Source organism: Plecotus auritus (genome assembly GCF_963455305.1).
Source record: "Plecotus auritus genome assembly, chromosome: X".
Lineage (NCBI taxonomy): Eukaryota > Metazoa > Chordata > Mammalia > Chiroptera > Vespertilionidae > Plecotus > Plecotus auritus.
This window is the reverse complement of record NC_137784.1, coordinates 105,541,329-105,613,417: the sequence shown is the minus strand read 5'-3', so window position 1 is coordinate 105,613,417 and position 72,089 is coordinate 105,541,329. Positions and strand designations below refer to the sequence as shown.

General features: G+C 38.6%; 1 protein-coding gene across 1 annotated transcript; it reads left to right on the top strand.

Moving 5' to 3' along the window:
- Window positions 1–36,574: 36,574 nt before the first annotated feature.
- Window positions 36,575–37,963, top strand: LOC308240234 (DDB1- and CUL4-associated factor 12-like protein 2; the record flags this gene model as incomplete). Its single annotated transcript, XM_080653134.1, has 1 exon — window positions 36,575–37,963. One exon carries the CDS (start codon window positions 36,575–36,577, stop codon window positions 37,961–37,963), a length of 1,389 nt encoding a protein of 462 aa, XP_080509260.1.
- Window positions 37,964–72,089: the final 34,126 nt, after the last annotated feature.

Genomic DNA, 72,089 nt, shown 5'->3' with positions numbered 1-72,089 from the left:
TCCTGATTTCCCCTTCAATTTTGAATGATAGCCTTGCTGGATAGAGTATTCTTGGATTCAGTCCCTCCTTTTGCATCACTTTGTATACTTCCTTCCATTCCTTTCTGGCCTGATGTGTTTCTGTTGAGAAATCATTTGATAATCTAATGGGAGTTCCCTTGTAGGTAACTTTCTGTCTCTTTCTTGCAGCCTTTAAGATTCTCTCTTGTTAACATTTGCTATTTCAATTACAAGGTGTCTTGGTGTGGGTCTTTTTGGGTTTATCTTCTTTGGGATTCTCTGTGCTTGTGTGACTTTTTTCTTCCCTAATTCAAGGGAGTTTTCTGACATTATTTCTTCAAATAGGTTTTCTAACCCTTGTTCTTCTTCTTGTCATTCTGGCACCCCTATTATACATATGTTGCTTTGTTTCACCTTGTGCCAAAGCTCCCTCAGGCTCTCCTCATATCTTTTGATTTTTTTCTCCACTTGCAGTTCAGATTGGGTATGTTTTCCTTCCCAGTATTCTAATTCGCTAATTTGGTTTTCCAGTTCTAGTCTACTGTTGAAAGCTTTCATATTGTTTTTATTGTAGTTATATCACTCTTTATTTCCTCCTTATTCTTACATAAGTTGTTTATTTTTTCATCCATCTGGTTTATGAATTGTATGACTCTTATTCTTAATTCTTTCTCTGACATATAGCTTATCTCCATTTCATTTAGTTCCTTTCTGGCAATTCCTCCTTTTCTTTCCTTTGGGAGTTGTTTTCTGTTTCCCCATTTTTGCTCTCAGCAAAGGATCTAGGTGTCAAGTCACATGGGGCCTGTGGTTACAGAGGTGAGCTTGGTGGTGAGTCGTATGGTCACTGGCAGTGGCTGCTCCTCAGGTGGTCCTGGGTGGCAACTGCTCTGGGGGTGGGGGGTGTCTCTCCTTGTGCAGTCACAGGAGGTGGCTGCTCCTCCAGTGGTTGCGGGCAGCTGCTGCTCACGTGGCTGTTGGAGCGGTCGCAGTGCCTGGGGCTGCTGCATAAGCCCCAACTGTTTATACATGGTTGCGGAAATTGGGGCTGTTGCATAAGGTCTTTGTCTACTTTTTAATTGTTTGTCATTTTGTTGTTGAGTTGTAGGAGTTCTTTGTGTACTATGGATATTGAACTCATATCAGATATGTGATTTGCAAATATCTACAGTTTTTAGGTTGTCTTTACACTTTCTTGATAATATCCTTTGAGCCACAAAGTTTTAAATTTTGCTAGACCTCAATTTATCTATTTTTCTTTGTGTTTTCTTTTTTCATATTTTTGGTGACATATCTAATAATTCATCACTAAACCCAAAGTTGTCAATATTTACCTCTATGTTTTCTTAAACATTTTATTGTTTTAGATTTTATATTTAGGTCACTGATGCATTTTGAGTTAATTTTTGTATTTGATATGAGGTGTTGATTCAATTTCATTATTTTATATGTGGATATCCAGTTGTTTCAGCACCATCTGATGAAAAGAGTATGGGCTTGGCAGACTTATCAAAAATCAATTGGCCATCAATTCATGGGTTTGTTTCTATTCTACTGGTCTATATGAATATACTTATGCAAGTACTCCACTGACTTGATTACCATAGCTTTGTAGTAAGTGAGTCCTCCAAATTTACCCTTCTTTTTAAAAATTGTTTTTGGTATTCAGGGCCCCTTTAAATTTCATATGAATTTGAGGACAAGCTTTCATTTCTGAAGGAATAGGCTGCTGGAATTCTGATTAGGATTGCACTGAATCCGTAGACACTTTGAGTAATATTGACATCTTAACAATATCAAGTCTTCCTATGATGAACACTGGCTGCCTTTCCACTTATTTAGGTCTTCTTCAATTTCTTTCAGCAATGTTTCATACTTTTCAGGGTAAAACTCATTATCCTGGTTATATTTATCCCTACATATTTGATTCTTCGATACATCCAATTCTAAAACCTATCTATAGAGTTCATTTGTAGTCACCCTTTCTTTTATTTTGTTTATTTGTAACTTTCTTTTCTGACAATGAGAAATATGGATACCTGTATCCTCTATATATCTACATATATATAGTCTACTTGTATGGAACCAATCTCTTGACTCTGCTCAGCCATAACTTTGTTCCCTGTGTGAGTTGTGATAGCCTTTGAGACAGTCCCATCTTCAGTGGGTGTGTCTTCTTTATGCAAACTCCATGAGGCTTTTGGCCTGAATTTTTTAGGAATGAATGAAGGAATAAAGTCAGTGTATAGATGTTGTGAGTAAAGAATAATTAATTAACTCATAGACCTAGATTATTTCTCTAAGGTTTTAGGGAATGTAAAGCAAGCAATCACAAAGCATGTCAAATGGACATTTTCCCAAGAATCCCACAATACCTGACCCCAAATTATAAAAATAAAGCAGTTAAATCCTACAACATTATTGAACCTATGCTGTATTCTAAACACTTTTGTTTGGAGCTGTTTATAAACAGAGGATTTCAAATTAAGGCATATGCTCCAGTTTTGAAAAACATATAGTTTAATAGAAAACAAAGACAAAAAAATTATTTATTTATTTATTTATTTATTCACAGAATATTTATCAAGCCCTAGCTGGTTTTGCTCAGTGGATAGAGTGTCAACCTATGGATTGAAGGTTCCTGGGTTTGATCACAGTCAAGGCCACATGCCCGGGTTATGGGCTCAATTCCCCAGTGAGGGGCATGCAGGAGGCAGCCAATCAATGATTCTCTTTCACTGATGTTTCTAGCTCTCTATCCCTCTCCCTTCCTCTCTGAAATCAATAAAAATACATAAAAATATATATTTATCAATAGACTACTATGTGTCAGGTAATTTTCTAGATGCTAAGGAAACGGTGGTAGTAGATAAGCCAAACACAGATCTGTCATCTGGGAGTTAATTTCAAATAGTGGCAGGAGACAGTACCCAAAATAGTTATACCCTGTGAAAATGCTATGAATAAAATGAAAGAGGTTGTGCTAATGACTGGGTAACTAAACTGGAGTGCTCAAGAGAGCTCTCCCAAAAGAGAATATTTCACTGGAGAACTCAATAACAAGAAGGAGGTCATGTAAAGATTAGAGACAATAACATTCCTGGCATAGGGAACAGCTGCACAAAAAGTCCCCAAAACATGAATGATCTTGGTGGATACATAATTAAAAACCAGAGAGAAATGGTCAATAACATTGAGATAACTATGTATGATGCCAGTTTAGGTACTGGAAATATTAAAGGGAACCTCATGTAAAGTTTATGATTGTCTAACCACTAAATTGGATTTTGTACTAAACATAATGGAAAGTCAATGAAAGTATTTAAGCATATATTAGTAAATATTCTAATAGAGGTTTCTGGAGGGTGATTTGAGAACACAGCCTAGGATGGGGGTTAGAGACATTGTATGGAAACACTGAGCCTGAAAAGGTGAGGAAGAGTTAAATAGGTCAGTCATAGAGCCAAAGTGTGGAGGAGGGGCAAATGGAGGTCTGTGTATATGTTTAGCAGAAGTCCTATTTCAGGGAAAAAGAAAGCAATTAAGCAAACTCAAATCTTAAAACATTGCAGTATACGTTGGGAAGAAAAAGTCTGTCTGAAAGACTTAAAGCAAGGAGGAGTGAAACAACAGTCAATGGGTTAGCTAATAAGTAAAGCTGCAGAAGTCATAAATGAAGCAAGAGATATGAGGGCCTGAATTAGGGCCATGTAATGGAGATAACATTGGAAGAAGGATGGCTAAGAAACATTTAGTGACCCTGGCCAGTGTTACTCAGTTGGTTGAGCATTGTCCCATGGACCAACAGGTTGCTGGTTTGATTCCACGTCAGGGAGCATGCCTGGGTTGTGGGTTCTATCACTGGTTGGGGGTGCATACAAGAGGCAGCCAATTGATGTTACCAATTAATGTTATTCTCTCACATCATTGTTTCTCTACCTCTCACCTCTCCCTCTCTCTTCCTCTCTAAAATCAATAAAAACATATATTTTTAAAAAAGAAACAGTGAATAAAATTGTCAACAGTTATTTGATGTGGCAGTGAGGAAGAGGACTAAAGGGAGTCCTCAGGTTTGGGTGATATACAAACATCAAACAAAAAGTTAACCATGCTTATATCTTATATATGGTGGATGGGATTATGGGAGATTTTTACCTTATTTATTTATTTATTTATTTATTTATTTATTTATTTATTTATTTTTAAAATTCTTTGTTGTTTAAAGTATTACATGAGTCTCCTTTTTCCCCCCACTGACCTCTCCCCCGCCATCCCCTCCTCCAAGCAGAAGCCCTCACCCCCCTGTTGTCTGTGTCCATTGGTTTTGCTCATATGCATGCATATAAGTCCTTTGGTTGATCTCTTACCCCCTCACCCCCACACCATCCCTCATAGGTTGTACAGTCTGTTCAATGCTTCTATGTCTCTGGTTCTATTTTTGTTCATCAGTTTATGTTGTTCATTATATTCCACAAATGAGTGCAATCATGTGATACTTATCTTTCTCTGACTGGCTTATTTTGCTTAGCATAATGCTCTCCAGTTCCATCCATGCTGTTGCAAATGGTGAAAATTCCTTCTTTTTTATAGCAGCGTAAAAACTGTGGTACATCTACACATTTACTTTATTTTTTTTACACTAGGGGCCCAGTGCATGAATTCATGCACTTTGAAAGGAACTGTGGGCTGCGAGGTTGTGGTGGGCACAGGGGCGGGTCTCGCCCCATCTTCCACGCCACTGCCTGGCCCCTCCTGCCATGGCCCCTGGTCCCTTGTCTGCTAGCAGCCCCGCTCCTGCCACCGTCACTCCCACAAGCTGAAGGCACAGAACAATTAGGGCCAGCACCAGCAGCAGGTGTGAGCAGTGGATCCAGCACCTGCTGTGGGTGGGAGCAAGTCTGGCGCTAGCAGTGGGTGTGAGCAGCAGCTCCAGTGCCAGCAGCAGGTGTGAGTGGGCTTATCACTGGCAGCGGGTGCAAGTGGTGGCTGCCAGCCCTGATTGCCCCTTGGGAGGTGGAGAAGCCCTGAGGGGCAATCGGGGCCGGCAGCCACTGCTCCCACCCGCTGATGGCACTGAGCCATCAGGGCCAGTGCCAGGTGCTGGCAGTGGGTGTGAGTGGGGCCGTTGCCAGCAGCAGGTGCGAGCGCCAGGCGGGACTGTGGTGCAAGGGAGCAAAGAATTTTCAGTAACCACCAGAGGCTTGCCCTGATGACAGCAACCAGCGCCCTGCCTTGGTCTGGTGCCCCTGCTCACCTGTTCCACCATCCCACCGTGGCTGACACCCACCATGTTCCAAGCTCTGCCACCTGCTGCTGACCCCTGCCATGTTCCGCGCATGCCCTCTGGTGGTCAGCGTATGTCATAGTCACCGGTTGTTCAGTTGTTCTGCCATTCGGTCTATTTGCATATTAGCATATTAAAGTTTTATATATATAGATGTTCTTGCATTGTGTGCAGTTTTTACTAGTAGTGGTGAATGCTGTGGTAAAACATCCAGAATCCTCCCAACCTCAGGCCTGTGGCATTATTCACCCAGCTGCATTGTTGTAAGGTTAAAGCAGGTGCTTTCCCCAAGGTGACATCCTTTTCCTGGGGTTATACCAAATCTAATAATTAATTGATGAAAAGGTTACAAAGGCTGGGCAAGCTTGCTTCCATTTTGGTTACCTGCTAGGGCTATGCCAGCCCCAGAGCTCCCTTTGAGTTCTGCCAAGGCCCGTAGTGCAATGTTGTAACAGTTCAACTACTGCCTCTGTCCAACCTCCTTCCCCATGCACTCACAGATTATATTTTTGAGACTACTCCCCAGTAACCATCTGCATGCAAATATTAGAGCCTGTTTCCCATATCATGGTAAACTACGACTTTTGTAATCTGAAAAACAATTTAACAATGAATCCGTTTTTATTTTGGAAAATAAAGATGCTTAACACTGAGAAAAAGGTATTTTGATTTGTCTCAGTTACTGTAAGTAATAGGTAATCCTTATAAGTATGCCTTATATTTTATTTTTTTATTTAAATTCTTTATTGTTTAAAGTATTACATAAGTCTCCTTTCCCCCCTATTGACCTCTCCCCGGCTGCTCCCCCACAGCCCATGCCCTCACCCACCGCCCCCACTACCCCCTCCTCTGTCTGTTTCCATTGGTTTTGCTCATACATATGCATGCATACAAGTCCTTTAGTTGATCTCTTACCCCCTCACCCCCCGCCTTCCCTCATAGGTTGCACAGTTTGTTCGATGCTTTTATGACTCTGGTTCTATTGTTGCTTTATCAGTTTATGTTGCTCATTATAAATACGCCTTAAAAATGGTGGACATTTGGAAGAAATGTTCTATAAATAACAGCACATGCTTAGAGGTTTTTGTAAATCAAATGGGGGTTTTGTATTGTTGTACATGTCTAAATGCCTATTGAAATATGAAGATGAATTTGCTTGTATAAGAGTAAGGTGAAATTTCTCCAAATAGGCTAAAGGTCATTCCTTTTCATTATATATTCTCTATGGCAACTAACAACTGTTCGGGATATGATTTGTTAAAAATAATTATTATTCATATTATAGTATTTCTACCTCTATTCACAATTTAAATGCCTATTATTCATTACTTGTAAGCACACTGGAATAAAAGATTTGGAATAAACTTCCTTTTATTAAAACAAAAGGTTCGTGAGGATGCACACTACGCAATTTCATTAAACAAGGTTTTAATCAACCCTTAAACTTTTTTTCTTGCTTATTATAACATTAAGCAACTTGTAAAAATGCCAAAAAGAATAGAAAAAATGTAGATTGAATTTTCATCAGCCAGCCTGCTAGTTGGAAAGTTGATAGCTTACCTCAAGTGACATCTGTAAAGTGAAAGCAAAGTTAATTAGAAATCTTCACTTCTGAAAGGTAGACAAACATGTCTTTTCTTATCTTGTCTCTTTGACAACCATCTGCCCTGTGTATATGAACAGTGAATATAAGAGAATACTATTTAAAACTAAAATTATATGCACCCATCATAAAAAGACAAGTTAATTAGAATACACTTACATTGTTTGTATGTTATGAAAAAAATCTTGTTACTGACCGTAAATAAATGATAGAGAATACAGAAATTGTTGTTCAGTTGTTTTTCTACATAATTAATTTTCCTTAGTGTTATTTAATTCCCTGGGAGAAGAAATTATGTATTTCCTCACATTTATTTAAAGAGAAATTGTTTTCAAAAGTAACTTGCATTTTATTTTTCAGAATGAAAATAGCTTTATATTTTCTTTGCTTATGTAAATAATATATTCTTATTATAACAATTTTGATATAATATATAAATATTAGTCATTTTTTCTTTGAATTCATACTCTTAGAAATAAACAGCATTAACTGCTTTGTGCCTATCCTTTTATGAATATATTCTATGTAGCTATCTACCTACTTACCTACACATAAATAATATTTATATATAAAATATAATACTACACTTACTATTTTAAAATATTTTTGTACTCCAAAACTCATGTACATATTTCTCTGTCAATAAGCCTAGATATGTAATTCAATTTTAAATGGCTTATACTTTTTCATTAAATGGCAATATCAGATTTTATTCAAATGATTCACAAATAAAGGACTTGCAGATCATGCTAGTTTTTATAATATACAAGAAACCCCATGAAAATATAATATGATAAATTATATATATTTATATCATATTTATATTATAATTTATATAAATTATATATACTATATATGTATATATAATTTATCATTATATATATGTGTATATATATACATATATGTGTGTGTGTGTGTGTGTGTGTATATATATATATAAAGACCAAAGTCTTGACCAAACACGGGAAGTCAGTGCTGGGTTGCCCTGGCGACCCAGCACTGACTGCAGCTGGTGCTGGTGCAGCGACCCAGCACTGACTGCTGAGGGGGCTGCAGATCAGACCTGGAAAAAGGGCTGCAGAGCGAGAGGCAGGGTCTGATCTGCAGCCTCTGTGACAGCTGTTCATCAGCCGTTGCCTCTCTCTTTCTCTCCCAGCTTCCCCAGCAGCCACGCCTCTGTTTCTCTCTGGACCTGTGGGGGATTCTAATGAGCCCCGCCTCTTTGGTCAGGCCCCGAGATAGGCCAGGAGACGCTGACTGGCACGGAAACCGACCAATCAGAACCAAATCTGGTTGAAAGTGCCAGGAGCCAATGGCTGCCTAGGAGGCAGAACTTTTGACACTGACTGGAATAGAAACCGACCAACCAGAGCCAAATCTGGGTGAAGTGCCAGGAGCCAATGGCTGCCTAGGAGGCAGAACTTTTGATGCTGACTGGTATAGAAACTGACCAATCAGAACCTAATCTGGGTGAACTGCAAAGGCAGAACCTAAGGTGGGGGCTGAGGAGGGGTTTTAAGGGCAACAGCTGCTTGGTGTAAGGTACAAGAAAGCGGTTCAATTTTTTTTTAAATTTTTTATGGGGGTCATATTGGTTAATTAAATTTTATAGGTTTCAGGTATACAATTCTATAATACATCATCTGTATATTGTATTGAGTGCTCATCACCCCAAGTCAAGTATCCTTCCATAACCATTTATTCCTCCTTTACCCTCTTCTACTTCCCCTCATCCCCTTAAAGATAACTTTTTTCTTTTCAACATAACATTTTCTTTTTTTAAAATAAATTTTCATTGTTCATATTATTACAGTTGTTCCTCTTTTTCCCCCCATAGCTCCCCTCCACCCAGTTCCCACCCCACCCCCTACCCTTACCACCCCCCCCAATGTCCTCATCCATAGGTATACGATTTTTGTCCAGTCTCTTCCTGCACCCCCCACACCCCTTTCCCCCCAAGAATTGTCAGTCCACTCCCTTTCTATGCCCCTGATTCTATTATATTCACCAGTTTATTCTGTTCATCAGATTTTTTATTCACTTGACTTTTAGATTCACTTGCTGATAGGTATGTATTTGTTGTTTGTAATTTTTATCTTTACCTTTTTCTTCTTCTTCTTCTTCTTCTTCTTCTTCTTCTTCTTCTTCTTCTTCTTCTTCTTCTTCTTCTTCTTCTTCTTCTTAAAGAATGCCTTTCAACATTTCATATAATACTGGTTTGGCAGTGATGAACTCCTTTAGCTTTTTCTTATCTGTGAAGCTCTTTATCGGACCTTCAATTCTAAATGATGGCTTTGCTGGGTAGAGTAATCTTGGCTGTAGGTTCTTGCTATTCATCACTTTGAATATTTCTTGCCACTCCCTTCTGGCCTGCATAGTTTCTGTTGAGAAATCAGCTGACAGTCATATGGGTACACACTTGTAGGTAATTAACCGTTTTTCTCTTGCTGCTTTTAATATTCTCTCTTTGTCTTTTGTTCTTGGAATTTTAATTATGATGTATCTTGGTGTGGTCCTCTTTGGATTCCTTTTGTTCAGGGTTCTCTGCCCTTCCTGGACTTGTAAGTCTATTTCTTTCACCAGGTGGGGGAAGTTTTCTGTCATTATTTCTTCATAAAGGTTTTCAATATCTTGCTCTCTCTCTTCTTCTGGCACCCCCATAATTCTTTATTTTTCCTTTTATATATATTTTTATTAAGGTATTATATGTGTACATATCTTACCATTGCCCCCCCACCCCACTCCCATACATGCCCTCACCCCCCAATGTTTTGCATCCGTTGGTTACTCTTATATGCATGCATATAAGTCCTTCAGTTAATCTCTTATTTCCCCCACCTCTCCCTAACCTTACCGCTGTAATTTAACAGTCTGTTTGATGCTTTACTGCCTCTGTATCTATCTTTTTGTTCATCAGTTTATAATGTTTTTTATTATCCACAAATGAGTGAGATCATGTGGTATTTTTCTTTCATTGACTGGCTTATTTCACTTAGCATAATGTTCTCTAATTTCATCCAGGTGCCTACAAATGGTAGTAATTACTTCTTTTTTATGGCAGCATAGTATTCCATTGTGTAGATGTACAATAGATTTCTGATCCATTCATCTGCTGACAGGCACCTAGGCTGTTTCCAAATCTTAGCTATTCTAAATTGTGCTGTTATGAACATAGGGGTGCATATATCCTTTCTGATTGGTGTTTTTAGTTTCTTAGGATATATTCCTAGGAGTGAGATTACTGGGTCAAATGGGAGTTCCATTTTCAGTTTTTTGAGGTAACTCCATACTGTTCTCCACAGTGGCTGCACCAGTCTGCATTCCCACCAGCAGTGCACGAGGGTTCCTTTTTCTCCACATCCTCACCAACACTTGTCGTTTGTTGATTTGTTGATGATAGCCATTCTGACAGGTGTGAGATGGTATCGCATTGTCGTTTTGATTTGCATCTCTCGGATAATTAGTGACTTTGAGCATGTTTTCATGTGTCTCTTGGCCTTCCTTCTGTCTTCTTTCAAAAAGATTCTATTTAGGTCCGTTGCCCATTTTTTTATTGGATCATTTATCTTCCTTTTATTAAGTTTTATAAGCTGCCTGTAGATGTTGGAGATTAAACCTTTATCAGTGACAACAATTGCAAATATGTTCTCCCATACAGTGGGGTTTCTTGTTGTTTTGTTGATGGTTTCTTTTGCTGTGCAAAAGCTTTTTATTTTGATGTAGTCCCATTTGTTTATTTTCTCTTTGGTTTCCATTGCCCTAGGGGCAGTATCAGTGAAGAAGTTCTTTTGGCATATGTCTGAGATTTTGCTGCTTGTGGATTCCTCTAGTATTTTTATGGTTTCCCGTCTTATGTTTAAGTCCTTTATCCATTTTGAGTTTATTTTTGTATATGGTGAAAGTTGGTGATCTAGTTTCATTTTTTTGCATGTATCTGTCCAATTTTCCCAACACCATTTATTGAAGAGACTGTCTTGACTCCATTGTATGCTCATGCCTCCTTTGTCAAATATTAATTGCGCATAGTGGTTTGGGTCGATATCTGGATTCTCTGTTCTATTCCATTGGTTTATATGTCTGTTCTTGTGCCAGTACCAGGCTGTTTTGAGAACAGTGCCTTTGTAATACAGCTTGAAATTTGGTATTGAGATCCCTCCTACTTTATTCTTTTTTCTCAGGATTGCTGTGGCTATTCGGGGTCTTTTTTTATTCCAGATGAATTTTTGGAGAGTTCTTTCTAGGTCTGTGAAATATGCCGTTGGTATTTTAATGGGAGTGCATTGAATCTATAGATTGCTTTGGGTAGTATGGACATTTTAATGATGTTGATGCTACCAATCCATGAACATGGTATGTTCTTCCATTTGTTTATGTCTTCCTCTATCTCTTTTTTCAGTGTCCTGTAGTTTTCCACGTATAGTTCTTTTACCTCCTTGGTTAAGTTTATTCCTAGGTATCTTAATTTTTTTGGTGTGATGATAAATGGGATTGCTTTTGTAGTCTCTCTTTCTGTAAGTTCACTATTGGTGTATAGAAATTCCATAGATTTCTTGGCGTTAATTTTGTATCCTGCTACATTGCCGAATTCATTTATTAAGTCTGTTAGTTTTTTGATGGAGTCTTTCGGTTTTTTTATGTACAATATCATGTCATCTGCAAATAAGGACAGCTTTACTTCTTCTTTTCCAATTTGGATGCCTTTTATTTCTTCTTCTTGTCTAATTGCAATGGCTAATACTTCCAGTACTATGTCAAACAGGAGTGATGAGAGTGGGCATCCCTGTCTTGTTCCTGGTCTTAGGGGTAATGGTTTTAGTTTTTGCTCATTGAGTATGATGTTAGCTGTGGGTTTATCATATATAGCTTTTATTATGTTGCGGTATGATCCTTCTATTCCCACCTTGTTGAGAGTTTTTATCAAGAAAGCGTGTTGGATTTTGTCAAATGCTTTTTCTGCTTCAATTGATATGACTATGTGATTTTCATCTCTCAATTTGTTTATGTGATGTATCACGTTAATTGATTTGCGAATATTGAACCATCTTTGCATTCCTGGGATAAATCCTACTTGGTCATGGTGTATGATCTTTCTGATGTACTGCTGGATCCGATTTGCTAAAATTTTGTTGAGGATTTTGGCATCTACGTTCATGAGGGATATTGGCCTATAATTCTCTTTCATTGTGTTGTCTTTATCTGGTTTTGGTATTAGGGTGATGCTGGCTTCATAGAAGGAGCTTGGAAGTGTTCCCTCCTCTTGAATTTTTTGGAATAGTCTGAGGAGGATAGGTTTTAATTCTTCCTTGAATGTTTGGTAAAACTCTCCTGTTAAGTCGTCTGGCCCCGGGCTTTTGTTTGCCGGAAAGTCTTTGATGACTGCTTCAATTTCTTCCACAGTTACTGGCATATTGAGCCATTTAGATTCTTCCTGATTGAGTTTTGGAAGGTTATATTTTTCTAGGAATATGTCCATTTCCTCCAGGTTGTCCAGTTTGTTGGAATAGAGTTGTTCGTAGTATTTTTTAACAATCCTTTGTATTTCGGCGGGATCTGTTGTTATTTCACCTCTTTCATTTCTGATTTTGTTTATTTGGGTCCTCTCTCTTTGCTTCTTGGTGAGCCTGGCAAGAGGTTCATCAATCTTGTTTATCATTTCAAAGAACCAGCTCTTGGTTTTGTTGATCTTTTGTATTGTTTCTTGGGTCTCTAGGTCATTTATCTCTGCCCTGATCTTTATTATTTCCTTCCTTCTGCTTACATTGGGCTTTTCTTGTTGCTCTTTTTCTAACTCTTTGAGTTGTAGTGTTAGGTAATTTATTACCATTGTTTCTTGTTTTTTTGCAGTAGGATTGTAGAGCTTTGAACTTCCCTCTCAAGACTGCTTTTGCTGTGTCCTATAGATTTTGGATTGTTGTGTTTTCATTGTCATTTGTTGCCATGATGTTTTTTATTTCTTCCTTGATCTCTCTGGTAACCCAGTCATTGTTTAATAGCATGCTGTTTAGTCTCCATGTGTTTGATTTCTTTGGATTGTTTTTATTGTAGTTGATTTCCAGTTTTATGCCACTGTGGTCTGAGAAGATGCTTGATATTTTTTCTATCTTCTTGAATTTGAAGTGACTTTGCCTATATTCCAACATATTGTCTATCTTTGAAAATGACCCATGTGCACTTGAGAAGAATGTATATTCTGTGGCTTTGGGGTGAAATGTTCTGAAGATGTCAATTAATTCCATCTGGTCTAATGAGTCATTTAGGATTGATGTTTCTTTGCTGATTTTTTGTTTAGAGGATTTTTCCAATGGTGATAGTGGGGTATTAAAGTCTCCTACTATGATTGTATTGCTGTCTATCTCTCCCTTGATATCCTTCAGGAGATTTTTTATGTATTTGGGTGCTCCTGTATTGGGTGCATATATGTTTACCAGAGTTATTTCTTCTTGTTGGATTGTTCCCTTTAGTATTATGAAGTGGCCTTCCTTATCTCTTGTTATGTCCTTCACTTTGAGATCTAATTTGTCAGATATAAGTATTGCTACTCCAGCTTAATTTTAATTTCCATTCGCCTGGAAGACCTTTTTCCATCCCTTCACCCTCAGTCTGTCTGCGTCTTTTTTTCTGAGGTGGGTTTCTTGTGGACAGCAGATATATGGGTCTTGTTTTCTTATCCAATCCATTACCTTATGTCTTTTGATTGGGGCATTTAATCCGTTTACATTTAAAGTTATTATTGATAGGTACTTATATGTCACCATTTTTATTCTTTACCCCTGTGTTCCTTCTTCGCTTCCTATTTCTTTTTTTTACAGCAGACCCTTTAGCATTTCTTGCATTGCTGGTTTGGTGGTAATGAATTCCCTTAGTCCTTTTTTGTCTGTGAAGCTCCTGATTTCACCTTCAATTTTGATTGATAGCCTTGCTGGGTACAGTATTCTTGGATTCAGACCCTTCCTTTGCATGACTTTGTATATTTCATTCTATTCCCTTCTGGCCTGATGAGTTTCTGTTGAGAAATCAGTTGTTAGTCTGATGGGGGTTCCTTTGCATGTAACTTTCTGTCTCTCTCTGGCCGCTTTTAAGATTCTTACTTTGTCGTTGGTGTTTGCCAATTTAATTATAATGTGCCTTGGCGTCGGTCTTTTGGGGTTCATTTTGCTTGGGACTCTGCGAGCTTCTTGGATTTGTGTGGGTTTTTTCTTCCCTATATCAGGGAAGTTTTCTGTCATTATTTCTTCAAACAGGTTTTGTATTCCTTGCTCAGTTTCCTTTTCTTCTGGAACCCCTATTATGCAGATGTTTTTTTTGTTTCATGTTGTCCCAAAGTTCCCTTAGGCTCTCCTCCTGCTTTTTAATTTTTTTTTCCAGAAGCTGCTCTACTTGGGTATTTTTTCCCATATTGTCTTCTAGCTCAGTGATGTGGTCCTCTGTTTCTTCTAGTCTACTCTTGATGCTTTCTATTGAGTTCTTTACAGAAGCGATGTCATTTTTCATTTCTTCTTGGTTTTTCTTCATTTCCTCTTGGTTCTTACTCATATTGTCGAATTTGTCTTCCATTCTTTTCAGCCACCTTATGACCATTTCTCTGAATTCTTTCTCTGGAAGGTTGCTTGCCTCCATTTCGTTTACTTCCCTTTCTGGTGATACCTGCTTTTCTTTCATATGCGGGCTGTTTCTTTGTATCCCCATGGTCTCTCTTCTCCGGATATTTGGTTATGTAGTTATCTCTCTCCTGGAGCCGGCTCCTTTGAGTGAGTCCCTGAAGTGTGTCTCCAAGAAGAGTCTCTGAAGCCAGTCTCCTACCAGTTAAATCCACCCCCATAATTCTGATGTTGGTACACTTGAAGTTGTCTCAGAGGCTCCTTAGACTATCTTCATATTTTTGGATTCTTTTTACTTTTTGCCTCTTCGGTTGAGTGTTTTTTGCTTCTTCATATTTCAAATCTTTGACTTGATTCTCAGGATCCTCTAGTCTGCTGTTGGATCTCTGTATATTATTCTTTATTTTAGTCAGTGTATGCTTAATTTCTAGTTGGTCTTTTTTCATATCCTCGAGGGTCTCACTAAATTTATCTGCAGTTTCTAGAAAATTCTTGAAAAACCTTATAACCATGGTTTTGAACTCTATATCCAGTCATTTGATTTCCTCCATTTCTGTCATTGGTGACCTGTTTCTTTGTCTCAGCATTTGAGCTGCTTCCCTGTGTTAATAGAGTGGCTTTGTGTGCTAGGTGTCCTATAGGTCCCAGTGGTTCAGCCTCCCCAATTACCTAAGTTGGACACTCTTGGTGCACCCCTTTGTGGGCTGTGTGCACAGTCTTTTTGTAGTTAAGCCTTGATTGTTGTTGGTATCACTGGGAGGAATTGACCTCCAGGCCAATTGGCTCTGAGGATCAGCAGTGTCTCCATTGGGAGAATTTCTGTGCTGGAGACACCCTTTTGGGGCAAGACTTGCTTCAGTAGGGCTTTGGTGCTCACTGAGTCCGCCCCTTGAGTGTGTCCCTTATGGATCTCAGGAGTTGTAATCTGGATAGTCCCACTCTGACCACTTGGTACACTGGCTCTTGGATCTCCAAGGAGGTGCTAATTTAGCCTCTGCCTGAGGCCACCCAGCAGGAGCTACAGAGAGATCTGCAGATTCCTCTTCTTTGTTTGGGGTCTGGGGGTGCCCAGATGAGGCCCAGCTGTGTAGCAATGCAAGCTGCTGTGGGGCCTTGGGCCTTCTTTTGGAAGTTCTGGGGCTCTCTGACCCAGCTGCAGTTTGTTAGGTAATTTTACATTGCAAAGGGCCAGGCTATTCATATGCAAAAGCCTCTACGCACAGCTTGGTTGGGGCAGAGTCTCAGGGAATCAACAGGGCAGAGCAAACAGCTATGGCTGACCCTCAGCCCTGCCCTAAGAGGCCCCCAGGTGTCAGTGTCCTTCAGTAATCACTGCAAGCACCTCTGAGAGAAAGCTTCCCTCGAGTTCTGCCCAAAGCCAGACAGTCCAGTTTCTCCCCATATGAGTCTGGGTCCCCAGAGTCTCACCCGGAACTGTAGTTCAGAGCAGTTGGGAGCTTGTGTGTCCCTCCTGATTGAAAAAGACAACCGCATACTCAGTTGCCAGCCCTTTCCGCACGCGTGCCTCCATACCTCTGCACTTTACTTCCTCACCTCCTCTGATTCTCAGTGTGCTTTTCTCTTTCCTTCTAGTTTTAGAATTTCCACTCAGCCAGCCTTCCTGTGGTTCTGGATGATGTCCGTTTTGTCTTTCAGTTGTAGTTTTGAAGTGGTTGTGCGAGGCAGCAATTTCAGGTGTTTACCTATGCCGCCATCTTGTTTTCTCTCCAAAAGTGGTTCAATTTTTTAATGACTGGTTTGGCAGTATAGTGCATATGTCTGGCTATCAGTCCAGATATAAAGATTATTTATTTTGTCTGCCAAGAGCATCTCCTCCTGCTGCAAAAGGGTCCCCTCCCCCATTTAAGCAATCCTATCCTATATAATCTATCTATACTAATAAAAGGGTAATGTGCTAATTAGATCGGGTTGACTGGCCATCTTCTGGAGGTCCAACTTCCTTCTGAACAAAGCCATCTTGGTGGGGGCCAAGGCAGAGGCCGTTAAGGACAATCAGGCCAGCAGGAGAGGGCAGTTGGGGGAAGATCAGGGTGGCAGGGGGTTAGGGACAATGAGGCTGGCAGGAAGAGCAGTTGGACAGAAATCAGGACGACAGGGGAGGGCAGTTGGGAGCAACCAGGCTTGCAGGGGAGGGCCATTGGGGGTGAGATCTGGCTGGCAGGGGCGGGCAGTTAGGGGGGATGAGGCAGGCTGAGGCAGTTAGGGGTGATCAGGCTGGCAGGGAGGGCAGTTAGGGGCAAGATCAGGGCAGCAGGAGAGGGAAGTTGGGGGCAACCAGGGTGGCGGGGGAGGGCAGTTGGGGGCAAGATGAGGCTGGCTGGGGAGGGCAGTTGGGGGCAATCGTGTCGGCAGGGGAGTAGTTAGGCATCAATCAGGCTGCCAAGGAAGTGATTAGGGGGTGATCAGGCTGGAAGGCAGAAGCACTTAGGGGCAATCAGGCAGGCAGGCAGGCGAGCAGGTGGAAGCCAGCAGTCCCAGATTGTGGGATCAGACCTAAACTGGCAGTCAGACATCCCCTGAGGGGTCCCAGATTGGAGAGGGTGCAGGCTGGGCTAAGGGACACCCACTAGTGCACACATTTTGTACACTGAGCCTCTAGTATATATATATATATATATATGCCATTCTCTACTTAGAACATTTTGTTGCAAGTGAAATTTTTGGGTCAAAGAACACATTTTTTTTTCTAACTAAAGGCAGCTTGCATTCATTTTTTTAAAATAAATCCATTATTTTGTGCTCAAATTAGAAATGTACAAATCCAAAGTGTACAATGCAATAAGTTTTGGAAAATGCAGAAATCCATGTAACTTATATCCTTATCCCAGAAAGTTACCTCATGTCTCTTCCTAGTCAATCTTACACACAGCACCAGCAATAGTTGTTCAGTTTGCACCAGTGATGAGTTTTGTCTTTTCTAAAAGTTTATATAAACAAATCACACTATATGTTCTTCTTGTTCCCGGTTCCTTTTTCTCAGGATTATGTTAGTGAGATTCATCCCTATTGTTGTGTATATCAGTAGTTGTTCCTTTGCATTGCAGAATGGCAAGCCATTGTGTGATTAAGTCAAAATTTGTTTATTCTTTCCCATACTGCTACACATTTAGATTGTTTTCCTGAGATTTAAAGATAATCAACATAAATTTTAATTGTAGTATAGCATCTATATAAGAAAAGAGTGCTCAAATCATCAAGTTTTGAAATCATTAGGTTTTATAAGTGGTTTCATGCAGTTTATATTCTTTTGTCTGTGGCTTATTTTGTTAAATATTATTGTTTGTAAAATTCATCCATGTTGCTGCTTGAAGTTTATTTTATACATTTTATTTACTATTGCTCTTTACATTTTATTTGTGACTTAATCAAAATTTTCCCTTGTGGATATTTGCTCCTAAGGTCTGTATTTTTATGCTTTTAAGCAGTTTATATAAACATTCAGCCAATGTTAATAGACATTATAAATAATACCATGGGGAAAATTCCTGTCTATTCTTTCTAATAGAAATAAAGTACCCTCATTCTCGCACACAAAATACAACACACTATTTTATCTATGATCTCTATGCAAATCGCTATGATAGTTGTTGTTAAGTATTTGGTTAAAAGAAAATTGCCATGTGTTTAATATGTGAATCATTAATTTTTTAATTTGTATTTTTTATTGTGGTAAAATACATATGACATAAAATTTGGTGTTTTAACCATTGTAAGTATACAGCTCAGTTGTATTAAGTACATTCACATTGTTGTGCAACCATTATTACCATCCAACTCCAGAGCTTTTTATCTTCCCAATTTGAAATTCTGTATCCAATAAACAATATAACCTTCTTTCCTCCCAGCCCCTGGCAACCAACCACTATTATATATTTTGCCTCTGTGAATGTGAAGTATCTAAATAACTCATATAAGTGGAATCATAAAGTATTTGTCCTTCAGTGACTGGCTTATTTGACTTAATATAATATCCTCAGGGTTCATTCATGTTGTAGCATTATATATGTATACCATATTTTGTCCACTCATCTACAAATGAACATTTGGGTTGTTTCCACCTTTTGTCTATTTGAATAATGTTGTCATGAACATGAGCATACAAATATCTGTTCACATCCTTAATTTCAACTCCTTTGGATATATATTCAGAAGTGGAATTGTTGTATGATATGCTACTTCTAGTTTTAATTTTTTGAGGAACCACCCTTCTGTTTTTCATAGCCACTGAACCACCAACAATACACAAAACACCCACATCCTCACTGACACGTTATTTTCTGTTTTTCTTTAAAATATTTGCCATCCCAATATGTGTGATGTGGTATATCATTGTAGTTTTAATTTGCATTTCCCTAATGATTAGTGGTATTGAGCATCTTTTCATGTTCTGTGTATATTGGTCATTTGTATGTATTCTTTGAAGAAATGTTCATTCAGTTCCTTTGCTCTCATTGTATTAACTGTGCTGTTAAAATTTTGTTGTTGTTGAATTCTTAGATATGGCACCAAAAACAGTAGTAACAAAAGGAAAAAAAATTAGATAAATAGGAATTCACAAAAATTAAAACATTTGTACAGAAAGTTCTCTATTTATTACCTTGACACACTTTGATCCTTGGGATCAGCCAAAGATGAAGCCATAAGGCCTTTTCCAGCTTTTTTCTAGCATACATCTTGCCTGGGTTTGTGTGTGATTTATCGATTCTCCCATATACATGGCTGCTTTTGAGTGTCTTAATTTCCCAAAGAATGTCACCTCAGCTTCTCCTTGGGCCTTTGGATGGTTTATTGCATATCTCCACCCATAACCTGTTGTTCCAGGCTCCCATGGATCTATAGTCCTCCTTCAGCTTTTACAAGTGCTTGCTGCTTTCCTGAACTTTTCCCAGCCTGAGATCCAAGTTATGGAAAACAGAAACCAGAAACAAGTCCTGCCCCAGACAAGTTAGAATGTTGCAAATAAAGTCTGCTCTGCTTCCTTCAGTTTGAAGGAAAGAATTGGGAACTGGGATGCTATCTTAGATGGTCAATTGAATGTCCTCACCCATAATCTCTTGGCTCAGGCATCTGTGAGTCTTAGATTCGCAGAAACTTTTAGGACACAGCACCCACTGCATTTCCCTGCCTGAGCTCCAAGTTAAGTGAAACAGAGATCAGTTACTCAGGCAAAACCCAGATAAATTAGAACATTGGTCTGTTCCCTATGGTTTGAGAGAGGAAATTGGAAACTAGGCTGCTGCTTTCTCCAAACCAGGGGAAAAGTAGGGTAATGGTGTGGTGATTTGTAGATTTCCTACAATTTGAAATCTGTTTTTTTTTTTTTTTTTTTTTTTTTTTTTTTTATATTGGTAGCTATTAACTTCTGGCAGTTTTCCAGAACTCCTACAAAATGACTTTATCCAGTCTTTAGGTTGTTTTCTGTTTTGTTTTGTTTGTTTGTTTTTAATTTTTCCATGGCGAAATGAGGACCTAGAACTTTCTAGTCCACCATTTGGCTGATAGCTCTTCTGAATCATTAATATTTAAAGAGACAATATAATTAGGAGTTTCACTGCATTGGCTATGATTTGTTTATTCTCTGATTATTCAAAAGATGTTTCTGAATTTTGTTGAACCTGAGAGGCATCATTATCAATATTAGTCTGTTATCAATATCAGCAGGCTCCTTGATGGGTCAGATGCATTTTATCCTAATGTATCCCTCCTACCACTTTCATACTTTTGAAATTTTATGTTAATGAAATTTTAAGAAAGGATCTAATATCAGTCACTTATATCTCTGTATTAATTTAATATTATTTTATAATTATTGAAAAAAGATTTTGTTCCCTATTAAAAGAACATTAAATATTGGTGAGTTGGTGAGAGGCAGATTAAATCACACCATTTGGATGATTATCCTCTTTCCTAATGTACAAGATACAGCTAAAAATGTTGTATCATAAATCAGCAAATGAGATACAAGACACCTTAATGAGCCAATTAATTAGGAGTTGTTTATTGTGCAGCCCAGAGAGAGGTGTTACTTCCAAATCTCTGAGAAACACATACAGGAAGTTTCCCGTATTTATACTTTTCGAGCTTCTTTGTTTGCAGATATTACAAAGAGCTCTGTGTAAGTTATTGTTACAGATATTTTGTAATCTTGGATACATAAAGAACAAACATTTGGCATAAGAATATGGGAATTATTATCAGTATTAGTCCATTACGTTAGATGGCTAGCTTGCAAGGTCATACAGTTAAGTTTTTATTTTTATTTTTCTATTATTCAAACTAAAACAGCTATTTATAGAATAAGAGACTGTCTAAAAATGACAGAGTTTACAGAACAAGGGACTATCGAACAATAGCAGAGAATTCAAACAGCAGTTTTATATAAGATGGAGGTTACTATGCTTCAAAAACAACTTACCAACACATGAACTGGCTCATGAATTACAGTTGACCCTTGAACAACACTGGTTTGTACTATGTGGGTCCACTTATATGTGCATTTTTTCAATAAATACATACAGTACTGTAAGTATATTTTCTCTTCTTTGTGATTTTCTTAATTATATTTTCTCTAGCCTATTTTATTGTAAGAACTAGTGGTCTGGTGCCCAAAATTCATGCATGGGGATAAGGGGTGTCCCTCAGCCCGGCCTGCACCCTCTCCAATCTGGGACCCCTCGAAGGATGTCCTACTGCCGGTTTACAGGGATTAGGCCTAAACCGGCAGTCAGACATCCCTCTCGCAATCCGGGACTGCTGGCTCCTAACCTCTCACCTGCCTGCCTACCTGCCTGATTGCCCCTAACCACTCTGCCTGCCGGCCTGCTCGTCCCAACTGCCCCCTGCCACTGGCCTACTTGCCCCCAAATGCCCCTCCCCGCCAGCCTGATCACCCCAACTGCCCCCTGTGCCAGTGTGCTCACCCCTAACTGCACCCCGTGCTGGCCTGCTCATCCCCACCTTTCCTCCCCACTGGCCTGCTTGCCTCCAGCTGCCCCCCTGCTGGCCTGCTCACTCCAAACTGCCTCCCCACTGTCCTGATCACCTCCAACTGACCCCCACTGATGGCCTGCTCACCCCCAACTGGCCTCCCTGCTGGTCTGCTTACCCACAACGGCCCCACCCCTTTCCAGCCTGATCACCCACAACTTCCCTCCCCTCTTGCCCTCTAACTGCCTCTACTTCAGCCCCGCCACCATGGCTTTGTCCAGAAGAACATCCGGAAGGTCTCCTGGAAGGTCTCCCAGTCTAATTAGCATATTAACTTTTTATTAGTATAGATAGAGGCCTGGTGCATGGGTAGGAGCCGGCTGGTTTGCCCTGAAGGGTGTCCCGGATCAGGGTGGGGATTCCACTGGGGTGCCTGGCCAGCCTGGGTGAGGGGCTGAGGGCCATTCTCAGGCTGGCCAAACCCCTTCAGGGTGGGGTCCCCACTGGGGTGCCTGGCCAGCCTGGGTGAGGGCCTGATGGCCGTTTTCAGGCTGGCCATGCCCCCTGGCAACCCAAGCTCCCAGCCCCTTCTTTTTTTCTTTTCAGTGCCTCCTTGAGCGGAGGCCAGGGCCCGCTGGAAGCAGGTATCTGGAATTTATTTATCTTCTATAATTGAAACTTTGTAGCCTTGAGCAGAGGCCAGGGCCAGCCAGGGTGGGCGGGAAGCTTGGAGCTTCCTCCATCGCCGGGGGCAACCTAAGCCTCCTGCTCACTCCAGCTCCATGGCTGTCACCATCTTTGTTGGGTTAATTTGTGTACTCACTCCTGATTGGCTGGTGGGTGTAGCAGAGTGATGGTTAATTTGCATGTTTCTCTTTTATTAGTGTCAATCAACTATTTATGTTATTAGTGAGGCCTCAACTGCATGAGGATTTGATGTCCCTAACCTCCACATTTTCAAGGGTCAACTGAATATGCTTTACCCATGTACAGAAGAAATTTAATGATAAAATTCTGGCTCTGAAAATTGATATTCCTCAATCCCAGTCAGATAAATTACTGCTATTTTGCAATCCATACTATCAAGTTCTTCCAAATCTCTCAGGATCTATAGTCATATAACCAGATAAACTAAATCAATTTATGACCTAAACTGTACCATTTATTAATATGCGTGTATCATAATTTTGCTATCTGGGCCCATAAGCAAGAATGGGAAGAGCTTATTTCCATATTTCACCCAACTCTTTTCTAGAAATGACTTCTCCTTACTCCATGTCCCCTCCTTTGGCATGCTTCCAAAGACCTCAGGATCTTATGCTACCTCCTAAATTCCATAGAGGATCTTTCATGCCCAGTTCTCCAGTTTTATCAGCAATCTTCTACCAGGGGTAATTTTGCCTAGAAATCAGACAGTATAATAATAAGTACAGACCTAAAACAAAGTTTATACATACAAATTAAGTCATTTACATTAATTTGGATCTCTATCTTAAATATAAGTACCATCTTAATAGTGTTTCTTTCTCAACATATGGAATGTGACTAGCTAGCCTTTGTATAATCATATTAATAGAGCTAATGCTATGTATTATTCTGAATATTGCAATAGTTCATAGGTTTTGAGAACATTCTATTGTACCTTATTATTAATCTCAAATCTAAAAATAAAGACTTTTCTGCAAGTTTCCTAGCTAATAGCATCACATTATATAATTGAGATCCAGTACTCAGCTTGTCAAATCTAAGTAGTTCAAGTCTGCTAGAGTGAGTTTTAGTTTGGGTTAAATTACACTATCGATTTAGTAATTTGGTTTTAATTAGTTATATTCACTTAATTGTTTCTAGGTTTGTCATGACATTTAAAAATGGGGTTGCAGAAATTTATTTCACACTGTGAAGGCTTTAGTATGTCTTTTTTGAAATTCATCACTTCTACTCTGAAACTTTATATAGAAACCTTAGTCAAATGAATCTCCTGCAATTGATTTTTATATGTAGGTTTGCTTTAATGAGTGAGCGCCTTCAACAAATTTCTTTAGCCACAGACATAAAAACTGTCATGTGCTGCAGTACCAGAATAGAGTCATGTCAATTATGTATAATAATCAGTTTTCTAGATTTTCCAAAACCACCCATGGTTAGTGTGATGGTTAATATTATATGTCAACTTAACTGGATCATAGTATGCCCAGATGTCTGCTTAGGAATTATTTTCAAGTGTGTTCGTGAGGATGATTACTGAAGACATTAGCATCCAAATCAGGTAGCCTGACTGGAGTGTCTTGTCCTTCTCTACGTCACTGGGCATCATCCAATCTTTTGAAGGCCTGAACAGACAAAAAGGTGAAGAAAGGGGAGATCACCTCCCTTCCTTACTGCCTATTTGTCTTCTTCTGCACTCAGACTGGGATTTATATCATTGGCTCCCCTGGTTCTTAGGCCTTTGGACTCAGACAAATTACACTACTGGCTTTGCTGGGTCTCCAGCTTGTAGTTGGCAGATTGTGGGACTCAGACTCTATAATCATGTCAGCAAAATCCTTATGTGTGTGTGTGTGTGTGTGTGTGTGTGTGTGTGTGTGTGTGTGTGAGTGTGTGTGTATGCATATATATATATATACACATGAGATTTACAGTTATTCATATAGAAAATATTGCAATACTTAATAAATTATAATACAAGAAAAAAAACTGTGTTTAACATACTCATAACTGTAAACCTACATTTACCCCAACCTGTGTGTGTGTGTATAAAATCAGTTTTTCTGGACAGCCCTGAGTAATACAGTGAGGGAGCAGTATTTCGATTAGTTTGTCTTTGTACAGCTTGTAATAATAACAATAGCCCATAATAATGATAACTCTCATCACCATCACCATTATTATTCATCTATACAAGATGTTGACTCTTAAGCCTATAAATATTAAGTATGATACATACTAGAATTCCATACTGTCCCTGACATCTGCTTTACCTTTCTGTCAACCGCAGAGAGAACCACAAATGTCACACAATTTAGCTTTCTTCTTTGTGTTCACTGCTGCTAGCCTTGGGACATGTTTTATTTTACTCAAATTCCCAAAACCCCTAGTCATAATCCCATCCAGGAATGATGTTGTAAGAGCAGAGCATGACTGACAGAAACTAATATTTCTCAAAGTGTGTTCTGTGGAAAAGTGTTTAATAGAAAACCAAATTTGAGAAGTGCTGATTAAAGTAAAGCAGATTTCTTTTCCATGGGACTTGTCAGGGACTTCAGTCAGATAATATGCATTGTGAATTTCTCTGCATTGAATATGGTGTAAATCTATTTGCCAAATGTATTTCACTGATATATATATATATATATATATATATATATATATATATATATATATATAGTATATATCAAAGCATTTCACAAATGATTGTTCATAATGCAATTTGGAAATGCTTGCACAGAAAAATTTGAATGTTCTTTTTGTATTATGTTATGAACTGAATATTGTGTTCCCCCAAATTCATATTTTAAAGTCCTGACTCCCAATATGATAGTATTAGGAGATGGAGCCTTTAGGATGAAATAAGTATAGATGAAGTCATTAGAGGGGAACCCCCATGATGAGATTAGTGTCGTTAAATGATACTAAGAAGCACCAGAGGTTTCTCTCTCTATCCACCATGTGAGGACACAAAAAGAAGGCCACTGTTGCAAGCCAGGAAAAGAGCCCCCACCAGTACCTGACCATGCTGGCACTCTGATCTCAGACTTGCAGCCTCCAGAAAGTTATAAATCATTTTTTTCTTGTTTAAACCATATAGTCTATGTTATTTTGTTATAGCAGCGTGAACTCACTAAGACAGTGCAGTTGAGGGGCTTGAGATAAAACTGAATTTACAGTTCACCTCTGATACTTATTGGCTGCCTAACACTTTCTAAATCTGTCACCTCATCTGTAGAGTAGGGACAAAAATATTCACCCTTCAAGATCGTGTGAGAATTGTATGCACATAACTCATAATAAGCTATTGATAATTGACAGCAATTATTATGATTATTATTTTCCCTATTATTGTAGGTTTCTCTTACTCAAACTCAAAGTTTAAAGAAAATTGAAAACATCGAAATTTATGAATTTGATTACGCAATCTGGAAAATCCTGGTCAATATACAGTATCCCTGTTGGTCCTTTGGGGAAGGGTGATTACTCTGTTGCTGTTAAAACTAGTTCCAGCATAGAGCTTCCAGGGTAGTAACAGATCAGCTGTTTGAGAGCGATCAATAGATCAATATCTGGTGATGAGCCTAGGTGAGAAATTACTCTCCTGAGCCTACTGATGTTCAATTAGTATTTTCTGCTCAGCAGGCCAAACTGGATCAAGTGATCTGCTAGACGCATTAGGCAGGTTCTTTACTAAGTTCTAATACTCCAAGAAATGTTCATGCACTGAACCCCAAGGACGCTTTCTGGGTATGAATATAATTTTTATACTCATATACCCATAGTACCTCCAAGTGGTCCTCATAATACCTTACTCCTGGTCATAGTTGAAAATAATGTTCATAATCCATTTATCTGTTTGTTTATTTTTTGCTGGAAAAAATGTATTCATGTCTGATAGTCATTTTGTTTTATAAGAATTATAGGAAATCTTCTCATATCTGGATAACTATACCCTGTTGTATATTTGATTTAAATGGTCTACCTGATGATTTAGCCTTGTACCTTAACTCTAAGAAATAAATGCATCAATGCGGAATTTTTGACATTAAATAAGGTGATAGGAGAAACCAAGATGGCAGCATAGGTAAACACCTAAACTGCTGCCTCATACAACAATTTCAAAACTACAACTAAAAGACAAAACAGACATCATCCAGAACCACAGGAAGGCTGACTGAGTGGAAATTCTACAACTAGAAGGAAAGAGAAAAGCACACTGAGACTCAGAGGAGCTGCAGGAGGCAGAGGTACTGAGACATACATGTGGAGAGGACTGGCAACTGAGTGCATGGCTGGCTTTCTCAAGCGGGAGGGAGACAAAAGCTCCCGACTGCACTGAACTCCAGTTCCGGGCGAGACTCTGGGGACCCAGACTCATACAGGGTGAAACTGGACTGTCAGGAAAGAGATAAGCACACTGAGACTCAGAGGAACTGCGGAAGGCAAAGGTACTGAGGCGTGAGTGCACAGAGAGGGTGGGCAACTGAGTATGTGGCTGGCTTTCTCAAGTGGGAGGGAGACAAAAGCTCCCAACTACACTGAACTCCAGTTCCGGGCGAGACTCTGGGGACCCAGACTCATTCGGGGAGAAACTGGACTGTCTGGCAGCGGGCGGAACTTGAGGGCAGCTTTCTCTCAGAGGTGCTTGCAGCAATTACTACGGGACACTGAGACCCTGGGGGCCTCTTAGGGCAGGGCTGACAGGAAACCAATGCTGTCTGCTCCGCCCTGAGACTCCGCCCCATCAAAGCTGAGCACAGAGGCTTTTGCAAGTCTTGTTTCATAAGGGTGTCTCCAGCATAGAAGTTCTCCCAATGTAGACACAGCTGGTCCTCACAGCCAATTGGCCTGGAGGTCAATTCCTCCCAGTGATACCAACAACAATCAAGGCTTAACTACAACAAGACTGCGCACATAGCCCACAAAGGGGTGCACCAAGAGTATCCACCTCAGGTAATTGGGGAGGCTGAGCCACTGGGCCCTATAGGACACCTAGCACACAAAGCCACTCTATCAACTCAGGGAAGCAGCCAAAATGTGGAGACAGAGAAACAGATCAGAAATGAAAGAAATGGAGGAAAGCAAATGACTGGATATAGAGTTCAAAACCACGGTTATAAGGTTTTTCAAGAATTTTCTAGAAAAGGCCGAAAAATTTAGCGAGACCCTTGAGAATATGAAAAAGGACCAACTAGAAATTAAGCATACACTGACTGAAATAAAAAATATTATACAGAGATCTAACAGCAGATTAGAGGATCGCAAAAATCAAGTCAAAAATTTGAAATACGAAGAAGCAAAAAACACTCAACCGGAAAAGCAAAAAGAAAAAAGAATCCAAAAATATGAAGATAGTGTAAGGAGCCTCTGGGACAACCCCAAGCGTACCAACATCAGAATTATGGGGGTGCCAGAAGAAGAGAGAGAGCAAGATACTGAAAACCTTTATGAAGAAATAATGACAGAAAACTTCCCCCACCTGGTGAAAGAAATAGAGTTACAAGTCCAGGAAGCGCAGAGAACCCTGAACAAAAGGAATCCAAACAGGACCACACCAAGACACATATAATTAAAATGCCAAGAGCAAAGACAAAGAGAGAATATTAAAAGCAGCAAGAGAAAAAGAGAAAAATAGTTAGTTACCTACAAGGGAGCACCCATACAACTGTCAGCTGATTTCTCAACAGAAACTATGCAGGCCAGACGGGAGTGGCAAGAAATATTCCAAGTGATGAATAGCAAGAACCTACAACCAAGATTACTCTACCCAGCAAAACTATCATTCAGAATTGAAGGGCAGATAAAGAGCTTCACAGATAAGAAAAAGCTAAGGTACTTCATCACCACCAAACCAGTAATATATGAAATGCTGAAAGGTATTCTTTAAGAAGAGGAAGAAGAAGAAAAAGGTAAAGATAAAAATTATGCACAACAAATACATATCTATCAACAAGTGAATCCAAAAATCAAGTGAATAAAAAAATCTGATGTACAGAATAAACTGGTGAATATAATAGAATCAGGGGCATAGAAAGGGAGTGGACTGACAATTCTCGGGGGAAAGGGGTGTGGGGGGTGCGGGAAGAGACTGGACAAAAATCATACACCTATGGATGAGGACATTGGGGGGGGTGTAAGGGAAGAGGGTGGGGTGGGAACCTGGTGGAGGGGAGCTATGGGGGGAAAAAAAGAGGAATAATTATAATAATCTGAACAATAAAGATTTATTAAATTTAAAAAAATAAAAATAAATAAATAAGGTGATAAAATCATAATATAAGCATTTATTCCACAACATACCTTTCTTTAAAAATATCATATTTTTTTGAAAATTTGGTCTTAGAAGTTAAAAGCACTTGTGCTAGGCATGGTGAGAAAATCTTTAAAATAAGTAAATTGGATAAAGATTCCAATTTTTGGAGACCATGTAATTTACTACTTTTTATGTCTCACATGTAGACAACATAGCTATTGAAAGACAAGGAGTATGCTGTGCTTGGTTTTCTTATTATATTTTGCAGATTTGCATGTGCTCTCTCCTAATTGTTTTTTGAATCATTACTGATGTATATATGAAATTATCATTTATGCATATATATGAAATTATATGCACGTATAGAGACAGAAAGATAGAAGATATCTAGAAAGATAGAAAGACAAATTCCTGCTATTTTCAGTTCATTTCTCCATAGGACAGCATTTTGCTATAAAGGCCATTAGGTTCTCTTAAAACCTGAAGTTAATTTGATAAAATACTACCAACTGGGTCACCTTTATTTTTTCAGTAGTATAACAATGCTTAGAGGACATTTAGACAAGTGATAATGGGAAAATGTACACATATTCACATGAAATGAAAATTAACTAAATTGAAGCACACAGTAAATGCCAGTCTGCTCTTTCAGGATATAAAAGATTAAAGAATTTGAAGATAAACATATTAAGCTTTTAGAAAAAGTGTAGTAATCAGGAGTCTCATTGTTCATTTACCAATTGGTTATATTCTGAATGCCTTTTGGGTACTTTTATTGCAATACACTGCAGTGTTACTTAATTCAACTCTATCTGCCACATTCCCCCAAATCAGGGTTTTCAAAATTCCATTCTAGACTAGCTATAGCAAATGCATATTAAGTTCATGGTAGTTGGTGTTTACTATATAAAATTACTGAAACTGAGAATCTCATTGTCCCAGCTCTTTTTTTAACCTGGAATATCAGTCTTTCTTTGGATTGACTTCACTTCATCCTTTAGCCTACATTTGGTCCATTTAACTGAGACAAGGAGTACAGGGTCAGGTAATATAAAGCATGACCAACAAAGGGCTTCTTCTAGAACAAGTGCTATGAGTAAGGCAGGTTACCATCAAAGGTGGTATAGGAAGGCAGGCAACATAAACATTCCCTATTCCTGTGTTCAGGGTAATTTAGAGATCATTAACCAGAAATAAAGGTTAATATGTATTGGTTGATGTGTATTGGTGCTATGATTCTATGAGTTAAGAATTAGAAAAAAGCATAAGAAAGATAATACTGAAAATATTATATATATATATATTTCCTTTTGTTTCTTACATACTTAAAACTGCATTATATATGCTGTATTTTGTATTTTGAAAATGATTGAGAGTAATGTGGCATGTCCAAAAACACTCTCAGCAAGGAGAACCAGACCTTTTGGTAAGAATTTAATATATTTTTTTCTAATAGTTCTCAACAGTTGGTTCAAGTTTTTTAGCTGGGTTGTACATTTAAGATTTTATTCCCGTGTTCTACCTTAAAACTAAAAGTAGTACTTTTTATCTTCAAAGAAATGTAACAAAAACTCACTATATCATTTGTCTTTATAAGCAAAAATTCAACACAGAATACATACTATATAGCCTGTTCATGGCCTTGGGAAGCAAGCCAAAATGCACTTCAATCCCAGCTCTCTCACCGACTAGCTGTAAAAATTTGTTGAGTTGTCTTAAACTTGCAATACCTTCACTTCCTAATATGTTCAATTGGGAGAGATCATACATGCCTCCAGTTGTGGTGGTAGGTATTAAATAAAATAATTTATGTTAAGCACTTGTCTTATTGATAAGCATCCAATAAGTGACAGTTCACTAGAACACACCTCCAAAGCAGTGAGTACAAGACAATCCACTGAGGTATTTAAAAAATTAGATAATTTAATTTATATGTTACTTTATTTTATTTTAAAATTAGAATTGCAATATTTTCCTTGTGGGTTAATCCTCCTAGCATTATGTAATGACTGTCTCTAGTAATTTTTTTCACTCTAAAGTTCATATATTCTGGTATTAATATAGCTTCTCCTGCTTTTTGTGGTTAATATTTGCATTTTGTATCTTTTTCTATCCTTTTACTTTCAATCTACGAATGTCATATTTGAAGGGAATAACCTGTAGCAAGCATATTTCCAGATAGTTTTATTTTTAATCCACTCTGCCAATCTTTGTCTTTTGATTACTGTATTTAGAACATTTATATTTAAGGTAATTATTGCTATGTTTGGGCTTAAGTCTCCACTTGTTTTCTGTTGATTCCTCTTTTCCTTGTTTCTCTGTTTATCCTTTTTCAACTTCCTGTGGGTTATTTGAACCATTATTTAAGGATTGTATCTTCACTTATTTATACTGGTAGTATTTTGAGTATATCAGTTTGTAAAGTTTCTTAGTGGTTACCTACCTATTACAATATGCATATGTAATTTATCATAGTGTACTGTTATCAGTGCTTTACAACCTTGAGTAAAGTATAAGTTCCCTTTAGCCTCCCTACTTCTAAATATCATTATCTTAAATATTCCCTGTACACATTAGATAGAGAAGTAATTTTTGCTTCAAACATCAAATATGATTACTGAAGACTAAGTAATCAGGGTCAGGTAATATAAAGTATGGAATATCAGTAAGATATTTTAAGAAACTCATGAGAAGTAGGATAGTCTATTATATTTGATCATATTGTTATCTATTTTGATATTCTTCTTTCCTTTCTAAAATTCCAAGTATATTGCCCTAACTGATTTGGCTCAGTGGATAGAGTGTTGGCCTGCAGACTGAAGGGTCCCAGGTTCGATTCCAGTCAAGGGCATGTACCTTGATTGCAGGCACATCCCAAGTAGGGGTTGTGCAGGAGGCAGCTGATAGATGTTTCTCTCCCATTGATGTTTCTAACTCTCTATCCCTCTCCCTTCCTCTCTGTAAAAAAATCAATAAAACATATATTTTTAAAAATCCAAGTAGTTTTCTTTTTTGATTACCATTCTGCCTAGAAAACTTTCTTTAGCCATCCTCCAAGTGTAGGTTTTCTAGCAACAAATTCTATTCATTTTTCTCCATTTGAGACTATCTTTATTTCCCTGAATTTTTTGTTACTGGATACAGACTTTTCAGTTGACATAGTTTTTTTCTTTTCAGCACATCCTTTTGACTTCTGTAGTTTCAGATAAGAAATCTGATGTCATTTAATTTGGTTTTCCCCTCTAGGTAATGTGTCATTTCTCTGTTTGCTTTTAAGATTTTTTTACCTTTAGTTTCAGAAGTTTAATTATAATGTGTCTTGGTGTGGATTTATTTGGACTTACCCTATTTGGGTTCACTTAGTTTCTTGAATCTGCATGTGTAGATACTGATTTCACTATTTCTTGGGGAACAGGACTAGCCTTGCTTCTCCATCTTCTCTCAGTCTCTTTGCTGCTGGGTGGCTGTGGAGGTTCAGCTTCCTGCCCATACCAAGGGGTGATGGAAAGTGGAGTGCTGACTAGTTCAGTCTCATTGATGCTGGGTCAGGATGAAAGTTAAGCTCCTCATTGAGCTCTTCCATCACACTAGTAAAGAAGAGGGGGATGAAGCAGAGTGGTGATTAGCCCCTCCTCCAACAGTCTCCTTGTTGTCAGCTATGGGTGGAGGCTCCGCTCACCCTGGTATTACAATGAGACCACTCCTGCATGGGAATCAGGGTACAAAACCTACTTCTGCCTTATTTAGAATGGAAAATCATCTTTCCACTTGGCCTCACTGAAAGAGTTGGGGTGAGGAGAGGTAGGATGGTTTTTCTTTAAGTGTTTGCCTCAAGTAGGATGAGTATTGCAAAAAAGATTCCCCACCTGGCCAACCGGTGTGGTTCAGTGGTTGAGTGTCAACCCATGCATCAAGAGGTCATGGGTTCGATTCCCAGTTAGAGCATGTGCCTGGGTTTTGTTTACAGTGGGAGGAATGCAGGAGGCAGCCAATTGATGTTGATGTTACTTTCTCACCAATGTTTCTATCTCTCTCTCCCTCTCCTGCCCCCTCTCTCTAAAAAGTCAATAAAATGAAATAAAATAAGGTTCCCTGTTGTTAGTTCTCCCTTTTCCAGATCATTTGCCTAGAGGAGACAGACTTTTATTGGATTTTTGTTTTGTTTTTTTTGTTTTTTTTTTTTTGTTTTTTTTTTTTTTTTTTTTTTTTTTTTTTTACCTGTGCCTGTTGAAGGTTGTGGTTTGGAGTTTCTGCAACTCCCTGTCTGGGATATATGGGATACAATAAAGAAACTCAGGGAACCCACCACCCCGTCTTTTCTCAAATTCTGAGATCCTTAGTCTTTCCACTGCTCAGAGACTTCATTTTATTTGTTTGCTGTGCTATGTCCAGGGGATTTTTTTAGTGGTAGGAGTGAGGACCTGGAAGGAATAGGTGTGTTCTCTCTTTGCCAGAACTGGAAGTTTCCCTTCCTATATCTCCACCATGTTTTAGAAAGTTATAATACACATCCTCCACTACATAATATGCAATGCAGACATAAGGGCATTGTATGATGACTTGGAGGATGATATTAAGTATGTAAGAGATTGGCACTCTATTGTGTGTGATACCACAACTCCCAGAGCATGCAAGTCCTCTTTGTTCTTCTGAATCCTGGGTTTGGGTATTATCATCTCATGAAACCTGAAAGGAATATAGAGCACATTTCTTTGTTTTTCTAAACCAAATTACATCTGAGTCCCAATTGCACACACCTGACTGGTAGAAAGTCTAATATCAGTAATTGCAAGGGTTCCTCCCCCCTTTCTATGGGGTAGTATTCAATTTTGATGCTTCCTTACTCCCATGAAAAAGAAGATAGATATAGTACTTAGTTTTTCTTGTTTGATATAGATACTCAGATTGGTCATTCTTCCACAGAATGACATCAGGAACCCTACACTAGTTTTTGCTAGTCTGTCTGGCTGCTGTGTCGGAAGAGCTACAGAACCTCCACTTTCAGCAAGCCTTGACACTAATCACAGGCTGAATCCCAGAATCTCTCACAGTTGCTCTCAGTCTCTTCACCTATAACATCTACTTTCTGCAGATGTCCACAGCTATATCCCAACATTTTTGGTGATATAAAGAAATGAAGTTTAAATCTCCATCACTAGCAGAACCTTTCATTCAATCCCTGACATATCCCCAGTTTCAGAGAAATGGATGAGATCATGGAATATGGATTCAGAGTACTTGTGTTCAAATCCTGCATCTATTACTTACTAATTCATTGACTTTAGACAAAATCAGGACCTTTTCAAGCCCCATTTTCCTCATCTACAAAATGGAGCATCCACTATTATAAAAGTAGATTAAACAGAATAATATTTCTAAAATTGCTACAACAATGCTTGTTAGTATAATAATAAATACAGTACAGTAAAGGTATAAGGTTATATAGTAAAATATAATCAGTTCTATATACTGTACTTAATAGGTACAATTTCTCTGCCTAGGTCACACTCTGCTTTGACCTCAAGCTAATCGTAGCCTCTTTAATTGCTAAAGCTTTCATAATATTCACCTGGATAGGGGTCCATTTTCAGGGTAACCCTGAAGTACACTGAATATGTTAATCTCCTCAACACACCCTGCCCTGACATGGGTGAGAAGAGCCTAGACCAATGTTTCTCACAGAGTGGTCCACAGACCATTTGCATCAAATCTTTAGAGACAGGGTCAAGGTATATACATATTTCTTAGGCTGTCCCTGTGATTTTAATGTACAGGAACATTTGTGAACTGCTCCTCTACACTCTCCATGTGTTTTATATATGGTTGCCTCTTTCTGTAATGTCTATTTCCTCCACCCCTACCTGTGAAAATAGAACGCAGGCTCCATGCAGCTTTCCGTAATTTCATGTTTACCACAAGCAGCAGATGCAACCTTTTTGTTACTATGGGATGAATAAAATGAGGAGGAATCAGAACTGGGGTGCAGGAGAGAGTACAGGGGAGCAATGGAATGCAGCACCTGTACTGGAGTGGTGGGAAGGACTCATGGTTTGTACTTGGAATTTGTGCACCTGAGGTGACATTGCAAAAAGGGTGGGGGAAGGTGGGAGAAAATCAGCAATCAGGGCAGGGAGAGAGGGAGGGAAGAGGAAGCAGTAACAAAGTAGCTCCCATGGGCTCCCCAGGTTGATCAGAAAAGTAAAAGCATCTCTCCATGCCCCCACCCCCATGCAGCAGGAGGAGGGGTGAGTGAGCAAAGTAGGTATTAACCACCAGACTTGCCTTGCAAGACCTTCTCACTGTGTAACTGATAATGCCTGGGTAGGAACATGCCACTGGATTGGCTGCCATGAAGCAGAAGAGCAAGGTATGAAAGAAACATGGAACTCCTGAGACCAAGCCAGTGCCCTTACATTTCATGATTGTGTCCCTGTGGTTGCCACCTTCTGGAAAGTTCTTTACCTTCATCTCTGCTTGTGAAAAATCTTGCCCATCCCTCAGGACCTCAGCCCAAGGCCCCAGGAGAATATGCCCAGGCACCTGAGCCTCTGGGACCTAGAGTGGGGACAGAACCCAGAAGCAACAAGGGAAATGGTCCTTCCTCAAACTCTTCCTCTCCACCTCCTTAGAGCTCTGAGTTGCAAGGGAAGCCAGCACCTCCAAGCAACCTCTCCTCTTTAAGGGCATCCCAACAGGTTCTCAAGGCTCTGCCTGACCAAAGGGGTCCCAGACATCACTCAGGTCAGAAAGTGGGGCCAAGGAATCTGTATTTGGAACACATCCCTCAGGACACTCCAGTAAGGGAGCTCAGATACTTCAGTTTGAAGGGAAATATATATACACCGAGTGGCCAGATTATTATGATCTCTGAATGCATAATAATCTGGCCACTCAATATATATATACACACACACACACATACACACACACACACACACACACACACACACATATATATATATATATATATATATGTGTGTGTATATATATATATATATGTGTGTGTGTGTATATATATATATATATATATATATATATGTGTGTGTGTGTGTGTATATATATATATATATATATATATATATATATATATATGAGGCCCGGTGCATGAATTCGTGCATGGGTGGGGTCCCGCCAGCCTGGCCAGGGGGAGGGGACATGGGTGGTTGGCCGGCCTGCCTGCTGGTCAAACTCCTGGTTGAGGGGACAATTTGCATATTAGCCTTTTATTATATAGGATATACACTGAGTGGCCAAATTATTATGCCTTCAGAGGTTATAATAATCTGGCCACTCAGTGTGTGTGTGTGTGTGTGTGTGTGTGTGTGTGTGTGTGTGTGTACTGTTTTTTAAACTGTTTTAAGACATCAGCAGGGGGGGCTGAAAAAAAGCTGCTGCAGAAGGAATCTAAGTGAGGGATAGGGGCGGGGGGGGGGTGCTCTATGCAGCTGCCAACCCCCATCCCACACTAAGTTCAAGGTCTAATCTTAATCAAGTGTCTCCCGGGCTGCAAGTACACATTTGTTTCTTTTTCAGACAATTGCCTGAGCTCCTTTTAGCCTCCTGCTTGAGGTTTCAAAATTGTATTTAAGTAAGGATTTTAAAAAGGCTGGTTGGCTGTTGTCCTGAAAGTAGTGAAATATTCCTTGTCTCTTAGTGGGGGTTCAGGACAGGCACACAAGGCAATCTTGGGTTCATGGCTCTTAGGCCCTCAGTACATTCCCTGCCCAAGAATCCCCACCACCACCCCCTGTGCCTGATTTGTGCTCCCTCCCACCACGCCTGCCAGTTCTTTGCTCCCGCCCTCCCTCCTCCCCCCCCCCCCCCCCCGCCCGCCAGCCCCTCCCACTCCAAACCCCCGCTTAGTTCTTGTCCCAGTCAACTGCGCTCTGGCCGCACTTCGCTACCTCGCCTAGTACCGCACCACAGCTCACGCCTCCGCGTACCTCCCAGACCTCGCAGTCCTCGCGCTCCTTCCCCAGCGCCGCGCCCTGGACTCGTTAGGCTCCACTACCCGCGGTCGCCCCAGACTCCTGGCCCTTGAGAGTTCGTTCGTCTGGCTGACTTGGAGGCTACTCCGCCCCTGCACCACCACAGCCAACACGGGTGCCACTCGCCGCCACCTCTGCCGCAGCACCGCAGCCTCCATCACCGCCATCACTTGCCCACCGCCTACCACGGCTATGGAGCAAACAGGTAGCAGGAAGCGGAAAGCGCCCGCCATCGAGGGGGCCGCTGCGAGCTCGTCGTCCCAGGGCTTGGTGGTGGCGGCTGGAGAGGGCCCGCTGTTGCTGCCCAAGAAGCAGAAGCGGCCGGCGACGCCGCGCTCGCTGGTGCCCTACCTGATGGGCCGCGAGGTGGGCGCGCAGGGCCGCGCGGGGTTCCCTGGCTTCGAGGACAAGCTGCGCGGCTACGCGGTGCAGAAGCTGCCAGAGCTGCTGCGAGAGCGCGAGCTGGCCCTGGGCACTCTCAACAAGGTGTTCGCGTCGCAATGGCTGAACGCCAGGCAGGTGGTGTGCGGCACCAAGTGCAACACGCTCTTCGTGGTGGACGTGCAGTCAGGCCAGATCACGCGAATCCCGCTCATGCAGGACCGGGGACCCGAGCCGGCTCGGGCCCAGCCAAGCTGTGGCATCCACGCCATCGAGCTGAATCCCTCCAAGACGCTTCTGGCCACCGGGGGCGAGAACCCCAACAGCCTGGCTGTCTACCATTTGCCCACCCTGGACCCCGTGTGCCTGGGCGACCGCCATGGCCACAAGGACTGGATCTTCGCCATCGCCTGGATGAGTGACACTGTGGCTGTGAGCGGGTCCCGCGATGGCACTGTGGCTTTGTGGAGAATGGATCCGGACATGGTCAATGGCAGCATTACCTGGCACAATGACGCGGGGCTCCCTGTGTACGCCCACATCCGTCCGAGGGACATGGACACCATCCCCAGGTCCAGCACTAACCCCAGTAACCGAAAGGTGCGGGCCCTGGCATTCAGTGGCAAGAACCAGGAGCTGGGAGCAGTGTCCCTAGATGGCTACTTCCACCTGTGGAAAGCCCGCAGCACCCTGTCCAGGCTGCTGTCCATCAGGCTGCCCTACTGCAGAGAGAACGTGTGCCTGACCTACTGCGATGAGTTGTCCCTGTACGCGGTGGGCTCCCAGTCCCACGTCTCCTTTGTGGATCCGCGCCAGCGCCAGCAGAACGTCCGGCCCCTGTGCTCCCGAGAGGGCGGCACTGGTGTGCGTTCCTTGAGCTTCTACCAGCACATCATCACCGTGGGCACAGGCCATGGCTCCCTGCTCTTCTATGACGTCCGTGCCCAGAAGTTCCTGGAGGAGAGGGCATCGTCCAACCTAGACTCCTCCCCAGAGCCCTCAGGGAGGAAGCTCAGGCTCACCTGTGGCAGAGGCTGGCTCAACCACGATAACCTGTGGGTGAACTACTTCGGAGGCATGAATGAGTTCCCCAACGCTCTCTACACCCACTGCTACAACTGGCCTGAGATGAAGCTCTTTGTGGCTGGGGGGCCTCTCCCTTCAGGCCTCCACGGGAACTACGCAGGCCTCTGGAGCTAAGGATGGCCACTGTGTTCTCCAAGTGCCCAGATTTTCCCTCTCATTTTCCTTTGTCAGGCTGTGTTTGTGCTATTAACTATATGTGGCTTTTGTCCTCCACTTGGAACTGCCCAACTTACCTGTGCTTAGTGTATTAAGCAGAGAGGGGTGGGGGAGAGGGAGAGAGAGTTGTCCTTCAGGCAAACAAAACTTGGCTTTAATACTTTTCTACAACCATTTAACAATCATTTTTAATTGTTATACCAAGATTCTGGGCTAATTCTTAGCTGTGTCCTCCCTTTAAGTCATTTATAAATTCTCTCTAATGCCATGTAGTCAGTTTTATAATTGTGTATCTTTTTCTTTGTTATCACTATTACATTAATACTGTTTCTGGTTATTTTTCATTTCAAATAGACAGTATATTAAGAACATTTTTAACTGAGTTGGTACATCTGTTCTGGAAAGCTAGCCATAGTTTTATAGCACTTTTTTAATTGGAAACTACATTCCAAGTTCTTGATTATCAACTTTTGAAAACATTCCATTTGCAAATTGTAGTCTTAGTGTTTATAGTTTGTAAGTTGTTGGTGCTAAACGTGCTTTTTAACAAAGTTTATTCTCTTTGAAAAAAGGAACTGTCCTACAATCTTGTTTTTGTAGCAAAAGTCTCAATTGGTCAGAACACTTCAGGGATGCAAGGGTTCTGCTGATTGAATTTAAAGAATTAAGCTAAAAACCTAATCAATCTTTTTTTTCTTCAACCCGTACTTAAGTTTTTATGACCTGTTGTAAAATAGATAAATGACAGTGTATTTTTTCACTTCTTGCCTTAGTACTGTCAAAAATTGTGAATATATTTGAATGTTTGTTGTTTAAGGAACTTGCATAGAGTTTCACTGCCATCACTCAAAGCAGGGATTGTAAGTGTAAAATTGTAGGCTGGGAAGAATGTATACTGACCCAGGTTATAGACTGGATAATTTTTCTGTTGCTATTTTTAATACCAAATATTATATCCGAGCATACATTAAATTTTCCAATCATACTTAGCAGTTAAGTCACAAGAAAAAACACAAAGAAGAAATATAAGCTCAATCCCTACTCCTTTTGAAAAAGATTCTTAATTTGTAAAGTCCAAATTAATGTTATTTTGTGAATTTAAAAGATTCTTACGTAAAGTAGAATAAATATATTGGTAAAAAGTAGTGATGTTATAACCCTCATGTAATAGCATATGGTTTTCAAGGACACAAGATGTTTATTTCAAGAACTTGGGCTGGTGATTAAATATAAATGGGATTACGTTGAAGAAAAGTACTTTGGGGCTCAGATAAATACAAATTGTGGATTGTTAGGAAAGCAGGTTGTACTGCTCCCTTTGTGAGAATACTGGAAGTGAGAAGGGAGATTGGACCTTTCTCAAACCTGGCCAGGTTTTGCTGACCTTGGATTAGTTTTGTGGTGTCTGTTTTTCCTTAAATGTTTTGACACTCAGATGCTGCCTTGGTGTTGATGTACTACATGCTGTTCAGTTGCAAATCTGAACCAAGTAATATAATGAGCTGTACTGAACGTGAGTTTAGAAATACAGAAAAAAAGCTTTAGTTTATAGAGATTGTTTTAACAAGTTTATATAGTTGTTATATTAGCAGTGAGATGTATTTGAGTGCATGTGTCTCCAACTCAGTTGCATATGTCTTGAGAGCAGAGACTATAACTGTCATCTTTATATTCTCTCATTTCTCCACTAATGCCTAGCAAATCATTGGCCACTGGTAAATATTTACTGAACGAATGTGTTTTTTCTCTGGAGATTTAAAGTTCAAGGCTATTAAAAATGAGTAAGTGCATAAATAAATAAATAAATAAATAAATAAATAAAATTAACTTTTAAATAGTATGGAATCCTGTTGTGTTCCCCCTCTTTTTCTTAAAATTTGCCCTAATTTATTTCCAGGTTCAGCCATGGTGCTTATCCATTTGTGATACCAGAAGATAAAGGAACATGTATAAATTATAATGGCACTGGAATTTGATATTTTCACTTGCAAATACTTAGATTTGAAGATTTCTTTTAATTTTTTTTCATAAATTAGTTTTTTTAACTTTACTTTTATTGTTGACACTATTACAGATGTCCCCATCCCCCCTTTGCCTACCTCCACCAAGCCCCCACCCCTTTCCCTCTCATAATACCACACAGTAGTCTGTGTCTAAGGGTTGTGCATATATGTTCTTTGGCTAATCTCTTCACCTTCTTTCATCTAATTCCCTCTCCCCTTCAATAGCCATCAGTCTGTTCTTGTATCCATGCCTTTGTTTCTATTTTTTTCGTCAGTTTAGATTCCACATAAAAGTGAATATCTCTAATTTGTTCTCTGGCTTGGCCCTTCATTACTGACTCACTCTTAAATTTCTCATAATTTAGGGTATAACTTTTTAATGCCAAATCACATGCCTTACCTTTTAAAAAACTAAGTAACTTAAGTATGTATGTATTTGTAGTATGTAGAAACTTAAGTATTTGGAAATATTTTCTAGTTCAGAGATAAAGTGAGATACAGAAGTACAATGAATTGTGTAACCTGTGAGTGTGAAATAATTGAAAATGTAACCTTGCCAGCACTCTAAGAAACCCATAAATATAATTCACTTAACATACACAAGAGAAAGCATATCTTTATGTATAAATTATCTATCACTATTGGCTGAAAAAGCTTAGTTGCTTATAACTATGCATAAAAAAATGTTAGTTGCCTTTATCTCTAACTACATATTTGCATATTCCTCCCCAAGCATATTGCTGACTCAAAAATTTATGTTACTCCCCTTTACTCTTTGGATTGATTCCCCAAAGGGGGAAGAAAGAAATTACTAATCAAGGATGTCCACTGAAATAAATTAAGATGACTCCTCTGGAAAAAATTAATCTGTTAAATATACTCTAGCATTGATGATAAACAAAATAGAATCCTCTAGAGGTTGACTTTTATCCGGCTGTACTCAGTGTTGAGCAAGTTGTCAAAATTTTCCATTAGTTGCTAATTTAGAGTGATTTTAGAAAGCAATTCACAAAGCCTTTCCAGATGTTTTACTGACAGCTTCCTAATCTCTGCAAGTCTTGGGTAACCTAGATACATTAAATAAGCCACTATGTGAGCTGCTCCGGGATGCAGTTCAGTGAGAACAATGTACTAATGTGAACGAAAGGCTACATAGACCACAGGTGTTTGCTTTAAGGGATGTTATTTTCAGATGTGCTCACAGGGCTGCCTAAAAGTATTTAGCACTTCTGGCCTGCTGCAAATCCAGAGACATCTACATTGGAGTGTGGCATCAGCGTAAGGGCCATGTGGTTACAGGGGGTTGCCATGAAAGTCAGACTCATCCTCAAGAAGGATTTTTGCATAGACAATGGTCTTGACTTCCCTCTACCACCTTTTTTTTAAACTCTCAGTGACATCCCAGACAGAATAAGCACTTAACCTTTTCATGTTTCTATACTGAATGTTTTGTTATTTTTAAAATATTTTATTACTCTTTTCGAGAGAGAGGAAGGGAGGAGGATAGAGAACAGAAACATCTATGAGAGAGAAACATCATCAATTGATCAGCTGCCTCCTGCACGCCCCCCAAAGGGGATAGAGCCTGCAACCCAGACATGTGCCCTGACCAGGAATCAAACCAAGGGCTTCTTGGTTCCTGGGTTTTCCTGGGTTGATGCCATACCAGCTGGAAGTTATTATTTTTATTATAGCATTTATCAGACTGTAGTGCAGTTAACTATGGGAATATCTAATCCCCTCCCCCATTTGAATGTGAACTGTCATCCTGACACCTAGCCCAATAGGCTGCATACATAAGGCACTGAGAAGTCCAGTTCAATGACTAATAATTAACTCTTTGAAATCAATGACTTTATCAGATGAGTTGAGCAAAACATTAAAGAATGTAATAAGGATTAGAATGATGGATGAAGAATATACTGAAACAGGCCCCATGGCAGTGATAATGGCAATTCATAGCATGGAAAAATGTGGGTAGGCAGCAGAAACTTTGATTACTTAACAGTTTTGTAAACAGCTGATACTGGATCTGGGACACCAAGATGAAACAGAATAAATTTTATTTTAGAATAAAAAAAACCTAGCTCTATTATTTGCTTACTGAGTAGCCATCAGTGTGTTGCTTAACTTCTCTAAACCTGACCTTATGTTACTGATTGTTCTGTCTCCAGCATCTAGCATATTACCTGATACCTATATTATTTGATTATTACAGTTTTACAAGGAAATTTTTATGTGCATTGTGGAAAGTTACACATACAGAAAAGTGAAATATAAGAAAACAAAAAAGCCTAATTTCTGCCAGCCAGACATTACTAATATTAACAATTTGGTGTATATCATTTTAGGATATATATATATATATATATATATATATATATATATATATATTAGTATTGCAGTCATTTCTACAATTGTTTTGTAATCTGCTTTTATTAATTAATAATTACATCTTTCCATGGCAATAAATATTCATATTAACTAATATTCAGGATATTTTTAATGTGCACAGGTTGAAATTTTACATAGATTGTTTGATGCACATCTCCCATTACATAAATCATTAGAATGACATACCAGACATTTAACGCAATGTAAGATTGTATACCTACTCAAACCTCAGGAGTTAATCTTAAACATTTATTATATAGTGATATCTCTGTGTAGATGATTGCTGAATTCAGTGATTTTCAGACATTGGAGTACATCAGAGCCACTTGCACATATTTTTAAAGTGAGAGATGCTCAAGTCTCAACTCAGACATACTGAAACCGAATTTCCTTGTGAAAACACCATTTTATTTCAGTGTTTTCAAATCAATCTCTTCAAAAACAAAATGTAGCAGTAACCACAAAATAGATGATCTTCCCTAGAGGTTTATAAATGTAGTATTAGATAAAAATATTGATTTATTAGTAACTATACAAACTCACTAATGATTTTAAAAAGGTAAATATAGTATTAAAGTTATACAAACTACAATAAGAATATGGAGAGAATAGCAATTCTGTCTGGGAAGTTCATGAAGGGTTACCAGAACAGGAGATGCTTGAGTTGGTTCATTTTTAAAATAGAATAAGAGTGGAGAAGGAGAGCTAACATTGTTTTAAAAGTATATTGTGAGTGTCTATACTAAGAGCACATACATACATACATACATAGCCATTACAGTTTGATCTTGTGGAATTTGAAATGCCTGTGGAATATCTAGATGAAAATGTCTGGTTGGCAGTTAGAAATTTGGATCTAGAGCTTATAAAAGAGGTTGGGTTTAGAGATACAAATGGAGAGTCATCACTATAGAAATGGTACTTAGGAGAGGTGGGGAAGGGTGTAGTATCTCAGAATTTAGGTCTTCTGGTTCTCATTCCAAAACCAACTGATATTTAATAGATCTGCACGTGCATTACTATATGCCTGGCACATAGTAGGTAATTAATGATTTGTAGGTAGATGGCTAAATGTAGGTTTGTTTATTGAATATTAAACACTCTTCAATACTCCCAAGAGTAGTATTTCATTTTTTCATTTGGTAATGATCAATTTTTAAATTCTCCCAATGCAATCACATTAGCCAAAAGAACAAAAAGGAAATCTACCCAATGTTACTGTGTTTTATTATTATTTTACTAGAGGCCCAGTGCACGAAATTCTTGCACTGGTAGGGTCCCTAGCAGCTGCCAGCTGCCAGCCAGGGCTTCCCTCCCTTCCCTTGGCCAGCCCCGCCCCCTGGTCAAACTCCCAGATGAACTCCCAGTTGAGGGGACAATTTGCATACTACACTTTTATTATATAGGATTATTATTTATTATTAACATTAACAAGGGATAGTGTTGAATTTGAGGCTGGCAACTGAGAGAGGTATTATCACTTGGTCAGAAGGGAAAGAGAGTGGGAAAAGGACTCAATCTTGAAAAGGGCATTGGTATGGAGAGGGATTCCTGCTGTGTTTTAAATAAAGACATCTACACTGAGTGGCCAGAGTATTATGATCTCTGAATGCATAATAATCTGTCCATTCAGTGTATATCTTATATAATAAAAGGCTAATATGCAAATTGTCCCCTCGACCAGGAGTTCCACCAGCAGGCAGGCCGGCCAACCACCCATGTCCCCTCCCCCTGGCCAGGCTGGTCGGACCCCACCCATGCACAAATTCATGCACCGGGCCTCTAATATATATATATATATACTGAGTGGCCAGATTATTATGCATTCAGAGATCATAATAATCTGGCCACTCAGTGTATATTTTGGTTAGATGTGTTTTTGCATCCTTTGTAGAATATAGCCATTCTAGAGTTGGGCAAAAAGGCTAAATATTGATGATACCTTCCTTACAAACGACTTTTCTATTTTTCCATTTTGGAGGTACAGTTCACTGAAGCAAACACATTGATGATGTCAATGAGAGTAATGGTGCTACTTTCGCCCTTTTTAATGCCATTATTGCGCCATTCTCTGTTTCCACCTAAGGCATTAATATTTCATGTTGATTAAATTTTAACATCTAAATTGCCCTTTTATGTTACACACAAATGATAAACTTGAATGTTCCAGTGAGAGGGCAGCAACTTTAGTTTCCTATAGGCTCCTAGTAAATTTATCAAATAACATTGCCCAGCACCTCAAAAATGACTAACTTTTATTTCTTCTTCTTTACTAACCCAGAGTTAGGGGCTTTAATGTGTATTTTCTTTTTGAGTTACACTTTATTTGACTAAAACTAGACCCCCATTTTGCACAATAAATGCATTCCTTGACATTTGTACATGAAGCACATTTTTTAAAATGGCATCAAATATTCCCATTGACTCACATTATAATTTTAGAAGTGTCATCTTTATTATGAATTGATTTCCAATTGACAGTGATTTCTAACACATTGCCATTGCCTCCAACTCTGAGACATGTACTATAGTCTTCAAATAAAAGCTAAGTGATGTAATGGAATCCCCTATTTTAAGGAATATTAAAGGATATTTCCAGAATGTGATAAATTAAGCCCTATTTCATTTGTATAGAAAATGGGATTTCTTAAAATAGAACATCTTGTAATTTGGCTTGCTCTACATTTATTTATCATGAGCCAGAGAAAATTCTAAGATATCCTCATATGTCATGCTTAAAGCTCTCTTCTTTCTTTTCCCCTGGTCTTTCTTTATGGAGATTGCTCTAAGTAAAAGCATTTGGTATATGGATACCCCAGAGGAATCTTAAATAATACTTTGGTTTTTCTCTCTATTTTAAACTTTTAAAAACTTGGGGTATTTAAATTGGCTTTTTAAAAGACTGGTTAGTTAACATCATGCTAGAATGAGTGTGGTTCTAAAAATAATGAGAATAAATATTTCCATAATTGTCTTAAGATCAGGGGCTGAGAAGAAAAATTTTAATTTTTAATTTTCAGTTATGGTAAAATATATATAACAAAATTTACCATCTTAACTAGTTTTTTCATTTTTATTAACTTTACTGGGGTGACACTAGTTAACAAAATTATACAGGTTTCAGGTGCATAGTACCACAACACATCATCTATACACAGTACTGTGTGTTCACCACCCAAGGTCAAGTCTCCTTCCATCACCATTTATTACCCCTATACACTCCTCCACCTTCTCTCTCTCCCCCAAGAAATCACCATATTGTTGTCCATGTTCATGAGATTTTTCTCTCTTTTTTTTGTTTTTGCTCAATCCCTCTACCCCCACCGCAACCCAGCTCTCCCAACTCTCCCTACCCCCTGAGAGCTGTCAGCTTGCTCTCTATGAGTCTGTTTCTATTTTGCTTGGGAGTTCATTTTTTTATTAGATTCCACATATGAGTAAAATCATTTAGTAGTTGTCTTTCTCTGACTGGCTTATTTCACTTAGCAAAATATTCTCCAGGTCCACCTATGCTATTGCAAAGGGTGAGAGTTAATTCTTTTACAGAACAATAGTATTCCATTGTGTAAATGTACCACAGCTTTTTTTATCCACTCACCTACTGATGGACACTTGGGCTGCTTCCAAATCTTGGCTATTGTAAATAATGCTGCAATGAACATAGGAGTGCATATATTCTTTCGAATCAGTGTTTCAGGTTTCTTTGGGTAAAGAAAAAAAAGTGGAATCACTGGGTCATAAAGCAGTTCCATTTTTAGTTTTTTGAGGAAATTCCATCCTGTTTTCCATGGTGGCTGCACCATTTGCATTCCCAACAATAGTGCATGAGGGTTCCTTTTTCTCCACATCCTCACCTCTACATCTTACTATTTTCAAGCATATAGTTCAGTAGTGTTCAGTATATTCACATTTTTGTGTAACTAATCTCTAGGACTTTTTCATCTTTAAAACTGATATTCTATACCCATTAAACAACTTCCCATTCCTCCCTCCACACCAGTCTCTGGCAACCATCATTCTATTTCATGAATTTGACTACTCTCAGTACCTCAGTTAAGTGGAAGCATACAATATCTAGCTTAATTCACTTTGCACAATTTATTTCCTCAAGGTTCATCTATATTGTAGCATGTGTCAAATTCCATTCCTTTTTATGGCTGAATAATATTCCATTGTATGTTTATAGCATATTTTGTTGATCCATCCATTTGTAGAAGGACACTTGGGTTACTTTCACCTCTTGGCTATTGTGAATATTGCTGCCATGAACATGGGTGTACAAATAGTTTTTGTAGACTCTGTTTTGAAATCTTTTGAATATATACCCACAGGTACAAATGCTGGATCTTATGGTAATTCTGTTTTTAATTATTGTTTTCCATAGCAGCTACACCATATTACATTCCAACTAACAGTGCAGAAGGATTCCAACTTCTCCACATCCTTGCCAACTTTTATTTTCTGTTGTTTTGATAGTAGCCATCCTAAAGGGGTGTGAGGTGTCAAGATTGTTTTTTAAACTTGTTTTGATTTATAATTGCCTTATACAGATATTTCATCTCACTCCTTAAGTGTTTTAATAGTACTTGTGGAACAGAACATATAACTGTGATTATCATGAGAAAAAATCATGATGATTTAAGTATGGACAAGATATTCTTAAAATACATCACACATATAGAATATCTATTTTCTTGATATATTCTATTTTAAAAGGTAATACATTGGAGATATTAAAAATTATAGTTTGGCCCTGACTGGTTTGGCTCAGTGGATAGAGCGTCGGCCTGTGGACTGGGGGGTCCCGGGTGGTCCCGGGTTCGATTCCAGTCAAGGGCATGTACCTTGGTTGCGGGCACATCCCCAGTAGGGGGTGTGCAGGAGGCAGCTGATCGATGTCTCTCTCTCATCGATGTTTCTAACTTTCTATCCCTCTCCCTTCCTCTCTGTAAAAAATCAATAAAATATATTTTAAAAAAATTATAGTTTGAACTATCACTTTATTTTATTCTCAATACATTTAACCTCCAATATACTATTTAGTTGAACACATCTAGTGTTCTTAACTAGATGTAAGGAAAAAGTTTTATCTTAAATACTATTCTTGGTGTGTTTTGAGGGGAAATCCCTATATTTAAAAATCAATTTTAAAGAGTGGTGAAAGTGGAAATTCCTGTTTTGTTCTTGACCTTAAGGGAAACACTTTTAGTTTTTGTCCATTGAGTATGATGCTTGTTATAGGTTTTTCATATATAGCCTTTAATATTGTGAGGTATGATACTTTTATTCTCACTTTCCTGAGAGTATTTATCCTAAATGGGTGCTGGATTTTATTGAATGTTTTTATTGATATGATTATATGATCTTTGTATTTCAGTTTGTTTATATGATGTATCACGTTTATTGATTTGCAGATATTGTACCAGCCTTGCATCCCTGGAATAAATCCCACTTGGTCATGGTGTATGATTTTTCTAATGTAATGCTGGATCTGATTTGCTAGAAATGTGTTGAGGATTTTAGCATCTAAGTTCATCAGGGATATTGGCCTGTAGTTCTCTTTCTTTGTAGTGTCTTTATCTAGTTTTAGAATTAGGGTAATGCTGGCCTCATAAAAAGGGCTTTGAAGTCTTCCCTCCTCATGCATTTTTTGAAATAGTTTGAGAAGGATAGGCATTAGATCTTCCTTGAATGTTTGGCAAAAGTCTCCTGTGAAGCCATTTAGTCTAGGACTTTGGTTTGCTAGGAGGTTTTTTTTAAATTATTACTTAAATTTCATTAGTTGTTATCAGTCTATTCAGGTTTTCTGGTTCTTCCTGACTGAGTTTTAGAAGACCTTATGCTTTGGGGAATTTGTCCATTTCATCGGGGTTGTCTAATTTGTTGGCACAAAGTTGTTCATAATATTTTCTTAAAACCCTTTGCATTTCTGTGATGTCAGTTGTTACTGCATCTCTTTTATTTCTGATTTCATTTATTTGGGTCTTCCCTCTTGGTTTCACTGATCTTTTGTATTGCTTATTTAGTATGTATGTCATTTCTTTCTTCTCTGATCTTTATTATTTCCTTCCTTCTACTTACTCTGGGCTTTTCTTTTAAAAAATATTTTTATTGATTTTGAAAATGAAGGGAGAGAGAGAAACATCACTGATGAGAGAGAATCATTGATCAGCCACTTCCTGCACACCCCACACCGGGGATCCAGCCCATAATCTGGGCATGTGCCCTGACTGGGAATCGGACCATGACCTTCTGATTCATAGATTGACTCTCAACCAACGAGGCACACCACGGGGCATTCTAGGCTTTTATTGTTCTTCTTCTAGTTCTCTTATATGTAGGATCAGATTGTTTATTTGATATTTTTCTTGCTGCTTAATTATATAGCAGGTAGGCATGTAATGCTATGAATTTCCCTCTCATAACTGCTTTCAACGTGGCTTACAGATTTGGTGCTGTTGTGTGTTCATTTTCATTTGTTTCCAGGTAATTTTTTATTTCTTCCTTGATCTTATTGGTACCCCATGCATTGTTTAATAACATGCTATTTACCCTCCATGTGTTTGAATGATTTGAGGTGGATTTCTAGTTTCATGCCACTGTGATCTGAGAAGATGTTTGATATGATTTAAATCTTCTTGAATTTGTTAAGACTTATTTTGTCTCCTAACATGAGGTTTATCTTTGAGAATGTACCATGTGCATCTTAGAGGAATGTATATTCTGCTGCCATGAGGGAAAATGTTTTGTAAATATCAATGAAATCCATCAGATCTAGTGTGTAGTTTAGACTGTAAAAAAGAAGGAGCTCTTACCCTTTAGGATGGCATGAGTAGACTTGGAGGTTATTATGCTAAGTGAAGTAAGGCAGTCAAAGAAATACAAACACCATATGATCTCATTTATATGTGGAATCTAATGAACAAAATAAGCTGACCAACAAAATAGATCCAGAGGTAGGGGTACATGGAACAGACTGACAGATCTCAGAGGGTTGGAGGTGAGGTGGACTGGATAAAAGAAGGTGAAGAGATTAGCCAAAAAACATATATGAATAGCCCATGGACACAGACAACAGAGTGGTAAAGGGCAGGGAGGGGCAAGGGCTTGGTGGAGGTGGGAAAAGAAGAGAAAACTGGGTACATCTGTAATTGTTTTAAAAATAAATAAATTAATGAATAAAATTTAGAAATAACTAACAATCATTTTTCACACATCAATGTGTTGCTTACAATTGACCTTAGACTGAAGCTTCTTAGGAGTGTCTGGGGAAATAACATTATAAATTGAAGGTAGATATGTCACTATCAGTAGAAGCTAATAGAACAAAGCATCATAGAAAGTTTGAACACCTGAAACTAATTTTAAACTTAGTGTTAGAGTGTACTGCTAAAAAAAAAAAAATCTGTTTTAAATATTGAATGAAATAAACTACCTCTTGTGGTCCAGTCTGTTTTACAGATCAAATTACACAACCAACAAGAAACTATTTAACCACTCGGTAAGTAACCTAATATTTCAGAAAATAAAATATTTTAAAATAGCCATCTTAAAATTCTATGTATCTTCAAAGATCTAGTCTCATTCTAGACCGTCAAAATTTCTGGAGAGTTTATAATCAGGAAAAACATATAAAAATATGTAAAAGTAGAGTGCCAAGGAATTTTTAATCTCTTTGATTTACTATCTACATTTATACATTTTTAAAATTTTTATTTATTGATTTTTGAGACAGAGAGAGAAAGAGAAAGAGAGAGAGAGAGAGAGAGAGAGAGAGAGAGAGATCGATTTGTTGTTCCACTTATTTTTATGCATTCATTGGTTGATTCTTGTATATGTCCTGACCAGGGATCAAACCAGCAACCCTGGCGTATCAGGATGATATTCTAACTAACTGAGTGATCCAGCCAGGGCTATTTATACATTTTATAATGGCTAGCATTTTTCTTTTTAAAAGAACACTTTAAAGCCAATTATAAATAAAGTGCTAAATACCAAACTTGCATATTTTTACCACTTTACTATCATTAGTGATTTACTTACATATTTTCTATATCGTAAGCATCTTGCAAGACCATGGCTTTTGAATGTTTACCCCCCCAATAAATGCCTAACATATTTTGAAAACATTGATTTTCTGGTTTTGTAAGTAAAAATGAGATTTGTCTTTCTGCATGTGTAGGAGGAGCATCTCACTTTATTATAAATGAGAATTGCAACACACAGACACATACACACACACACATATATATATATCCTATCTTATAAAAGAGTAATATGCAAATTAAGCATCACTCCACGACAAAAATGGTGACACCCATAGCCACAAGATGGCAGCGCCTAGTCTTCTCAGCCCCGCAGGAGTCCCCCAGTCCCAGGGATGGCTGCCGCTGAGAGCCGGGCAACCCTGGGTGTCCAGCTGGGAGGCGCCCGTGCCCTTATGGAGCGTTTCAAGTACTGATGATTCTACCAACGGAAAAGTTAAGAGAAAGAGAGGACAGAAAAGGAATAAAAGGAGAAAAGAAAGAAAGGACAAAAGATGAAACATCAAGAAAAAGAAAGAGAAGGAAAAAAGGAAGAAACAACCACATGATATCACCTTTCCAAGGTCTCATGAAATTCCTGTTTAAGGAGTTTATTTTATGACACTTTTAGTTTGGGTTTACATTTTTACTGGTTTGTCAAGACCACGGCAGGTACACTGTCCAATATGTTTTTTTAAATATATTTTATTGATTTTTTACAGAGAGGAAGGAAGAGGGATAGAGTTAGAAACATCTATGAAAGAGAAACATTGATTAGCTGCCTACTGCACACTCCCCACTGGGAATGTGCCCCAACCAAGGTACATGCCCTTGACCAGAATCAAACCTAGGACCCTTGAGTCTGCAGGCTGACTCTCCATCCACTGAGCCAAACCAGTTAGGGCTGTCCAATATGTTAAAGAAAAAACCCTATCTAATAAAGAGGGAATATGCAGGGGAGGGCATTTGGGGGTGACCAGGCTGTCAGGGGAGAGCAGTTGGGGACGATCGGGCCGGCAGGGGAGCAGTTAGGCATCGATCAGGCTGGCAGGGAAGGGTAGTTGGGAGGGACCAGGCCTGCAAGGGAGGGCAGTTGGGGGCGATCAAGCCTGTAGGGGAGGGCAGTTAGGGGTGACCAGGCCTGCAGGGGAGGGCAGTTAGGGGTGACCAGGCCTGCAGGGGAGGGCAGTTAGGGGAAAACAGGCTGGCAGGGGAGCAGTTAGGCATCAATCAGGCTGGCAGGGGAGTGGTTAGGGGGTGATCAGGCTGGAAGGTAGAAGTGGTTAGGGGCAATCAGGCAGGCAGGTGAGCAGTCGGGAGCCAGCAGTCCCAGATTGTGAAAGGGATGTCCAACTGCCTGTATCGGGCCTAAACAGGCAGTCAGACATCCCCCTAGGGGTCCCAGATTGGAGAGGGTGAAGGTTGGGCTGAGGGACACCCCCCCCCCAGTGCACAAATTTCGTGCACCGGGCCTCTAGTATATATATAATGGATTTGGATATTTTTCATATATATAGTTCTAAATAGTCCCATTAACATTGTTTTTACCTTCAAGAGTTGTTATGTTGGGTTATGAGAGGAGGCTGTCACTGGTATATTCTAATTATGGGGGCTATTTACATCTTGTTTGCTCCAAAAATTCCAGTAAGATCACACATATTTCTATTCATATTCAGTAATGTTAGTACAATAAAATTACATAGTCACCATATTAATTTCCAAATAGTTGTTCAGCATCATATGTGTTTATTACTGAGAATAGCAAGTATATCCTGGAATAAAAAGCAAACTTCATTTTTTTCACCTTTTTGAGAAAATGTTGATGAGAAGTAACACAAACAACTAACATTCCATTGAATTTGACCATTTATAAATGCATGATCCCATTTTGCAGAAAGTAGTGGCTATTATATTTTTTTTCTTTTTGATTCAAATATGAGACAACCATAAAATGGCTGAATCCCTAGAAGAAACATTTATTTTACACCCAAACCAGTATGGAATTAAAAATATGTCATTTTTATTAGCCTCACTTTTTTTATTATTTCTATCAATTTAAAACAACAAGAATCATTATACCAGCTCTTATGAGGTGAACAGTTTACTCCTTGAGTATAAGTTGTAATTGCTTTGAAATTATGTATTGATTCAAGGCATTGAATAGCATCTCAGTGATAAGTCTGGGAAATATTGAGGCAAGTTAAAATTATCTTCAAGAATCTTGCAAGTAATGCAGCCACTACTGATTCATTTACAGATGCCCATACATTCCTATAATATCTCCCCTCTTAAATTTTCATCATGATTTACTGTGACATCACTGAGGCTTTGAGATAAGCCTTACATAGGATTTCCTAGGTGTTTCTGTCTGCCATGCTAAAATATATCTCTAAACACCTGACATTTAGGAGTGGCTTACTCCCTAAAGTGAACTGCAAATATTGTTCTATATTACTTCTAATGGAAGCTTTAATCATCCCATTTTTTTAACGTATCCCACAACTCAGCAATAAACAGGCACCATTGCATAACTCCTATCTACTAGGTTTGTTTTATACCATTGATATCTTATAAATATGTAATTTATATCTATCTATCTATCTATCTATCTATCTATCTATCTATCTATCTATCTATCTATAAAAGCCCAAGTGACCGAATGACCAGTTGACTGGTTGTTATGATGTGCACTGACCACCAGGGGCAGATGCTCAATGCAGGAACTGCCCCCTAGTGGTCAGTGCGCTCCCACAGTGGGAGTGCTGCTCAGCTGACTGGTGGGTGCCAGATGCCCGGCTCACTGTTGGCAGGGCGCAGTTGCAGCGGGCAAGCCTCTTTCGCCTCCACAGCAGCACTGCTATGTGGTGGGTGGCGGCGTCAGGAACAGTGGGGCTGGGATGAGCAGGAGCGGCATGGCGCCTGGCCTGGCTCAGGCTCCTCCCTAGCTGCCTGCTGCTTCATGCACTACTACATTCCTCAGGGGATGTTGGACTGCCGACTTTGGCCCGATCCCCTGGCCTGCGGGGATCAGACCGAAACCAGGAGTCCAACATCCCCAGAGGGGTCCCAGATTGCAAGAGGGCACAGGCCAGGCTGAGGACCCTAGTATAAATATAAAAATAAATAAGCATAAATATAATTCATGTATTTCTATGAATAGAGGTGTTATTTACTTTTCTGTCAGTTGTATTTTCAATATCTTCCTGGAATCAAATTTTCCAAAACATAAATTGAAATCTTTTTATGAGATACAGAGTTATTAAAGTTACAAAGCACATTGTGAATGTGAGTCAGAAGTTAGTATAAAATAGAAATGCTTACATATGTAACTATACTTAGTCTTGAGATAATTATGTAAAATGTTTCATTAGTCTTTACAATAATCTTTACTTAGCCTGTACAAAGTGGATGTATTTTATGAACTATTAAAGGTATAAGAGCTGAATCCATATAGAAAATGTTTATGTACTCAACAGGGCAACAAAAAATTATATAGCAGTTTATTCAGCTAAACTAGTGCTCTTCTCAGAACCTCAAAATTCAAAAGATGAGGACTATACCAAGAAAATAATAGGTTCAAAGGGAAGGATCATTCAGAGAGCAAATATTATAAAATTATTAAAATAATTTATGGATGTGTACTTTTGAAACACAAATACTGGACATGGTCCCATGGATTTGGAGTTATAGAAAACTTGCTAAAACATGGTAGTAATTAACTAATTTTCCAATAGGTCATTGCTAGTCATGGCTTTTTTCCCAGACATTCCTTCTCTGTATGCGCTTTTTAGTTTTTCTCCAGAGGTTGAATGGGGATGATTTTTAAAGTATCTTTAAAAAATACATGTCCAAGGCAAATATACACATTACATTTTATTTCTCTCTGATTTTTGTGTGAATATCTAAAATATATATTGCCTGTGATCCTATTGGATGAAAAACTTATTTGTTCCTTTTGTGTTTTCAAATGCAAATGGTAATAAAAGCCACAATAAATATTTTTATTAAGGTATTATATGTGTACATATCTTACCATTGCCCCCCCCACCACACTCCCATACATGCCCTCACCCCCCAATGTTTTGCATCTGTTGGTTACTCTTATATGCATGCATATAAGTCCTTCAGTTGATCTCTTATTTCCCCCACCTCTCCCTAACCTTACCGCTGTAATTTGACAGTCTGTTTCATGCTTTACTGCCTCTGTATCTATCTTTTTGTTCATCAGTTTATAATGTTTTTCATTATCCCCAAATGAGTGAGATCATGTGGTATTTTTCTTTCATTGACTGGCTTATTTCACTTAGCATAATGTTCTCTAATTCCATCCAGGTGCCTACAAATGGTAGTAATTCCTTCTTTTTATGGAAACATAGTATTCCATTGTGTAGATGTACCATAGTTTTCTGATCCAGTCATCTGCTTACCGGCACCTAGGCTGTTTCCAAATCTTAGCTATTGTAAATTGTGCTGCTATGAACATAGGGGTGCATATATCCTTTCTGATTGGTGTTTCTAGTTTCTTAGGATATATTCCTAGAAGTGGGATTACTGGGTCAAATGGGAGTTCCATTTTCAGTTTTTTGAGGAAACTCCATAGTGTTCTCCACAGTGGCTGCACCAGTCTGCATTCCCACCAGCAGTGCACGAGGGTTCCTTTTTCTCCGCATCCTCGCCAACACTTGTCATTTGTTGATTTGTTGATGATAGCCATTCTTACAGGTGTGAGATGGTATCGCATTGTCATTTTGATTTGCATCTCTCGGATAATTAGTGACTTTGAGCATGTTTTCATGTGTCTCTTGGCCTTCCTTCTGTCTTCTTTCAAAAAGATTCTATTTAGGTCCGTTGCCCATTTTTTTATTGGATCATTTATCTTCCTTTTATTAAGTTGTATAAGCTGCCTGTAGATGTTGGAGATTAAACCTTTATCAGTGATAACATTTGCAAATATGTTCTCCCATACAGTGGGGTTTCTTGTTGTTTTGTTGATGGTTTCTTTTGCTGTGCAAAAGCTTTTTATTTTGATGTAGTCCCATTTGTTTATTTTCTCTTTGGCTTCCATTGCCCTAGGGGCAGTATCAGTGAAAAAGTTCTTTTGGCATATGTCTGAGATTTTGCTGCCTGTGCATTCCTCTAGTATTTTTATGGTTTCCCGTCACAATAAATTTTTATTCACTCATATTTTCTTACAAGTTAGAAGTAAAAATGGATGAAGGATAAATTGAGCTTAATTTTTAGTCAGTCTTTAGACATTAACTTTCTTTGCAGAGGTGAGTGTTTATTCAATTATAGTCCTGGAATTGGCTTTACTAAAGTTATTTGGGAATTTACCAAACCAAACAGAATGCAGATTCCTGACTGGGCCCAGAAATACTCACTTGAACAATCATCATAAGAGATTTGGTTGCCCTTTAATATTTGGGAAACATTGGTTTAGTGGTTGAGCTCCCAATATTCTGGTCTCACTCAGAGCTCATTTGCATATTGTGTGTTAACTTGAGCAAAGTGCATGGGAGAAAGCCAGGTGATTTTTAAGGCTTAACATCATTTTAGACTCAGGCTTTGTCTGTAATGTTCTTACTCCTGCTTGCTACTGTGACCATCTGGAAATGTATCTCAACTAAATTTGCCTATGCATCCTCAGAACTTAGACAAGCACATGGAACACAGTACATATTCAATTAATTTTAACTTAAAGAATAAGAAAACTCAAAATTTAAATAATAAATGTATTCTTCTAAAATATAAATGATGTGATGTGGCTCATTGCCCTGTATATTTCACTTCAATGACAAATGTTATTTGATTTGATGAGTATTAATTTTTACTCAATAATTTAAAGTCAGCATCTCACATATATTTTTGTTTTTATGTGTATCAGAATCTATATATATAAAAGCCTAATATGCAAAGTGTTCCCTCGGGAGTTCGACCGGGAGACCTAGAGCTTGATCGCTCACTATGATGTGTGCTGACCACTAGGGGGCGGCGCAGAAAAAAGGAAGGCCCCAGCCAGCAGCCGGCAGCTGCTAGAGACCCTACCCATGCATGAATTTCATGCACTGGCCCACTAGTTGATTTATAAAATGGAATGTTATACATTTACATTTGAAGAGGTTTTTAAAAAAATCTTTGTTTTACTTTCATTAGAATTTCTTAATGTAGTTATGCCTCATTTTTAAAGCTCACTTTACATTTTAGGAGCTGTATAACATTTTATACATTTATTCCTATGTCCCATGATACTCATTTTAAAATGTTTATTTTCATAGCCCTGCCAGTGTGGCATTGTTCAATGCACCAAGGGGTCACTGGTTCCACTCCCGGTCAGGGCACATGCTCAGGTTTCGGTGCTTAATCCCCCATGGGGTTGTGCAGTAGGCAGCCAATGGATGTTGCAATCCAACATCAATGATTCTCTCTCTCTCCCTCTCCCTTCCTCTCTCTCTAACAATCAATGAAAATATTTTAATGTGTGTTTCCATGAACATAATAATATATTACTGGTTCCTTACAAATGAAAAAAAAACATCTGAACTTCTGTGAAGGATGCTTTAGAAAACCTCTCCAACCCTCTTCTACCTAGCAGTGGAGTAAGACTATGTTGCCATAAGAGGTAGTACTTCATGATTGAGAAATTGGTATGCACTGACTTTTTTTTATTATCTTCATAACAAGCTTCAAAGTCTACAGCTGGGATATATGGCAATATAAGTATTATTTTCAACATGTAGTACACATTTTATACTGCGTCTTTTTATAACTATCTTCAAATTTATCTTTTCTTTTACCAGTACAAGCTACTTAAAAAATAGTCTTACTGAAATATAACACAGAAATGTTCACAAATCACAAGTGCACAGCTCAAAGAATTCTTGCAAATTCAATGTACCCATGTAACCAACCAACAGCCATATCAGCAATAAAAAAAAAAAATACCAACACTCAATGCTGGCATCATGCTTCCTCTTAGTTATTACCTCTTTCCTATTACCAAAAAGTAACTGTCATAATGATTTCTAATACCATAAACCAGTTTTGTCTGTTTTTGAATTTGATAAAAAATGGGACAGTGTGTGCTCTTTTATGTCTGGCTTCTTTCACTAAATTTTATGCACTTGAGGTCTCGAATTTTATCAAGTGCTATTGTCTGTACCCATTTTTGAAATGATCATATAATTCTGTCTTTTATTTAGTTAATATGGTGAATTAAATGAAATTATTTATCTTTTAATATTAAATCAATTTTCTTTTCTGCTATAGTTCTAATTTGGTATTTCTGCATTATATTTCCATATATTACTGGGTTGGATTTATTACTATTCCATTAGGATTTTTATGTCCATATTATTGAGAAATATGGTCTGTAATATTTCTATTTCTATTATTTTTCTTGTTATTTCCAGTTTTAGCATCAATTTTTGTTGGCCTCATAAAAAATAAGGAAGTATTCTTGTTTTTTTCTATCCTCTGGGAGAGTTTGGGTAAATTGTGCTTTAATTTTCTGCTTTAAATACTCTGAAGAATTTACCAGCATAGCTTTCTTACACAGAATATTTTTGTCAGAAAGTTTATAACAACAGATTCAATTTAAGAGTTCTAAGATGGTTACAGTTTTTTTAGTTCTTCATGTGTCAATTGTACTTAATTGCATTTTCCAAGCAGTTTTTTTCAATTTCATCTAAATTGAAAATGTGTGAAAGTGTTCATAATAATTTTGTTAAAAAACAAAATTCAACTAAGAACATTTTGAAGATCTTATTGGCTTTATTCAAAGATTCATGAATTGGGCAGTATCCAATCTAGTAGAAAGGAACTCCAAGGAGCTATACAAAATGAAAGATTTTAAAGGCTGAAAGGAGAAGGAACAAGGAAGTTATAAAAAAAGCAGATTGGTTATGGCAATGTTATTTTCTTTTAGGGATGGCAGGGGTCTATCAGGCAGATGACCTAAGTAGTGCTAATGAGGCTATTCCTGATTGACTGGTTTAAGAGTCCAATTCTGGAAGAGCCGAAACTGTAATTAAATTAAATCTAGATTCAGTGATGTGTGCCACACCATAAGTGATTCCATTTTGAGCCTGTTCTCTAGTTTTTAGCAGTCTTGTGTCTTTTTGTTTTTAAGATGCAAATTATATATGGTAAAGTGCTCCAAACTCAATAACAGTATACACACAGACAAACAGGCAGACAGACACATATATAAATCACCCAGATCTGTATTTCTTTGTATCTGTGTATTTGTATTTGTATAGGATTACAGTTGTTTATATGGAAAATAATACAATAATCAATAAATAATAATACAAGAATAAACTTTTTATTATGTGCTCAGAACTGTAAAGCTACTTTTGCCCACCCTGTGTATGTGTGTGTGTATGTATATTTACATGATATACTACAGGCCTGGTGCACGGATTCATGCACATTGAAAGGAAATTAATTAGAAGGTGGCTGGCAGGGCAGGACTGGGTGATGGACCATACACACCCTGGAGTCAACCTCCTGTGGTCCCTCCCTGATTGGCTGCACCTGGGGCAGTGCTGTGGCTCGAAGGGTGTCTGAGGAGTGAGCAGGGTCCCTCCGGCAGGTGGGGTCCCTCGGCCTGGCCTGCAGGGGTTGGGCCGAAACTGGTAGTCCAACATTCCCTGAGGGGTCCCAGAGTGCAAGAGGGCACTCTGCAAAGTTGCTGTCCCTCGGCAACTCCTGTGTTGAGCGTCTGCCCCCTGGTGGTCATTGCACGTCATAGCTGCCTTCTGGCTGGTTGGCCAGTTGGCCGGTCACTTAAGCTTTTATATATATAGATATTTATCTGTATCATAATTTCTGTATTGTATATATAAACATAGGGGTGGAGATACCTCTTCAAGTTAGTGCTTTTGTTTCCTTTGGATATATTTCCAGAACTGGAATTGCTGGATCTTATGGTAGTTCTATTTTTAATTTTTTTGAGGAATCTCCATATTATTGCCCATAGTGTTGCACTAATTTACAATCCCACCAACAGTGAACAAAGGTTCCCCTTTCTTCATATTCAAACCAGCATCTATTATCTATTGTCTTTCTGGTGACTGCCATTCTGAAAGTCATGAGGTGATATCTCACTGTGGTTTAAATTTGCATTTCCCTAATGACTAATGATGTTGAGCATCTTTTCATGTACCTGTTGGCTATTTGTATATCTTCTTTGGAACAACATCTATTTAGATCCATTGCCAGTTATTTAATTATTTGGGCTTATTTTGCTATTATATTGTATAATTTCTGTATATATTGTGGATATTAATCCCTTATCATGAATATGATTTGCATATAATTTTTCTAATTCCATAGATTGTCTTTTCATGTTGTTGATGGTTCCTTTTAATGTGTAGAAACTCTTTACTTGTTTATTTTTTATTTTGTTGCTTATACTTAAGGTGTGATTTCCAAAAAAAATAATTACTAAGACCAATGTCAAGTAGCTTTTTAAAATGTTTTATTCCAAGAATTTCTTGGTTTTAGGTCCTAAATTTAAGTGTTTAATCCATTTCAAGCTAACTTTTGTGAGTGGTATAAGATAGGGATCAAGTTTTATTCTTTTACCTGTGAATATCCAATTTTCCTAATATCATTTTGAAATATCTTTTTTTTTTTTTATCTCTTGGAATGCTTCCTGTCTTCTTTGTCTAATATTACCATAGACCCAGCAGATTTCTTTCAGCTAGTATTTGCATGGCATATTATCTTCAATCTTTTATTTTTCTGTTTTAAAATTTATTAGCAACATGTAATTGATATCTGCTTCATCTTCCAATTTTAGGCTTTTAATTAGAGAATTTAATCCATTATATTTAATGAAATTACTTATTTTCAGTTATATCCATCATCTTGCTATTTTTTGCATTGTATATTCCTTTTCTATTTTTATCTCCTTTCTTTAACTTCTTACGAATGACACAAATAATTTTATAAATAAAACTAAAACATTAGAATCTACTAATCCACTTTATTCCCTCACACATAATCTGTTATTGTTGTCATGTACTTTATTTCTACACATATTTTAAATGCAAGATCTTTTATTATCATTCTATTCAGTTTTTAAATTATGCACGTTTATCCTTTTATGTGTCATTCATTCTATTCTGTTTTGTTTTGTTTTGTTTTGTTTCCATCTGGTATAATTTTCTTTCTCCCTCAAGTACTTCATTAAACATTTCTTTTAGGTTAAGCTTACTTGTAACATCTCTCACTTGTTTATGTAACAATGCATTTATTTCATGTACATTTTTGAAAAGTATTTTCACTAGACATGGAATTCAAGATTGCCAAGTATTTTATTTGTTTAACATGTCATTCACTTATTTTTTGATCATTTATTTTGAGGAATCAATTGTCAAGTCAAATTATTGTTCCTTTGATTATAATTTACCCTGCGCTTTTAAGATTTTATTTTTATTTATTTTTTTTTTTGTCAGTTTAATCTTGATATGACTACTAGTACATGTGATTTTTACTGAACTTATCTTTATTGGGGTTTCCAGAAATTCTTGAATCTGTAGGTTTCATCAGTTTTGGAAAATTCCAGACATTATCTCTTCAGATATTATGTCTGCCTCATTTTCTCTTATCTCCTTATGGATCACCAATTACTAGTATGTTAGAACATTTTAATATGTACAATATTTATATTATGTCTTTTTCTATATTTTATCATTTTTATTATTTCACTCTGTTATTTAAAATATTGTTCAACACATCTATTGAGATTTTTAAGGTAGTTATTTTATTTTTCTATTCTGTGTTTTTCATTTTATATACTTTCCATAATCAGGGGTCCTCAAACTTTTTAAACAGGGGGCCAGTTCACTGTCCCTCAGACCGTTGGAGGGCCAGACTATAGTTTAAAAAAAAAACTATGAACAAATTCCTATGCGCACTGTGGGCCCGGGACGAGTCGGCTGCTAAACAGGACGGGCAGTGGCACCTGGCTGGCTGGATAAATGTCCTTGGCGGGCCGCATGTGGCCCGCAGGCCGTAGTTTGAGGACCTCTGCATAGATTCTCTTTTCATGATGAATTCTTAAACTATTATTTTTAAAACATTAATTATTGCTTTAAAAAATCCTTGCCTACTAATTGCAAAATGTTGCTCACCTCTGTTTCTATTTCTAGTTTTTTTGTTTTTTTTTTCCCTTGTTTTGGGGCATCTGGTTCTAACTCTTAGGATATTTAATAGTTATTAGCAAATTTTGGACCTTTCATTTAAAATTGTAGAGGCTCCAGATGATATTATACTCAATCCAAAATTGTTTAAACTTTACTCTTTTGTACAGCATAGTGGGAGATGATCACCATAATCCATTGAAAGAACAAGATGAAGCAAGTCTAAGTTGTAGTTTTGACTGGGCCTAGATTCTTTTTCTGAATCATTCCTGTTCTTAGGGGATAACCCTCCAGAGATTTCAACTGGCAGCTTACTATTTCACCAGGGCCTCACCCCCAGCAGGACTTAACCTCTTAACTTTTTCTCCTAAGCACAGTAAAACTGCCCAAAACTCTCTTCTTCTTTTTAGAGAATTTCAGCTTTACATCTTTACCTCTTGACCCATGCAAGATGTTTTGAGGAGAAAAGTGATCATGTGTTTGGCTCCTTAAATTTCCAATTTTGTCACTCCAGCCCTGTGAGATGAACAAAAGCTATGCTAAATTCTTCCCTTTCCCTCCCCTGTCTCCTCATAGCCATTTATCTAGGCTAAATCCAGATTTTTAGCTTCTAGTCTACACTCAAAATTGACAAATTGGGAAAAGCAACTACGTAAGATCTACTCTTCAGAATTCTACTAACTAACATATTTACCCTTCTCCTTATAGCTTTTATAGTGTTTAAACTGATGATTTATGTTGCTTCTTTTTCTTTTAATCCTTCTTTTTTAGGTGTTCTTTGTAGCACCATTGGTCCATTACAACATGTTCCATCTCTCTTGGGAAATAGAAGTCTCTGCTTGCTTTTGTGATGTATTAATAATATGTATTTCATCCTCAGAACAACCCTATGCCTTAGGTACTACTATTATTCCCTTTTCAGATTAAAAAAAATGATGCAAAGAGAGGTTAAAGAACTTCCCAAAGTCACACAATAAACAACATAGCCAGGATTTGAACTCGGATAGCAGGGACTGGGGTTTATACTCTTAACCGCATTAAGAATATACCTACAATTAAGAAACAGATTAAGTGCCCATCAGCAGATGTGGATTAGAAAACTGTGGTGCATCTACACAATGGAATACTACACTGCTGTAAAAAAAGAAGGGATTTTACCATTTGCAACAGCATGGATGGAACTGGAGAGCATTATGCTAAGCTAAATAAGCTAGTCAGAGAAAGATAAATATCACATGATCTTACTCATTTGTGAAATATAATGAACAACATAAACTGATGAACAAAAATAGAACCAGAGACATAGAAGCATCAAACAGATTGTACAACCTATGAGGGAAGGCAGGGGGTGAGGGGGTAAGAGATCAACCAAAGGACTTGTATGCATGCATATGAGCATAACCAATAGACACAGAAAGTAGGGGGGTGAGGGCATGTGCTGGGGGTGGGAGTGGTGAAGGAGAGGTCAATGGGGGAAAAAGGAGACTCATGTAATGCTTTAAACAATAAAAAATTTAAATTAAAAAAAAGAATATACCTGCTATTAAGAATATACTCTGAGAGCTCTCCAGATAATTATGATAACACCAGAGGCCAGGTGCATGAAAATCCTGCACTCGGTGGGGGGTCTCTCAGCCTGGCCTATGCCCTCTCACAGTCCAGGAGCCCTTGGGGAGCAGGCCTAAGCCATCAGTCGACATCCTTAGCGCTGCCACAGAGGCAGGAGAGGCTCCCGCCACCACCACTGCACTCGCCAGCCCGGCTTCTACTGAGCAGCACTCCCCCTGTGGGAGCACACTGACCACCAGGGGGCAGCTCCTGCATTGAGCGTCTGCTCCCTGGTGGTCAGTGTACGTCATAGGAACCGGTCGTTCTGCCATTTGGTCAATTTGCATATTAACCTTTTATTAGATAGAATAGTGTTCAACATCCATCCTATCTAATAAAAGGGTAATATGCAAATTAACTGTCACTCCATCACAAAGATGGTAGCACCCATAGCCACAAGATGGCACCTCCCAGTCCTCTCAGCCTCGCCAGAGTCCCCCAGTCCTGTGGGGGGCAGCCGCTGAGAACAGGCAGCGTGAGCAGCCTGGCAGAATGCTTGCTTCGTCTCCACGGCGACAAGGCAAGCGATCCCCACCCAGCCGCGGATGGGCCTCTGGGCTGCAGAGAGCCTCTGGGCAGTGGGCGCAGAGCACTACTGACTCAAGGATTCATGCACAGGGCTACTAGTTTATTATAATTCATATACCCATTTGTTTATGAGTAGATACTTAGATTGTCTTTAGTTTTTGTTATCACAAGCAATGCTGCAATAAAAATATACTGGTATATACTTTTATTTTCATATAGTGTATATGTATAGTGTAAATTCCTGGCCATGGATCTTTTAAGTCAATCAATATACCCATTTTACATTTTGGTATATATTGCTAAATTTCACTCTAAAAATATCATACCACATTACACTTTTACCTAATTGTATGAGACTTCTTATTCTCCACAACCTCACCAATACTTGCTTTATTAAATTTAAGAAAATTTTAATATGTATAGATTTTAATTTTAAATGAGGCAAAAAATTTGGAGATCATATTCTTTCTTATCTTTACACCATAGAGATATTTGCTGAATCTCATTAAATTGACTTTTTCATTCTTATTGTGAATCAGCTTGAAAAAAAATAATTAGATATATTTCATGTTTACACATGGATTTCAATCATTCTTCTAAATTTCTTTTTTATTTCTAAGTACCTAATAGATTATTTATTATGTACTTTGGTTTCCTACTACATCATTTTACCATGGTATGCGTATTTCAGTACTAATAAGATTTAATCAATATTTAATGTTTTCTTCTGAGAATTTCTTAAACTAGCACTTTTTAAATTTGTATCATGTTCCCTTGGTATATAAGTATGTATTCCATGAGAAATGGTTTTCTATGGATAAGCTTATATGAGAAATACATGGTTAAACAATGCCAAACTTGCATTCAGGGCTTTTCAAGTAGTCATATGCATTGGAAATCTCCAAGAGGTGTGTGTGGTATGCAGCATTCATAAAATATATTTCACCAGAACAAATTTTCTTTTTTTTTTTTTTAGAGAAACTCATTGAATTAGTATTCTAGAAAACATATTTGAGAAAATGCTATCTGACTATCCTCCTATATGTATGTGGAAGAATTCTGTATACATTGCAAATGCTGAGTGACCCAAGAGGCATAATGTATATATAGTGGTCATCTATTTTTAGAGGAAGTGTCTCCAGATGAGAATTTTTGGATAAGCTAATGATAATTGGCCATGTATTAATATGAACTGATGTCAATCAATCATGTGACTAGAAATAATTTGAAACTACTTATCATACTTTAAAAGGGTTGCTGTCTAAATTTTTCATATATGAATAACAAATAATATTTATTGAATGGTATCCCTATGTGATGTTTCTCAAATCTTCATCCAGTGTATAATTATAGTTCAACTGATCTCAGAACTCAGAGAAAGAAAATCAATACTGAATTGCTATCTGCTATAAGTTAGCTAAGAATATTTCAGTGTAATTGATAGAAAGATAGTGATTTTATATTGTTAAATCATACTTTATTTGCAAACCATCAGGAAATTGTGAGAATGGGAATGAGTTATAATTATAATGAATGTGTTCAAGAGAACATCAGTAGTTCTCTTTAATACGCTAAGCTCCTAAGCTTATTAAGTTTGGGCCTCATTGTAAGGGGAAATTTAAGAAAGATTAAGCCAGTTTAAAACCAAATGATTATCTTTAAACACAGTTAATAGCATTTTACAAAATATTAACAAATTCAAACATATGTTCACTGAACTACAATATTTGTTATTATACCATTTTAATTTTAATGAAAGAATTTAGATGATTCCTTAATGGTCTAAAATCTGAAAATCTGGAATAGCTTACTATTTTTTTTTTTAATTTTTGCTTTCTCCTGAGTAAACTCTATTCATTATCCTGCTGATACATCTATACAAAATAAAATATATTTGGTTTTGTCAAGATAAGAATACTACTGAGATCTGAATATTTGTGTTCCCACAAAATTCAGATGTTGAAATCCTAACCCTCAAGGTAATAGTATTAGGAGGTAATTATGTCATGAAGGCATAGCTTTCATGAATGTGATTAATGCCCTTATAAAAGAAGACCTAGAGAGATTTCCTAGCCCCTTCTGCTATGTGAGGGCACAGCCAAAGGTGCCACCATCTATGACCAAGGAAGGTATTCCCCAATAGTCATTGAATCTGCCAGTTCCTTGATCTTGGATTTCCAGCTTCTACAACAGTGAGAATTAAATGTTTATTATTTATAAGCCACCAGTTTATGATATTTTTGTTATAGCATCCCAAACAGATTTAGATGGAGACCTGGTACTGAGAACGGGGTACTGCTGTAACAAATACCTAAAAATGTGGAAGCAGCTTTAGAACTGTATATTGGCTAGAAGTTGGGAGATTTTTGATGTACATGCTAGGAAAAAAACCACACATTGCATGAAGGGCCTGTTAAGGGTGATTCTGGTGAGAACTCAGGGAGAAGAAGAGAGCTATAGAGAAAGCCTCAATCTTAGAGAATACTCAGTGCTTGTGAACAAGATGTTGGCAGAAATATGTACAGTACAGGACATTCTGATGAGGTGTCAAAGGGAAATGAGGAACATATTGGAAACTGGAGAATAACCTAGCCAAGGGGACAAAGCTACCTCAGAAAGCCCCATCTAGGAAAAAGCCCAGCTGATCCATGGAGGTAGGGCTACTCTCCTGACCCCAGAGCAAAACCCCAGACATACTACTCCAACTTAAGTGCTGCTCCCTGAATTGCAAACAGCAAAACCACACGGGACCACAGCTGCTGGAAGCTATAGGAACAAAATATTGGAGGCCCAACCAGGCTCCAGTGTGTCCATAAGTGGAGCATCAAGCCTTGGTGTTTTATGTTATTTGCTCCACTAGATTTTGGATTTATCTTGGACTCGCTACTCATTTTTTCTTCTTATCTCCTGTTTGGAATCAGAATGTCTACCCAATGCCTGTCCCACCATTGTATTTTGTAAGCTCATAACATGTTTGATTTCACAGGTTCACATCAGGAAGAACAATTTGCCTCAGAAGGAATCATATCTTAAATCTCCACCATATCTGATTAAGATAATATTTAGATTTGGACATTTGAGTTGATGGCATGTCAGGACATGAATTTGAAAGACCAGAGGTGGGATGCTGTGGACTGAGTGTATCCCCTCAAAATTCATATATTGAAACTTAATACCCAAGGTTATGATGTTCTTAGGAGGTGGGGCCTTTGAGAAGTGCTTAGGTTATGAGTGCGGAGCCTTCATGAATAAGATTAATACCCGCCAAAAACCAGTTTGGCTCAGTGGATAGAGCGTCGGCCTGTGGACTGAAGGGTCCCGGGTTCGATTCCGGTCAAGGGCATGTACCTTGGTTGCGGGCACATCCCCAGTGGGGGGTGTGCAGGAGGCAGCTGATCGATGTCTCTCTCTCATCGATGTTTCTAGCTCTCTATCCCTCTCCCTTCCTCTCTGTGAAATATCAATAAAATATATTTAAAAAAAAAGATTAATACCCTTCTAATGAGGCCTAAGAAAACTCCCTGTGCCTTCTTCCACGTGAGATTATAGCACAAATACAGCCATAATAGGTTATACATGGGCTCTCACCAGGCACTGAGTCTGCTAGTGCCATGATCTTGGATTTCTCAGCCTCCAGAACTGTGAGAAATGTGTTTGTTTATAAGACATCAAGTTTATAGTTTTTGTGTTATAGCAGCCCAAATGTTCTAAGACTAATACAATAGAAATATTTGTGATATTTATGATTATACTAGAGGCCCGGTGCACGAAATTCATGCATGGGGGGTGTCCCTCAGCCCAGCCTGCACCCTCTCCAATCTGGGACCCTTTGAGGGATGTCCGACTGCCCGTTTAGGCCCGATCCTGGTGGTATCGGGCCTAAACGGGCAGTCGGACATCCCTCTCACAATCCAAGACTGCTGGCTCCCAACTGCTCACATGCCTGCCTTCCTGATTGCCCCTAACCACTTCTGCCTGCCAGCCTGATCACCCCCTAACCACTCCCCTGCCAGCCTAATCGACGCCTAACTGCTCCCCTGCCAGCCTGTTTGTCCTTAACTGCCCTCCCCTGCAAGCCTGGTCACCCCTAACTGCCCTCCCCTGCAGGCCTGGTCCCCCCCAACTGCTCTCCCCTGCAGCCCTGGGTACCCCCCAAATGCCCTTCCCTGAAGGCCTGGTCACCCCCCAACTTCCCTCCTCTGCCAGCCTGGTCCCTCCCAACTGCCCTACCCTGCTGGCCATCTTGTCCCATGTGAGGTTTGACCTTTGAGCCCAGGAATTATTATAATAACCAGTCTAAGGGAATAGGGACCAATCAGAGGAGATATCAAGGCACCAGGATCTGTAGCCCTTATAAGCCTTAGGGAAGAGGAACTCTGTGGGATCTTTTCCCCCTCCCTGCTTGGGAGTCCATTCTGTGGGACTCTTCCCTCTCCCCATGTGGGAGTCTGTACTTGTTCTTCAATAAATCTCCACCTTTGCTATACCACTTTCTGTCCGTGGATTAATTCTTTGATTCCAGCAGTCAAAGAATCCAGGTTCCAGTCCAAAAATTCAGTATCACTTTCAACAATAAAGATTAAAAAAACACACTTTGTTAAGAAGCCTTGCTGTGAGTGTTTTGTCATTGGATCTTGATAATCATTTTTCATCTAATTTTAGCTAAACAAGAATAAGATTGTTCAATAATTGCCAATATCAGGACATAGCAATTTTACCTAAGACTTAAGAAGAGGTTAAACTAAATAAAGGTAAAGCATCATTTTAAACAGCAATAAATTGTAGTGGCAAGGAAAACAATTTGTAATACACTAAAAGGAACATAAAGCATATTTTTTCTTCTAGAATTTGCAGGATAAGTAACAATTTATAATGTTTACTTATCATCACAGTAGTGCTTAATAAATCTAAGAAGTGAGTGTATATTTGAATTCAGGGAGAGCAAGAATTCTTCAATAAACTGTACTTTAAAAAATGAATGCATTACCTTTGTGTTGAAAAGCAATGATTAGAATTTAATTTTTTCAGTAAGGAGGATTAATCACCTACTTGAAATTATAATATTGGGTAATGAAGTTGTTAAGAAATATATTTATTTTGTTATATTTCCTGATGTTATGATTTTACTCAAGAAACATTGTTCTGACTTTGCCAGGATTATTAATCATTATTCATAACTTTACTGTTGTCATTATTATTTATTTATTGACCATTGAGAGAATACCAAACTCTACAAACCCTGTAGTTTAAACTCATATAATTTTTTTTGCCATTTTATTCCACATAATCCAGTTAAAATGAATAATGTAAAGTGAAATGAAGTAACTTTTTTAACTTCAACTACATTTAAAATGCATAATTCATAGCTGAAAATAGATTTACCTCTGAAAATCCTTTTTTTTTCATTCCTAGAGGTTAATCCAATCTATCTATAACATTTCTCTTTGTGACTTCATAAAATATGAAAGAGATATTTACAATGAGGGGGATGCAAAAATAAAATTGTAAAAGGATACCCATAGGTTGTAACACCTTATTTTTTATTACATTAATTTTTTTCAATCCTCATCTGAGGATATGTTTTTATTTACTTTAGAGATAGAGGAAGGGAGAGAAAGAATAAAAACATCCATGTGAGAGAGCAATATCGATAGATTGCCTCCACTATGTGCCACAACCTATGTATCTACCTTGACCGGGAATTGAACCTGAAACCTTTTAGCACATGGGACAATACTCCAACCAACTGAGCTACCTAGCCAGGGCAATCTCATAATTTTTTGTAAAAAAAAAACCCACACCATATATGTAATAACTGAATTGCTAAAGAAAAATATAATGTCATTTTTATTTTATTTTGTTTTCAATTACAGTTTACATGCAATGTTATTTTGTATTAGTTTCCGGTGCATAGCATAGTGGATAGATTAATATATACTTTACAAGTGTTTCCCCTGATAAGCTTAGACTTTCAAAATCTAAATTTTGTTTATAAATGAATACTATGTGTCATAGAGAGGTATATTGTAATATTGCCATATAAATAAACAGTTCTTGTAGAAGTTTATTTTTATTCAGTTCCCTTATACTTCATGCCTGTTACATGATGATTCGTTACTTTGTATTTTGGTAATACTCTTTGAAATTTTCTTGCTAGCTGATATAGCAAAAGTGAAACTGTTTTTCTAGTAAAGAATATGTTAAATTTAAAAGGAAAACATCTTTAAAAGAATCTCATACAGTTTTATATGATAGTTGTGGAATCAGGTTGCTATAAACTTATTGATAAATCTGCACAAAGAACTTGCCTTTAACAACAAAAAGACATATTATTAGTAGTAATTATACTTTAGTGTGTTTATGAATATTACCAGGTACATAAAATCTACAAGTTTTCTGAGCCTTAAAACAAAAATACAGGCCTCTTTATAAATTTTAAACTTTATGTATTTGTTTGAAATTTAAATGTTTGTGGTATATTATAGAAATTGAGGCACTCAATTGGTTGCTAATAAGTATAAGAAAAGCCCCTCAATATTGTCATTTATCTCTGAAGTAGTGACAATTTTATCAAAATGCATAGACTGATTGCCAAAACAATCTCACAGAGTTTATCTATGTACAAACAAATTTATCTGATTTTTGGTGAAAGAAGATAAAGAACAATTAAAGGCTATATAACAAATTGAAGCAAAAATTTAAATGTGAAGCAATCATTGATTAAATCAGAGAAACATCCTATTGTTGCATGTTCATTCTCATGCATGAATTATCACTCAACATGCACTTATCTATGTGTTAGATACAGCCTCTGCCTTCCTGCCTTCCAGAGATTCATGATCTTACAGAAGGACCCACCTGTAGACACATCATTACTTTGTGGCTTTATGAGTGCTATAATAGAAGTATATAAAAGGTATGGGTGGTGGCACAAAGCATGGAATAATCACTTCTCTTTGAGAGGTGTGGTGAGAAAGAATGATCGAGTCTTCTGAGGCTCAGGGTAATGCAGCTATTAAAAAAGACTCTGATGAAAAGGAGTTATTGAAATGGTTCTGGAGGAATGAGTGAGAATTTTGTAGACAGTAGGAAGACAGCATTCTAGGCCTAAGGAGCAAAGTATAGAAATTAGAAAAAAAGCAGCATGTGACATTCAGGTAAAGCTGTAATGAGTAGATAGTAGAGAGAAATGGAAATAGGGAAGTATATGGAGCACTCACTATGGAGGGCTCGTATGTCATGCAAATAAGTTTAATACTATAGCAATAGAGAACAAATAAGGGCTAATATAACATCCAGCCATATTCCTCAAAAAAAGGTTAAAATTGTACATTGGCAAATTCTTTGTGTATAGGCTTTGAAATTTTAGTGGAAACCAAGTAAAAAACGCTTATGCATGTTTTATTGCATACTAGAGGCCCAGTGCAAGAAATTTGTGCATGGGGGGGTGTCCCTCAGCAAAGCCTGCACCCTCTCCAATCTGGGACCCCTTGAGGGATGTCCGACAACCCAACAGGCAGTCAGACATTCCTCTGACAATCCAGGACTATTGGCTCCCAACTGCTCGCCTGCCTCTGCCTGATTGCCCCTAACTGCTTCTGCCTGCCAGCCTGATCACCCCATAAACACTCCAATGCCAGCCTGATTGATGCCTAACTGCTCCCCGGCTGGCCTGATCGCCCCTAACTGCCCTTCCCTGCAGGCTGGTCCCCACACAACTGCCCTCCCCTGCAGGCCTGGTCCCCACATAACTGCCCTCCCCTGCTGGCCTGGTCTCCCCCAACTGCCCTCCTCTGCTGGCTCAGTCATCCCTAACTGCCCTCCTTGCTGGCCTGATCGCCCATAACTGCCCTCCTCTGCAGATCTGGTCTCCCCCAACTGCCCTCTTCTGCTGGCTCAGTTACCCCTAACTGCCTTTCTTGCTGGCCTGATCACCCACAACTGCCCTCCCCTGCAGGCCTGGTCCCCCTCAACTGCCCTCCCCCGCTGGCCTGGTCACCACTAACTGCCCTCCCTGTGGGCCTGATCACCCACAACTGCCCTCCCCTGCAGGCCTGGTCCCCCCCACCTGCCCTCCCCTGCAGGCCTGGTTCCCCCCCAACTGCCCTCCCCTGCAGGCCTGGTTCACCCCCAACTGTCCTCCCCTGCAGGACTGGTTCCCCCCACCCGACTGCCCTCCCCTGCAGGCCTGATTCCCCTCACCCAACTGCCCTCCCCTGCAGGTCTGGTCTCCCCCATCTGCTCTCCCCTGCAGGCCTGTCCCCCAACTGCCCTACCCTGCAGGCCTGAGTCCCCCCGCCAACTGCCCTCCCTTGATGGCCTGGTCTCCCCCAATTGCCCTCTTCTGCCATCCTGGTCACCCCCAACTGCTCACAAC